At 47.2% G+C, this 61,219-nt stretch overlaps 3 protein-coding genes across 9 annotated transcripts in view; 2 read left to right on the top strand and 1 right to left on the bottom strand.

The window, feature by feature from the left end:
* The first annotated feature begins 4,427 nt into the window (after window positions 1-4,427).
* On the top strand, window positions 4,428-26,617 carry LOC103246928 (beta-glucuronidase). 4 transcript variants are annotated; one of them, XM_073012642.1, is made up of 12 exons: window positions 5,003-5,363; window positions 7,070-7,255; window positions 7,507-7,691; window positions 7,876-8,018; window positions 10,914-11,101; window positions 12,050-12,202; window positions 12,415-12,593; window positions 12,678-12,824; window positions 16,983-17,067; window positions 19,459-19,635; window positions 22,867-23,002; window positions 26,240-26,617. In XM_073012642.1, the coding sequence occupies exons 1-12, from the start codon at window positions 5,154-5,156 to the stop codon at window positions 26,404-26,406; spliced, it is 1,956 nt and encodes a 651-aa protein (XP_072868743.1). In that variant the 5' UTR covers window positions 5,003-5,153; the 3' UTR covers window positions 26,407-26,617. The 4 variants fall into 4 exon arrangements, with proteins under 4 accessions (XP_072868745.1, XP_072868744.1, XP_072868743.1 ...); XM_073012643.1 differs by lacking the exons at window positions 12,415-12,593; window positions 16,983-17,067 and having other exon boundaries at window positions 5,002-5,363; XM_073012644.1 differs by lacking the exons at window positions 16,983-17,067; window positions 22,867-23,002; window positions 26,240-26,617 and having other exon boundaries at window positions 4,428-5,363; window positions 19,459-19,577.
* Window positions 26,618-38,326: 11,709 nt separating this feature from the next.
* Window positions 38,327-38,944, bottom strand: LOC103246569 (large ribosomal subunit protein uL11-like). The gene has a single exon (XM_037990581.2). It carries the CDS (start codon window positions 38,884-38,886, stop codon window positions 38,389-38,391), a length of 498 nt encoding a protein of 165 aa, XP_037846509.1. The 5' UTR covers window positions 38,887-38,944; the 3' UTR covers window positions 38,327-38,388.
* An 18,072-nt stretch (window positions 38,945-57,016) lies between these two features.
* LOC103246571 (beta-glucuronidase) overlaps window positions 57,017-61,219 on the top strand; it is a 21,500-nt gene continuing 17,297 nt past the window's right edge. Inside the window, exons 1-4 of one of the 4 annotated variants that reach the window (XM_073012637.1) lie at window positions 57,017-57,351; window positions 58,889-59,074; window positions 59,382-59,566; window positions 59,752-59,894. In XM_073012637.1, the coding sequence (XP_072868738.1) occupies window positions 57,142-57,351; window positions 58,889-59,074; window positions 59,382-59,566; window positions 59,752-59,894 (724 nt within the window). In that variant the 5' untranslated portion in view covers window positions 57,017-57,141. Of the gene's footprint in view, window positions 57,352-58,888; window positions 59,075-59,381; window positions 59,567-59,751; window positions 59,895-61,219 lie in introns of those variants that run through there. The other 3 variants (XM_073012636.1, XM_073012638.1, XM_073012639.1) reach the window with 3 other exon arrangements.

Genomic DNA, 61,219 nt, shown 5'->3' with positions numbered 1-61,219 from the left:
CTCTCGAGTAGCTGGGATTACAGGCGCCTGCCACCACACCTGGCTAATTTTTATTTTTTAGTAGAGATGAGGTTTCACCGTGTTAGCCAGGATGGTCTAGATCTCCTGACCTCGTGATCCGCCCACCTGAGCCTCCCAAAGTGCTGGGATTACAGGCGTGAGCCACCGCACCTGGCCATTTCATAGTATTTTCTAATTTATTCAACCATTACCTATTTCTAAGCTACTTTTTTTTTTTTTTTTTTTGCTATTTCACACTGTACTGCTATGAATATCCTTGTCCACACATCTTTGTACTTCTGCGAGATAAACAGATATGGAACTGGGGAAACTCGACAGAACAACTGACAATGATTTAGATTTACAATTTGCCTTATAACAAATCAATTCCAGATACACAGAAGAGTTACATGTATTTTTAATTAACCAAATCAGAAGAACTGACAGATAATGGAATATTAATAATTAAAATACAAAGACATTGGTATGCAACAAGATCTTTAAAAAAGGAGAAAAATAAAATGCAAAGACAACAATGGATGGATTTAACTCTAAAAATTTAATACAATACAAATTCATAACACTAACAAAAAGGATAAAGAATGCGCTAAATGTTTGTAACACATATAAAAACATACTACTGTCGGGATCCCAATAACTAAATGGGCAATAAAAGGAAATTAAAAAGACTAAAATTTAATGTAATAGGTACTAATGTGTAGCTATTAGCAATTTTTCCAGGTTAAGATTATCATTACAATTAAAAAAAAAATTTTACAAAACACTTTCTAAAAATGAAGACTGCTGGAACTTCAGGGAAACCAAAGAACTGAGAGAAAAGCAACTTGGTAACACCAATTAAAATAGAAAAATCTGTGTTTTTGATCCTATGCCTGGAAATTTATTTTGTGGAGATAATTCAAAGAAGGAAAGAGCAGAAGGTCTTTAAACAAAGTTGATCACTGCAGCATTATTTAGAAGTAAAAGGTGTGGGCCGGGCGTGGTGGCTCACGCCTGTAACCCCAGCACTTTGGGAGGCCGAGGTGGGTGGATCACGAGGTCAGGAGATCAAGACCATCTTGGCTAACACAGTGAGACCCCATCTCTACTAAAAATACAAAAAATTAGCCGGGCATGTTGGTGGGCGCCTGTAATCCCAGCTACTAGGGGGGCTGAGGCAGAAGAATGGTGTGAACCCAGGAGGCGGAGCTTGCAGTGTGAGCTAAGATCATGCCACTGCACTCCAGCCTGGGCGACAGAGCAAGACTCTGTCTCAAAAAAAAGTCAAAGGTGTGAAACCTAGATGTTAACAGTAACTGGATAAACAACACTATGTTGAAACACAGTTCACATTAAATTATTATTAGTTTTTGAGACAGGTCTTGGTCTGTCTCCCAGGCTGGAGTGCAGTGGTGTGATCTTGGCTCCCTGCAGCCTCCATCTCTTGGGCTCAAGTGATTCTCTCACCTCAGCCTTTCAAGTAGCTGGGACTACAGGTGTGTGCCACCACACCCAGCTACTTTTTGTATTTTCTGTAGAGACGGAGTCTCGCCATGTTGCTCAGACTTGTCTTGAACTCCCGGACTCAAGTGATCTGACCTTCTCAGCCTCCCAAAGTACTAGGATTACAGGCGTGAGCCACCACACCTGGCCCCAAATTATTATTATTATTATTATTTATTTTTTTTTTTGAGATGGAGTTTTGCTCTTGTTGTCCAGGCTGGAGTGCAATGGTGCGATCTCAGCTCACTAAAACCTCTGTCTCCCGGGTTCAAGGGATTCTCCGGCCTCGGCCTCCCGAGTAGCTGGGATTACAGGCACTTGCCACCATGCCCGGCTAATTTTGTATTTTTAGTAGATACAGACTTTCACCATGTTGGCCAGGCTGGTCTCGAACTCCCAACCTCAAGTAATCTGCCCACCTTGGCCTCCGGAAGTGCTGGGATTACAGGCGTGAGCCACCGTGCCCAGCCCCAAAATTATTTTTAAAAGCAGAAGACTGTAGAAATAGTGGATATGTAAAGGTGATGGGATTATGAATATGGTTTCTTGTTAATGTCCCCTCAATATGTGATATTTTTCAAGGCTACATACTCTATAAAATAAGGAAACACATTTACAGGGAACATGGGAGTGATAATTTCTGGAATGGGACTGGTTTTCCTGGACATCATGAGATACAGCTCTCCATGATTAAACAGCAAGTGACATAAATTCAACATTAATATAATAAAATTTTAGTGAATCAAGTTTTCACAACACAAAAATGTTGTACACGCTAGTGGCTCTATAACACATGCTTTTATTTAACATCAAGACACTTCAAGGCAAAGACACAAAGTGGTAAATGGAATATAACAAACTTATTTTTGTATTGATAAATACTTATCAAGTAATAGCTGTAGTATATAAAATATAAGTCCAAAGACACTGTTTGGCTGGTTTAATACACCATCCTTTCCAAAAATGGAACCCAAAAGACCAAATCCTCGACCCCATCTGTAAAATAAGGAAAACCAGTAACCCTATATTGGAATTTCCCTATTTTAAAAAATGTAAAATTATTTGAGAACGTTATCCAATTCTAAAATCAACTAAGTTGCCATATGTCTTAAATGTCCTGTGTTGAGGGAGTGATTTACCCCAAAGAGGGAGGCCAGTCACTAGATTTCTGATTAAAAATAATCATCTAAAATGAACATATCTAAAAGTGCCAGTATACCCATCTGAATCAGTTGCCAATTTCTATGTATTCTCTTTTCCAAAAGGTAGGGCAAAGTATTCATTTTCCAGTGGCATTAGTATTTGCAGAAGGAGACTTCTCTCTGCTTAAGCCAGGGTCTCTTAACAATGGACCACTGACATTTTGGGCTACATAATTCTTTGTGTTGTGGGGTGTTCTGTGCATTACATAACAGTACCCCTGGGCTCCACCCACTAGATGCTGCTAGTACTCCTCCACCCCAGGTGTGGCTACCAAAAACGCAGTCACAGCCATTGCCAAACGTCCCCTGGGACACAACTGTCCCCATTTGAAAGCCATAGATGTAAGTTGTGCTATTTATTCACTCAAATAATATAGATTGAAACGTTTTTTTCTTCACGAATTTCACCAGGATATGCATTAAGAAATATACTGGGAATGTATTTTTTAAATGTAGGGCTGGGCATGGTAGCTCACGCCTGTAATCTCAGCACTTTGGGAGGCCGAGGTGAGCAAATCACGAGGTCAAGAGTTCGAGACCATGCTGAAACCCCTGTCTCTACTGAAAATACAAAAAATTAGCTGGGTGTGGTGGCATATGCCTGTAATCCCAGCTACTCAAGAGGCTGAGGCAGGAGAATCGCTTGAACCCAGGAGGTGGAGGTTGCAGTGAACCGAGATTGTACCACTGCACTCCAGCCTGGGCAACAAGAGCAAAACTCCATTAAAAAAAAAAAAGGTAGGATAATATCAGAAACTGTAGGTCTTTCCTGGAGTCCTATCTCAGAAGTAAAAAACCAGATACATTATATGCCCTTTCAGGTTTTATTTGCAAGTTAACTTTAAATCTTGCATTTGACTTAAGATTTTTAAAATCTGATTTTCTTTTTATAAATTGTTAATACTGATTTGATAAAATTTGATACAAATATCAAACTAGCACTCATTTTGAATAAAAAAAACCTTTAAAGGTAATGTTAACTCTGGATGGAACAAGAGTGCTTCTTAAATACTAAAAAACATAACCAGTTATGGTGTTAAGTCAGTACAGAAACACTCTAAATAAAATCTATACTTAGGTTCTGAAGACAAACTCCCCCAAAGCAAGGATAAATAAATGATTCTTCACTGGCCACAACAGTTTAATGGCACTCGATGCCCAAGATATAGAATGAAACCCCTGCATAACAGTGATGTTGGGAGAGAAAAATCACCCCGATTTTACAAACAAGTGAAAGTCATGAAGATTTTTATTGTACAATTATACAATCCTTTTTTTGCGGGGGGGCGGGGCGGGAAGGGGACAGGATCTTTCTCTGTTTCCCAGGCTACAGTGCAGTTGCAGTCATGACTCACTGCAGCCTCAACCTCCCAGTTTCAAGTAATTCTCCTGCCTCAACCTCCCAAAGTAGCTGAGACTACGACACCCAGCCTTTCTTTTTTTTTTTTTTTTTTTTTTTTTTTTGTAGAGTTGGGGCTTTGCCATGTGCCAAGGCTGGTCTCGAATTACTGGGCTCACGCAATCCTCCCACACTGGCCTCCCAAAAATCTGGGATTACAGGCTGAGCTATCACGCCCAGCCTTCAGTTATACATTTCAAAGAAAATAAAATAATTTCCATTATATTCATTTCTTCTTTCACTCATCTAAATACTTATTGGGCATGTACTGTGTGCACTGGTGCTAGGTGCTGGGGATCCAGAGTGAAGGAGCCAGACAAGGTGCTGCCCTTGTGGACCTTAAATTCTATTTAGGGAAGAAATAAACAGGTAAACAAACGCCAGGTTACCTGCAGAAATGGACACACCTGGTAACAGATACACGGGAAAACACTGGCCTCAAGTGATCCGCCCCCCTCTGGTTCCCAAAGTGCTGGGGTTACTGTTCCTGGCCTCTGTCCCTGCATCTTTATGTGCCTGCAACACCAAGAGGGAGTTCTTGGCCCCTGGATTAGGGTCAGGGCCCCAGAGGCCCAGGATCAAGGCTATGGCTGCATCCTAAGGACAAGAGGCTGCATCTGACAGGTATGGAAGAGGCTCTGCTGAGGCCTCCTTGAATTCCTGCTGGGGAAAGCAAGTGGAGGTGCTCCTTGAAGAAACAGGGGGATCCCACCGATCTCAGGGGTTCTGTTCTGGCCTGCGACCCTGGATCGTCTAGCCTGGGCCGGGATGGGGAGCAGATCTCGCCCTTCTTAGCTGGGGCTGAGGGTGAGGGTCCCGTTTCCCCAAAGGCCTAGCCTGGGGTTCCAGCCACAGGCCCCCCTGGGCAGCGCCCATCCCCGCCCCGCCCCGCCCCGCCCCTCCAGGCCTGGCACTCGTCCTGAACCAAGATTGCGCCGACGGCCTCGGGGGCGTCACGCCACCTGCCCGTGTCTCCCGACCCGCCCTAGGGGCACCTCCTGCGCTGCTCTTAACCCCGCAGATGGTGGCCGAGCGGGAGAGCGGGAAGCATGGCCCGGAGGACGGCGGTGGCCTGGGCGGCGCTCGGGCCGCTGTTGTGGGGCTGCGCGCTGGCGCTGCAGGGCGGGATGCTGTACCCCCGGGAGACCCCGTCGCGGGAGCGCAAGGAGCTGGACGGCCTCTGGAGCTTCCGCGCTGACTTCTCCCACAACCGACGGCGGGGCTTCGAGGAGCAGTGGTACCGGCGGCCGCTGTGGGAGGTGCGATCTGGGGTCAGGGCCGGGAGGCGCCCGGAAGCCCGGCGATGGGAGTTGGGGAGCCCGAGCCCCCCCGCAGGCTCCTTCCCCTGGGCTTCCCGGAGCTGGGAGCCCGCAGGAGGTTAAAGGTCAACGGACTTAGGGGGCGTGGGGTTGGGGGACGTGGGAACAGGAGCACCCTGGAGGGCCAGGGTGGAGGAGGCAGGAGGAGGAGAAAAGGCTCCTGCCCAGCCCCTTCCCGAGGCGAAGGCTGAGCTTGGGCAGTGTCCTTCCTTTTAATATTTATTTTTAATTTAAAAAAATTTTTTTGAGATTGGGTTTGCCCCTGTCTCCCAGGCTGGAGGGGAGTGGCGCCATCCTAACTTCTGAGCTCCAGCAGTTCTCCCGCCCCAGTCTTGCAGTTTAGCTGGGGCCACCACGCCTAGCTAAGTGAAAAAAAAAAAAAAAAACACACACACACACACACAAAACCTTATCCAGGCTCAGTGGCTCACGCCTGTTATCCCAGCACTTTGGGAGGCGGAGGCAGGTGAATCACCTGAGGCCAGGAGTTTGAGACCAGGCTGGCCAACATAACATGGTGAAACCTCGTCTCTACTAAAAATATAAAAATTAGACGAGTGTGGTGGCTCACGCCTGTAATCCCAGCACTTTGGGAGGTCGAGGCGGGTGGATTACAAGGTAGGAGATCAAAACCATCCTGGCTAACATGGTGAAACCCCGTCTCTACTAAAAATACAAAAAAATTATCTGGGTGTGGTGGTGGGTGCCTGTAGTCCCAGCTACTAGGGATGCTGAGGCAGGAGAATGGCATTAACCGGGGAGGCGGAGCTTGCAATGAGTCCGAGATCCCGCCACTGTACTCCAGCCTGGCAACAGAGCGAGACTCTGTCTCAATAAATAAATAAATAAATAAATAAATAAATAAATAAATAAAGTCTCACTCCATTACCCAGGCTGGTCTCAAACTCCTGGCCTCAAACCATCCTCCCACGTTGACCTCCCAAAGCGCTGATTACAGTCATGAGCCACCCACACACTTGTCAGGCCAGAGCGACAGGTGCTGCACAGAACTGGGCCCGGGGATCAGGAGGAGGGGACAGTTTAGACCTCCTGAAGTCAGCTCTGCTGTGGAGGGAAGGTCCCTTGGTTTTCATGGTTCAGATAGAGGACAGGACCTGACATCAGACCAAGGACGCTACCCCTGTTCCCCTCCTGACTTGGATGTGGTCAGCAGAGAAGTGGGACCCGGTGAGGTCTATATCCTCTTTTTCCGACTTTGCAGCATTCAGTACAGGAGGGAGAGAGGAGGGGGCTGGGTGCCAGTGTGTGCCCCACTCACAGTGTCCTAAGCAAAGTTCCCCCCATCCCAACTAGCCCTCCTCCCTGTGACAGGCAGTGGACCATCTGCCTCTTAGTCACAGGTCTGAACCTTCTTGCCTCTGGCTGGGATGTGGCCCTGGGCTTGCTCCTGTCTTGGGAGCTGTTGGGCCCCATCCACTCTGAGGAGGAACTCCTGGCTCCCCTGGCCCAGGTGCACAAACCGCCCTGGCAATTGACCTGTTATCAGCAAGTTATCTGTCTGTTCCGCCAAGAGTCCTCACAATGTGTCAGGGCTTTTGCACTAAGCCTGGGACACAGCTGTGCAGCACACTGGTCCCGGATCCCTTTGGGGGCCTAGGAGCTGAGCCCGGCCCTTCTCTCCACAGTCAGGCCCCACCCTGGACATGCCAGTTCCCTCCAGCTTCAACGACATCAGCCAGGACTGGCGTCTGCGGCATTTTGTAGGCTGGGTGTGGTATGAACGGGAGGTGATCCTGCCGGAGCGATGGACCCAGGACCTGAACATAAGAGTGGTGCTGAGGATTGGCAGTGCCCACGCCTATGCCATCGTGGTCAGTGCGGTCAGGAGCAGGCAGGGTGGGTAGGCACGGCTGTTGCACGGCGTGGGACCCCCAGCTGCCACCCACAGCCTGTCTGCCAGGGTGGGATGGTGAGGTGGCCTGATCTACCCCATTGGGATGCCATTCTTCCTGTCTGATGGGCAGGCCCCAGAGCCCCATGCTGCAGGTTATATGGGGGAGTGCCCGACAGCTGGGCCTCTCCTCATGCCCTGACCCCCTCCCCATGTCTCCTGTGTCTGCAGTGGGTGAATGGGGTCCACACGCTAGAGCATGAGGGGGGCTACCTCCCCTTTGAAGCCGACATCAGCAACCTGGTCCAGGTGAGGCCCCTGTCCTCCCAGCTCCGCATCACTATCGCCATCGACAACACACTCACCCCCACCACCCTGCCACCAGGGACCATCCAATACAAGAACGACACCTCCAGGTGGGTGCCATCCTGCTTCCATTGCACGCACCCACCTTCCCGCCCCACCCCGTGGTCTTCCTGCTAGGGACAGGGTGGCCTTTGCAGAGTGGAGGCCCTGGATCTGGGGAGGCTGGGAGGCATGTGAGCTGAGGTCAAGGGACCCAGGGCAAGGGCCCAGCGAACCATAGTCCTCCCACTCTAGCTATCCCAAGGGTTACTTTGTCCAGAACATATACTTTGACTTCTTCAACTACGCGGGACTGCAGCGGTCTGTGCTTCTGTACACGACACCCACCGCCTACATCGATGACATCACCGTCACCACCGGCGTGGAGCACGACAGTGGTGAGGGCTTCTGGTAGGATCCTCCCTCAGTGGGGCCCAGGGTGGCTCTGTTTGTTCCCTGTTTGGAAAGCTCTCCCAGGAAAAAGGTGCTCCCAGCATCTCTAAACCCTCACAGGTTCCCATCCACCTACAAAGCTAAATTCCAGGCTGTCTGAGTGGGCACGGGCTCCCGAAATCACCCGTGTGGTTGACCTCCCTTGGAGAAGAGGGGTCTGGCCTAACATCACACAGCTCAGGGTGGCAGTCGTGTCCCTTCACCACTGTGCTGCCCTCACTCCAGCTCCCCTTGCTACACGTCATGCTCAAGGAACAGGCAGCTTCGGGGGGCCGGGCATGGTGGCTCACACCTGTCATCCAGCACTTTGCAAGGAGGCCCTGGTAGAAGGATCACTTGAGGCCAGTAGTTCAAGATCAGCCTGAGCAACATAGCGAGGCCATCACCACAAAAAATTTAAAAATTAGCCAGGCATGGTGATGCATACCAGTAGTCCCAGCTGCTGAGGCAGGAGAATCACTTGAGCCTGGGTGCAGTGAGCTATGACCATGCCACTGCACTCTGGTCTGGGCAACAGAGGGAGACCCTGTCTTTCTTTCTCTCTCTCTCTCTCTCTCTTTTTGTTTTTTGAGATGGAGTCTCTCTCTGTCGCCAGGCTGGAGGGCAATGGTGCGATCTCGGCCCACTGCAAACTCTGCCTCCTGGGTTCAAGTGATTCTCCTGCGTCAACCCCCCGAGTAGCTGGGATTACAGGCATCCACCACCAGGCCTGGATAATTTTTGTATTTTTTTTTTAGTAGAGACGGGGTTTCTACTAAACCCTCTACTAAATCATGTTGGCCTGATTGGTCTTGAACTCCTAACCTCAGGTGATCCACCCTCCTCAACCTGCCAAAGTGCAAGGATTACAGGTGTGAGCCACCTCACCCAGCTGGGATACACTGTGTGCTTTTTTTTGGTTTTGTTTTGTTTGTTTGTTTGTTTGTTTTTTGAGACGGAGTCGTGCTCTGTTGCCCAGGATGGAGTATGGTGGCATGATCTTGGCTCAGCAACCTCTGCCTCCCGGGTTCAAGCAATTTTCCTGCCTCAGCCTCCCGAGCAGCTGGGACCTCAGGCGTGTGCCACCATGCCCAGCTAATTTTTGTATTTTTAATAGAAACAGGGTTTCACCATGTTGGCCAGGCTGGTTCGAACTCCTGACTTCTGGATCCATGTGCCTCATCCTCCCAAAATGCTGGGATTACAGGTGTGAGCCACCACACCTGGCCTGGGATATCCTGTATTTAAGAAAAATCTTTGTTTTAAGTTTTTTTCTTTTTTAAAAATATGTCTTTTTCTCTTTCTGAGATGAGGCCTTGCACTGTGGCCCAGGCTAGAGTGCAGTGGTGAGACTACTGACAGCTGTTGTGGGGCCGCAGTTCTAAGTTTAAAAGAATTTAGGCTGGGTGTGGTGGCTAATGCCTGTCATCCCAGCACTTTGGGAGTCCAAGGTGGGCAGATTGCTTGAGCTGCAAAGTTCAAGACCAGCCTGGGCAACATAGTGAGACCCTGTCTGAAAAAATAAATAAATAAAAAAGAATTGAAAGAAGAATCACACAGCAAAGGCAATGGAGCATAGAGCAATTTATTGCTCAGGAAAAGTATTTTGGAAGTAAAGTTTAGAATAGCCTGGGTGCAGTGGCTCATGCCTGTCATCCCAGCACTTTTGGAGGCCAAGGCGGGTGGATCACTTGGGCTCAGAAGTTCAAACCAGCCTAGCCAACATTAGCTGGGCATTGTGGTGTGAGCCTGCAATCCCAGCTACTCAGGAGGTTGAGATGGGAGAATTGCTTGAACCCGGGAGGTGGAGGTTGCAGTGAGCTGAGATTGCAACACTGCACTCCAGCCTGGGTGATAGAGCGACACCCCAACTCAAAAAAAACAGTGAAGTGCAAAACACACGGTTCACCCTGAGACACAGAATTCAGGACAGGCTGCTCGTAAGGATGAGACAGCGCCGATTATTACTGGGGAAACTCCCTTTCTGGGTGTCTTCCATGATGAATTCCTAAGGAGCTGGGAAGAGGTGTTACTGTAAGCACGTTCTGGGCTGTCCTCTGGGTGCTGCACATGCGCAGTAGCTGTACATGCGTGTTCACACGTCACGTGTCTCAACGCCGTGGCTGGCATGTCCAAAGGACACAGTCACTTCTTGACTACCTACCCTGCCTCAAGATCATAGCTCACTGCAGCCCCGAACTCCTGGCTCAACAAATCCTCCCACTTCAGCCTCCCAAGTAGCTGGGGCTGCTGGGGCTGCTGGGGCTGCAAGCACGCACCAGCACGCCCGGCTGATTGTTTGTGTTTTTAGGGAAGAAGTGGTTTCCCTGTGTTACCCAGGCTGGTCTTGAACTCCTGGGATCAAGCGATCCTCCCACCTCAGCCTCCCCAAGTGTTGGGATTACAGGTCTGACCACTGTGCCTGGCCCAAAAATACCTTTTTTTCAATTAAAAAAAGTACTGGGTGCGGTGGCTCACACCTGTAATCCCAGCACTTTGGGAGGCCAAGGTGGGTGGATCACCTAAGGTCAGGGGTTCTAGAGCAGCCTGGCCAGTATGACAAAACCCCATCTCTACTAAAGATACAAAAATTCACCAAGCATGGTGGTACAAGCCTATAATTCTAGGTACTTGGGAGGCTGAGGCAGGAGAATCACCTGAACCCCAAAGGTGGAGGTTGCAGTGAGCTTCCAGCCTGGGGGACAGAGTGAGACTCCATCTCAAAAAAATAATGAAAAAATTAACTTAAAAAAAGCAACAGAAACAAATGGCTTCCTGGCAGCAGTGGCTGCAGGGCACTCCCGTTTGTGCCACTCAGGTCGTGTCCCTCCCTCAGCCCTGCTCTCTCTCGTTTCTCGCAGGGCTGGTGAATTACCAGATCTCTGTCAAGGGCAGTAACCTGTTCGAGTTGGAAGTGCGTCTTCTGGATGCAGAAAACAAACTCGTGGCGAACGGGACAGGCACCCAGGGCCAGCTGAAGGTGCCGGGTGCCAGGCTCTGGTGGCCATACCTGATGCACAAACGCCCCGCCTATCTGTACTCGTTGGAGGTAATGGTGGTTTGGGGCTTGCCCAAGGGAGGTCTTTTGCCTGCATTTGGTGACCTTGGCTTCAGCAGGAGCCCAGGACAGGTGAACGGGCAGCGTGGTCCTCTGAGCTTTCTGATGTTTCTCACCCTTGGTGGGAGGCCCAGTTTTTTTTGTTGTTGTTGTTTTGTTTTTGAGATGGTCTCACTCTGTCACCCCAGCTAGAGTGCAGTGGCCTGATCACAGCTTACTGCAGCCTTGAGCTCTCAGCCTGCAGCAATCCTCCTACCTTGGTCTCCTGAGTAGCTGGGACTACAGGCACATGCCGCCATGCCTGGCTAATTAAAGAAAAAATTTTTGTAGGCTGGCCATGGTGGCTCATGCCTATAATCCCAGCATTTTGGGAGGCTAAGGCAGATGGATTACTTGAGGCCAGGAGTTTGAGACCAGCCTGGCCAACATAGTGAAACCCCATCTCTACTAAAAATATGACAATTTGCTGGGCATGGTGGTGCACACTTGTAATTCCAGCTACTCGGGAGGCTGAGGCAGGAGAATTGCTTGAACTCAGGAGGCAGAGGTTGCAGTGAGCTGAGATCACACCACTGCAGTCCAGCCTGGGGGACAGAGTGAGACGGCGTCAAAAAAAAAAAAATTTTTTTTAATAGAGATGGGTTGCAGTCTGTCGCCAGGCTGGTCTTGAGTTCCTGGACTCAAGTGATCCTCCTGCCTTAGCCTCCAAAAGTGTGAGAACTCCCGGCATGAGCCTCCTTGTCTGGTCAAGGGGAAGGCCCCAGGGAAGGCCCCATTTTGAAGGGCACTTCCCCAGGGTCAGCCAGGGAAGGGCAGAGCCTCTGATTGCTGCATCTCTGCTTACAGGCCCAGGGGCAGCTGCTGGGGTGCACGAGGGGCCTTCCTGGCAGAGGGCTCAGGCTGTTGGGGTGCTCACACCTGGTGCTTTGGTTGTTGTAGGTGCGGCTGACTGCACAGACATCACTGGGGCCTGTGTCTGACTTCTACACCCTCCCTGTGGGGATCCGCACTGTGAATGTCAACAAAAGCCAGTTCCTCATCAATGGGAAACCTTTCTATTTCCACGGTGTCAACAAGCATGAGGATGCGGACGTGCGTTGGGGCTCCTGGGTCCTTGTGGGGGCTGCTTCTGGTCACCCTCCACTTTCACCTTCCCTGTGTCCTGTAGTTGAGGGCAGCTCAGGGCAATGAGGCAAATGGCTCCAAATGGAGAGGGGACTCGTGGGGTGGCTCTCCAGGGTCCTGGCTCTTGGAGAAAGTGCACCTTTGACAGGGACGGGTCATTCAGTTCTGCTGTCCCTTAGATCCGAGGGAAGGGCTTCGACTGGCCGCTGCTGGTGAAGGATTTCAACCTGCTTCGCTGGCTTGGTGCCAATGCCTTCCGCACCAGCCACTACCCCTACGCCGAGGAAGTGCTGCAGATGTGTGACCGCTATGGGATTGTGGTCATCGATGAGTGTCCTGGCGTGGGCCTGGAGCTGCCGTGAGTTCCCGCTGTGCACCTGCTCCACCTGCCCAGCCCGTGGGCTGCACCATGACCCTCTGTCCCTTCCCTCCTGGCCTGCAGGCAGTTCTTCAACAACGTGTCCCTGCAGAACCACATGCGGGTGATGGAGGAAGTGGTGCGCAGGGACAAGAACCACCCCGCCGTCGTGATGTGGTCTGTGGCCAACGAGCCTGCGTCCCACCTAGAATCTGCCGGCTACTACTTGAAGTGAGTGCCCCCTGCCTGCCCTCGGCTAGGTTGGGGAGGAGACCCTGGCAGGCGGCTGGCTGGGGTGGGCGTGTGCTGTTCAAGATCAGCCTCCCGTCCAGCCCAATGGCAAGGCCGTCTATACCTGGACATTCAGGGGACCAAATACCCACCCACATTGTGGTTTTCTATTTATTTATTTTTATTTTTGAGATGGAGTCTCACTGTGTTGCCTAGGCTGGAGTGCGGTGGCGTGATCTTGGCACACTACAACCTCTGCCTCCCGGGTTCAAGTGATTCTCCTGCCTTAGCCTCCCGAGTAGCTAGGATTACAGGCACCCATGAGCCACTGTGCCTAGCCTGGTTTTTTTTTTTTTTTTTTTTTTTTTTTTTTGAAACAGGTTCTCACTCTGGTTGCTGAGGTTAGAGTGCAGTGGTGCAGTGTTGGCTCACTGCAGCCTTGACTTCCCAGGCTCACGTGATCCTCCTGCCTCAGCCTCCCAAGTAGCTGGGATTATAGATGTGTGTCATCACACTCAGCTAATTTTTGCTTTTTTTGTTTGTTTTTTGATATGGAGTCTCCCTCTGTTGCCCAGGCTGGAGTGCAGGGGCATGATCTCAGCTAACTGCAACCTCTGCCTCCTGGGTTCAAGCGATTCTCCAGCCTCAGCTTCCCGAGTAGCTGGGATTACAGGCATGGGCCACCACGCCCGCTGACTTTTGCCTTTTTTGTTGTTGTTGTTGAGATGGAGTCTCACTCTGTGGCCAGGCTGGAGTGCAGTGGTGCAATCTTAGCTCACTGCAACCTTCACCTCCCAGGTTCAAGTGATTCTGTTGCCTCAGCCTCTTGAGTAGTTGGGACTACAGGCACACGCCAACACACCCTGCTAATTTTTGTATTTTTAGTAGAGACGGCGTTTTACCATTTTGACCAGGGTGGTCTCGATCTCTGATCTCGTGATCTGCCCACCTCGGCCTCCCGAAGTGCTGGGATTACAGATGTGAGCCACCGCACCTGGCCAACTTTTGCATTTTTCAGTAGAGACGGGGTTTCACTATGTTGGGCCAGGCTGGTCTTGGACTCCTGACCTCAGGAGATCCACTTACCTCCGTCTCCCAAGTGCTGGGATTACAGGTGGGAGCCACCGTGCCCGGCTAATTTTTGTATTTTTAGTAGAGACTGGGTTTCACCATGTTTACCAGGCTGGCCTGGAACTCCTGGCCTCTAGTGATCCTCCTGCCTCAGCTTCTCAAAGTGCAGGGATTACAGGTGTGAACCACTGCTGGCCCCCTTTTCTTCCTTACAATCGTGCAGTTCTAACTCAGCGTTCAGAATAGGTTCTTCACTCGCGGTAGAGGCAGCAGAGGTGGTAGAAATGCTTCTTGACTCATACAGCACACCCCAATTTCATGCAGTGCTTTGGGCTGAGCCAAGTCTGCAGCAGGCAGAAGGCTCTGAGAAGTTGTCGCAGCCTGGGCCATGGACAATTCAGAGCTCAGGCCCCAGGGTGTGCTCAGCAGGACTGGGTGGACAGGACGTTTGTTGCAAAGGGAAGGGGAAGAGTACAGGCTTCCAGGAGCAGGTGTTTGAGGCTTCCAGACAGGCTTCTTTGGGAGGTGGCCAGAGGAGATGCCTGTTTTCTGAGGCAGGATTTGGAGGGAGCCACCCAGGCTGGAGAGGTTCAGCCAGGCTGTCCCAAGACTTTGAAGCGTCCCATCTGAGAGCCTGGCTGTTGGAGAGTGTGGGTTTGGAACTTGAGGTAGGGGGTTCTGTTCTGATCTGTGCCAGCCACAGCCTTTGGATGGGCAGAGCAATGATTGGGGAGGGCGTAAAAGAAGAAATGAACTGAGGAAGGAGGAAAACAGGCTTCAACAACAGTCTAGGCTGGGCGTGGTGGCTCACGCCTGTAATCTCAGCACTTTGGGAGGCCAAGGTGAGTGGATCACCTGAGGTCAGGAGTTTGAGACCAGCCTGGCCAACAGATATATTGAAACCCCATCTCTACTAAAAATGCAAAAATTAGCCAGGCGCGTAGGTGGGCGCCTGCAATCCCAGCTACTTGGGAGACTGAGGCAGGAGAATCGCTTGAACCTGGAAGAAGGAGGTTGCAGTGAGCCGAGATCATGTCATTGCACTCCAGCCTGGGCTACGGAGGGAGATTCTGTCTCTTAAAAACACACACACACACACACACACACACACACACAAACAAACAAACAAAAAACCAGTCTACTGTGGAGGCCTTGGGCGGGTGCTGGGAGCTCTGAGGACAGATGGGTTCTTCTGTTGGGTTTTTCTTCTCTTCATCCCTCCTGGTTAACTCTCCTCAGCATCAGGGCCATTTCTTCTTCTTCTTCTTCTTCTTTTTTTTTTTGACAGAGTTTTGCTCTTGTTGCCCAGGCTGGAGTGCAATGGTGCCATCTCGGCTCACAGCAACTTCTGCCTTCCAGGTTCAAGCAATTCTCCTGCCTCAGCCTCCCGAGTAGCTGGGATTACAGGCATGTGCCACCATGCCCGGCTAATTTTGTATTTTTAGTAGAGACGTGGTTTCTTCATGTTGGTCAGGCTGGTCTCAAACTCCCGACCTCAGGTGATCCGCCCCCCTCAGCCTCCCAAAGTGCTGGGATTATAGTTGTGAGCCACTGCGCCTGGCCTGTGGGCCGTTTCTTCTAAGAGGCTGTCCCTGACTCTCCAGTCCAAGTTATGTTTATTGTCTAGCAGAGCCCAATTCCTGCCACCACTTGTCACTTCCATTTGAAACATTTCTTTCATTGTTTGTTTTTCAGAGTCAGGGTCTCGCTGTTCCCCAGACTGGAGTGCAGTGGTGCAGTCATGGCTCATTGCCACCTCGGCCTCCTGGGCTTAAGCGATCCTCCCCACTCAGCCTCCCAAATACCTGGGACCACAGGCGTGCACTGCCATGCCAGGCTAAGTTTAAATTTTTTTTTCACAAGATGGAGTCTTGCTCTGTTGCCCAGGCTGGAGAGCAGTGGTGTGATTTCGGCTCACTACAACCTCTACCTCCTGGGTTCAAGCAATTCTCTTGCTTCGTGTGTAGCTGGCATTACAGGTGCGTACCACCATGTCTGGCTAGTTTTTTTTTTTGTATTTTTTGTAGAGATGGAATTCCATCATGTTGGCCAGGCTGGTCTGAAACTCTCGATCTCATGATCCATCTGCCTCAACCTCCCAAAGTCCTGGGGGGATTACAGTCATGAGCCACCATGCCCGCCCCTAATTTTTAAATTTGTTGTAGAAACCAGGTCTTGCTCTGTTGCCCAGGCTGGTCTTGAAATGCTGGGCTGGTCTCTAGTAAGCCTCCAAAGTGCTGGGATTCTAGGCGTGAGCCACCGTGCCCGGCTCTTGCACCATTTCTCTGTGCATACGTTTCCACTCGCACTGCCCAGGACCTGTGGACTTAGATTTGAGTCACTGCTGAGCACCTCGCACCCAACCCCATGCCTACTTTCCAAGGAGTGCCCCTGTTTGCTTGATGCATTAATAAATACCCCACCCAATTCTGCACCCATCCACTCCTGTGTTCAAGAGCTGTTTCAGGGAGTCAACCTCATTTTTAGCAGTGTTCAGCCCAGTGGCCTCGGCTCTGTGTACCTGGAAGGGTGGCTAACCTCTGGGAAGATAGGATTCAGAGACAGGGGGAGAAAGAGTGATGTTAGAGACCTCGGTCTAGGCCTAGAGGAACATGTGCCCTTACTTAAAATACATCTCCAGTTAGGGAAGAAAGCAGCAGCTCCATGCTTTTTTTTTCCCCTTTGTTTTTGTTTGTTTGTTTTGAGACAGGGTCTTGCTCTGTGGACCAGGCTGGAGTGCAGTGGCGCGATCTCAGCTCACTGCAACCTCCACCTCCCGGGTTCCAGTGATTCTTGTGCTTCAGCCTCCCGAGTAGCTGGGGTTACAGATGCGCACCACCATGCCCGGCTAATTTTTGTATTTGTAGTAGAGAAGGGGTTTACCATGTTGGCCAGGCTGATCTTGAACTCCTGACCTCAGGTGATCCATCTGCCTCGGCCTCCCGAACTGCTGGGATTACGGGTGTGAGCCATCTTGCCTGGCCCCGTGTTGTGTTCTGGCGGGGGAAGATGGGACAGAGAGGATGGGAGGGTGTCTGAGCCATTCCTGGACCGACAGAACCCGTGTCTTCTGCCTTTTGTGGACAGGATGGCGATCGCTCACACCAAAGCCTTGGACCCCTCCCGGCCTGTGACCTTTGTGACCAGAACCAACTATGCAGCAGACAAGGGGGTGAGCCTGGGGGCCCCCATCCCACTTCTCCCTGCCTTTGCCTAGGCTCGTCCTGAAACCTGCTCATTGGAACAGCTGGAAAGCACCATGCGCTGCCAGTCTGGGTTTTTTTCATTTTGTTTTTTACTTAAAATGATAGAGAAAGGGTCTTGCCATGTTGCCCAGGCTGGTCTCGAACTCCTGGGCTCAAGCGATCCTCCTGCCTCAGCCTCCCAAAGGGCTGGGGTTACAGGTGTGGGCCACTGTGCCCAGCCACATCCAGTCTGTCTTCACAGATGGTCTTTGGGTTAATGAGAGTTCTCCCCCTGCTTACTGGCCAGGCAGTGCGGCTGTCTCAATCCAGGGAGGCTGGGCATAGGGAGATGGGATTTGTTTGCTCAGTTTGGACTCAGCGTTTTTTGCACTTCAATGTAATAGACTCATAAAACATCAAAGGTTTAAGGGAGCTTAGAGTTCATCTGGTCCACGCCTGGCTGATGAGAATCTCTAGGGGAAGTTTTTATGAAATGCCAGATCTCTACATTCTTAGATCCTGATTTAGTAACTCCAAGGTTGGAACCTAAGTTTTCCTTTTTCTTGTGTAGAGGCAAGGTCTTACTCTGTTGCCCTGGCTGGAGTGCAGTGGTGTGATCACAGCTCACTGCAGCCTTGAATTCCTGAGCCCAAGTGATCCTCCTGCCTCAGCCTCCAGAGTCTCTGGGACTCCAGGTTTTCACCACCACGCCTGCCTAATTTTACTTTTTTTTTGTAGAGGTGGGATCTCTCTATGTTGCCCAGGCTGGTCTCAAACTCTTGAGCTCAAGTGATCTCCTGCCTTGGCCTCCCAAAGTGCTGGGATTACAGGGATGAGCCACAGGGCCTGGCTGACATTAACATTCTTTTTTTTTTTTGAGATGGAGTCTTGCTCTGTTGCCCAGGCTTGAGTGAAATGGCGCAATCTCAGCTCACTGCAACCTCCTCCTCCCGGGTTCAAGCAATTCTGCCTCAGCCTCCTGAGTCGATGGGATTACAGTGGACAACACCACACCTGGCTAATTTTTGTATTTTTTAGTAGAGATGGGGTTTTGCCACGTTAGCCAGGCTGGTCTCAAACTCCTGACCTCAGGATCCAACACCTCGGCCTCCCAAAGTGCTGGGATTACAGGTGTGAACCACCGCACCCAGCCAGCATTTTTACTAGAAAGAAGTGTGTTCAGGACACATTAGAAACTAGCCAGTTGGACACAGAAGCTTCTGCTGCTCAGCCGTGAGCACTGCTTTGCTGAAGCTGGGGGTGGTCCTACTCGGTCTTCCCTGCCCTGCTGCTAGGATGGACTCTTGCAAGTCCTCTACAGCCCACAGCGCTCCCTCGTGAAAGCTGCCTCAAGATTCTCTGTGACAGCCGGGCGTGGTGGCTTACGTCTATCATCGCAGCACTTTGGGAGGCTGAGGCAGGCGGATCACTTGAGGTCAGGAGTTCAAGACTAGCCCAGCCAACTGGTGAAACCTCGTTTCTACCAAAAATACAAAAAATTAGCCACGCATGGTGGCGCGCACCTGTAATCCTAGCTACTCGGGAGGCTGAGGCACGAGAAGCACCTGATCACGGGAGGCAGAGGTTGCAGTGAGCTGAGATCGCACCACTAACATTCTAGCTTGGGCGACAGAGTGAGACTATGTCTCCAAAATAAAACAAAAGATTCTCTGTGAGAATGACTTCATCAGCCCCTCGGGTGGGAACGCTTCTCCAGGGCAAGGTGAGGGGAAGCCCGAGGATGGGAGTGCTGCCTGGAGAGGACACAGTTCCAGTGGCGCGGGCCCTGGGCTTTGGCTGAGGACTGTGCGTTGGCAGCTGCTGTGCCTCTCACAGCCCTTCCCAGCTGCGCATGTCATGAGCATCAACGTGGAGTGACTGGCCTGCCTCCTTTGGGCCACTATGTGACCATGTTTCCTGCCTATGGAGCAGGGTAATTTCAGGATCTCAATTGGTGTACTTGCATGTTCTCAGGCCCAGGAGGCAGCTCTTCCCGTTCTAGGTGTTTTTTTTTGTTTTGTTTGTTTGTTTTTTGTTTTTAGTAGAAATGGGGACTTGTGATGTTGCCCAGGCTGGTCTCGAACTCCTGGGATCAAGCGATCCTCCCACCTTGGCCTCCCAATGTGCAGGAATTACAGGCATGAGCCACCGTGCCCTGCTAATTTTCTTACTACTATTTTTTGTAGAGCTGGGGTCTTGCTGTGTTGCCCAGGCTGGTCTCGAACTCCTGGCCTCAAGCCATCCTCCTGCTTCAGCTCCCAGAGTGCTGGGATTACATCCCCTTCTTACCTTCTCTGTCAGAGAAGCCCCCACAGTGTGTGAGTGCTGAGTCATGCTGTCTTGTGGGTGCTGAACGGTCCCTGCCGCTCTGGTCCTAGGCTCCGTATGTGGACGTGATCTGTGTGAACAGCTACTACTCTTGGTATCACGACTATGGGCACCTGGAGTTGATTCAGCGGCAGCTTACCACCCAGTTTGAGAACTGGTATAAGACATATCAGAAGCCCATTATTCAGAGCGAGTATGGAGCGGAAGCGATTGTTGGGTTTCACCAGGTAAGTGGTGTTGAGCTTTCTGTTTGTGTGTTCTCTCGAGGCAGAGATGTCACTCACCTCCCCCGGCCTGCCCTGCGCCCACTGCACTGCTCCCCTCACTTCAGCTTTGGGCTCTCCTCCCTCTGCCCTGTCCACGTTCTCTCCTGCCAGCAGCCAGGCCTCGGCCCCCTTTGCTTGGTCCTCAGAGGTGGCCTCCTTACCGGCTTTGTTTCCAGACAGCCTCCTATCACCTGTGCCCAAGTAGTCTTTCTAGCAAATCCAAATTTGTATTTGTTTTTGAGACTGGGTCTCTCTGTCACTAAGGCTAGAGTGTGGTGGTGCAATCACTGCTCACTGCAGCCTTAACCTCCTGGGCTCAAGTGATCCTCCCACCTCAGCCTCCTGAGTAGCTGGGACCATAGGCACATGCCAACATGCCTGGCTAATTTTTTTTACTTTTGTAGAGATGGGGTCTTGCTGTGTTGCCCAGGCTGGTTTTGATTCCTGGGCTCAAGTGATCTCCTGCCTCAGCCTCCCAAAGGGCTGAGATTACAGGTGTGAGCCTCTGCGCCAGCCATAGATGACAATTTTGGGAGTCCTCTCATTGGCTCCCCCAGGCCCACAGGACAAAGCCCTAAACCCTGGTCAGGACACTCAGTGTCCTCTGCTCTCTCCTGGGTTTTCATCCTCTTCTCCCCTCACTCCCGGCCACTGATCTGTTTCCACTGCCCTCGTTTGCTCTCCCGCTCTTGCTTGAGCTGTTTCATCTACCTGGAATTCCCATGTTGGCACCACAATCACCAACTAAAGGATCCTTTTTTTCATCTTTATTGTTTTAGAGATAGGGTCTTGCTATGTTGTCCAGGCTGGTCTCGAACTCCTAGACTCAATTGATCTTCCCACCTTGGCCTCCAAAAGTGCTGGGATTATAGGCGTGACCCACTGTGTTAACCTTTTCCTTTTTTTTTTTTCTTTTTTTTTTTTTGCAGGGTCTTGTTCTATTGCTCAGGCTGGGATGCAGTGGTGCCATCATAGCTCACTGCAGCCTTTGACTCCTGGGCTGAAGTGATTCCCCTGCCTCAGCCTCCTGAGTAGCTGGGACTACAGGAATCACCACAATGGGCAGCCTATTTTTAATTTTTTTTGTAAAGATGGACTCTCGCTATCAGGCTGGTCTGGAACTCCTGGCCTCATGTGATTCTCCTGCCTTGGACTCCCAAAGTACTGGGAATCCAGGCATGAGCCACCATGCCCGGCCTGTCCCCATGTTTTTAATCCATCTCATTTTTTTGTCCTCCTCACCAAAGATATGTTGGTTTGTCTTGTGAGGTTTTTTTTTTCATGTGGATTCCTGAACCCCATCCAGCCCCTCGTACCCTCCCCAGCCAGCTCACACTTGTTTGTCACAGCTCCTGGGACTCCCGTTGACACACAAGGAATAGCCACCCACAGTGGACTGTGCTGTTTTGTTTGTACCCTTAAATTTATCATGCTTATAGAATGCCATGCTCATCCTTTTTGAAAAGGTAAACAGCTCTGAATTTTTTTTTTTTTCGACAGAGTTTAGCTGTTGTCGCCCAGGCTGGAGTGCAGTGGTGCAATCTTGGCTCACATACCTCCATCTCCTAGGTTCAAGCGATCCTCGTGCCTCAGCCTCCCGAGTAGCTGGGATTACAGGCATGCACCACCATGCCTACCTAATTTTGTATTTTCAGTAGAGATGATGTTTCACCATGTTGGTCAGGCTGGTCTTGAACTCCTGACCTCAAGTGATCCACCCGCCTTGGCCTCCCAAACTGCTGGGATTACAGGCATGAGCCACCATGCCAAGTCCCAGCTCTAAACTCTTAAGAAACTCTCGAGAGGGTCTAGGTCAGTGCTGATAGAACCTCTGCAGTGCTGGGCCTGGTGGCTCACACCTGGAATGCTAGCACTTTGGGAGGCCAAGGTCAGAGGATCTCTTGAACCCAGGAGTTTGAGACCAGTCTGCATAACACAGACCTCATCTCTACAAAAAATTTAAAATTAGTTGGGCATGGTTGTGAGTGCTTGTAGTTCAAGCTACTTGGGAGGCTGAGGTGGGAAGATTGAGCCCAGTAGGTCGAGGCAGCCATGATTGTACCACTGTACTCCCACCTGGGTGACAGAGTGAGACCTTGTTTCAAAACAACAACAACAAAAAAAAAACTCTCTTGCAATGATGGAAATGTTCTACATTTGCACTGTCTGAAATGGTACACACTAGCTACACATGGCTATTGAAGTCTTGATATATGACTAGGATAACTGAATTGATTTAGTTTAATTAAAAACAATGTTTTTGAGACAGCCTCACTCTGTTGCCCAGGCTGGAGTGCAGTGGCATAGTCACAGCTCACTGCTCACCCTCCTGAGCTCAAGCGATCCTCCCTCCTTAGCCCCCAAAGTAGCTGGAACCACAGGTGTGCGCCACCACGCCTGGCTAATATTTAGACTCTTTGTAGAGACTGGGTCTCACTGTGTTTCCTAGACTAGTCTTGAACTCCGGGCTCAAGTGATCCTCCTGCCTCGACCTCCAAAAGTACTGGGATTAGAGACCTGAGCTACCATGCCCAGCCTGGTTTAGTTTAGTTTAATTTAATTTAATTAATATACATATATATATTAGAGACAAGGTCTCACTGTGTCACCTAAGCTGGAGTGCAGTGGTGTGAACACAGCTCACTGCCACTTCGATCTCCAGGGCTCAAGCAGTCCTCCCACCTCAGCCTCCCAAGTAGCTGGGAACACAGATGTGTGCCACCAGGCTTGGCTAATTTTTGTATTTTTCATAGAGACGGGGTCTTGATGTGTTGCCCAGGCTGGTCTTGAACTCCTGGGCTCAAGCAGTCCGCCCACCTCAGCTTCCCAAAGTGCTGGGATGACAGGTATGAACCACTGCAACTGGCCCAAAGACATATTTTTACCGGTAGTGTAGGTTAGCTTTAAGATTGTACCAGCAGATAGAGGCAGAAAAGTAATGTAAAGTGAGTATCAAATTACATTCATAAATAAAGCAGTTGCTCATTAAGGTTATCTTTTTCTTTAAACCTCCTTTTTTATTCTGGGTTACATCATTCCCTGGCTGTCTTTACCCCAGCATCAGTGAGTCCTGCAGTCACTATAGCCCCTGCGAGGACAGATATTTTGGTCACCATCAAGTGGATCTTTATTTTTATCGAACTTTACAATTCTGCCAGTTCTGACTCTTATTCTCTTTGCCTTGAATCCCAGGACCCGCCTCTGATGTTCACTGAAGAGTACCAGAAGAGTCTGCTAGAGCAGTACCATGTGGTTCTGGATCAAAAACGCAGAAAGTACGTGGTTGGAGAGCTCATCTGGAATTTTGCCGATTTCATGACTGAACAGTGTAAGTGGCAGTTTGGCTCCTGGGATAAGGTACCCGTCCTTATTTTTTCAGGTTGCCTTGCCAATGCTGGCCATTTCGATTGTAAGAATATTGGAAACAGTGGGGAAGCTGGTTTAATCCATGTAGGTTGTGTTGAGAATTTCGTAGGAAAAGTAAGTTGTGCTTAGGAAGCAGGAAAGCAGTCAGGCCCCCGCCTCCCAAATGTGGTCAAAAAGCAAACAGGAGAGTCAGCTATGGTGAGACGGAAATGGCTAGCTTGCCTTGTTCTTGTCTATTTCATAGCCAGGGAGGAAGGAAAAACGGGACCTCATTATGGATTTACTTTTGGGAAACACTCATTATTCCATAGTAGGGTACAAAGCCTGAGAAGCTTAAGGTATTTCAGGCTGTTGTACATTACTCACTTGCGAAAGTGAATACAGGTGAGTTTCAACGCATCTTGAATGAGGCAGCATTTAAAAGTCTTCAGGCCGGGCATGGTGGCTCATGCCTATAATCCCAAAACTTTGGGAGGCCAAGCTGGGAGGATCGCTTGAGGCCAGGAGTTCAAAACCAGCCTGTTCAGCATAGCAAGACCCCATCTCTACAAAAACAAATTAGCTAGGCGTGGTGGTGTGTGCCTGTAGTCCCAGCTGCTTGGGAAGCTGAGGCAGGCGGATCACCTGAGCACAGGAGTTGGAGGCTGCAGTGAGCTGTGATTGCACCACTGCGCGAGAGCCTGGGCAACAGAGCGAGACCTGCCTTTAAAAAACAAAATTGGTCTTCAAAGAGAATAAGATCTGTGTTCTCACATGGGGACAGATGAGGGGCTGCCATGTTCGCAATGAATGTGTCCCATTTCTTAGTTTATGGACTTACTGTAAACTCAGGATGGCAGTTTGGTGGGTTGGAGAAGGATATGGTAATGGTGGGAATTATTTATCTTACCGGGGAAGACAGGCCTTGGAAAGGTTAAAGCTTAAAAGTGAGAGTGGAAAAGGGATGAATGAATGAACAAGATGAGGTGAGAAGGAAGAGGGAAAGGGAAAAGGAGAACAGGAAGCTCTCCTCTGCGTGGCACCTGCAATAAATGGTTTCTGGGGACATCCGTGATGGCAGTTTTGTGGAGAGGCGTGAGGCTTTATGTGATAAGAAATGGTCTGCAGGCTGGACGCGGTGGCTCACGCCTGTAATCCCAGCACTTTGAGAGGCCGAGGTGGGCAGATCACCTGAAGTCAGGAGTTTGAGACCAGCCTGGCCAACATGGAGAAACCCTGTCTCTACTAAAAATACAAAATTAACGAGGCGTGGTGGCGCATGCCTGTAGTACCAGTCATTTGGGAGACTGAGGCATGAGAATCGATTGAATCTGGGAGACAGAAGTTGCAATGAGCTAAGATCACACCCTGTACTCCAGCTTGGATGATAGAGTGAGACTTTTTTTTTTTTTTTTTTTTGAGATGTAGTTTTGCTCTTGTTTCCCAGGCTGGAGTGCAGTGGTGCTATCTCAGCTCACTGCAAGCTCCACTTCCCGGGTTCAAGCAATTCTCCTGCCTCAGCCTTCCGATTAACTGGGATTAGAGGCAAGCGCCATCACACCCAGCTAATTTTGTATTTTTAGTAGAGACAGGGTTTCTCCATGTTGGACAGGCTGTGCTTGAACTCCCAACCTCAGGTGATCCGCCCGCCTCGGCCTCCCAGAGTGGTAGGATTACAGGCATGAGCCACCATGGCGGGCTGAGACTCGGTCTTAAAAAGAAAAAAATGAGCTGCATCACGATGGGCAAGTCGCCTAAGCTTATCATGAACCTGTCCAGTGGAGATAATGCCGCCACCTTGTGGGTGTTGTAAGGGCTGCATTTGACAAAGTACTTGGCGGTGCCTGTGTTCACTGGTGGAAGAAACAGTCTTGAACCTTTTGGTGGGGAAGGTCTCCTTTCCATTTAACATTTCCATTTACTGGTGGTCTCACCGGGGACGGAGAGTGTCCTGAGAGCACAGTTCTGATAGCTCGATGCTAGCTGTGCTCCCCTCCAGGCTCAGCTCAGGCCTAATGACCACCGGTGGTGGGTGCTGCCATGCTGGACGTTGGCCCCAGAGGGCTTTGAGCTCCACCAGTGGGTCCCACATAGGCACCTGTGGTTGGTCAGGACCCTGGCTCCCACTCGGCGCTGTCTCTTCAGAAAGGCCCAAGTGTTTTGAAGGGTAACTGTCCCAGATACCCACAGCCCTCTGCCTACCTAGTTACCAGACAACTGAGAAGCCAGCATGTAAACCTTATTTTGCAATTAAAAGATAAACTTTTGGTGCTTTTTTTTGGGGGGGGTGGGGGGAAGGAGTCTCACTGTGTTGCCCAGGCTGGAGTGCAGTCACAATCTCAGCTCACTGCAACCTCTGCCTCCTGGGTTCAAGCAATTCTCCTGCCTCAACCTCCTGAGTAGCTGGGACTACAGGCACCCACCACCATGCCCGGATAATTTTTGTATTTTTAGTAGAAACCAGCTTTCACCATATTGTCCAGGCTTGTCTTGAACTCCTGACCTTGTGATCCAACTGCCTTCGCCTCCCAAAGTGCTGGGATTATGGGCATGAGCCAATGCGCCTGGTCTGTTTTTTTGTATTTTTAGTAGAGATGGGGTTTCCTCATGTTGGACAGGCTGGTCTCGACCTCCTGACCTCAGGTGATCCACATTACAGGCATGAGCCACCACACCCAGCCACTGTTTTGGGTATTTCCCCTAACAGAGTAGAAAACGAGGAATTAACACACCAGGGAACCCGGGTGTTTGAGCAGAGCAGTGGTACTTAAATATTTCAGCCCATAAATTGTCACTTCACAGCAAGCATCCTGAAACTATAAGAGGACATTTGGCTGAACATGGTGGCTCGTGCTTATAATCCCAGCACTTTGGGGAGGCTGAGGAGGGCAGATTGCTTGAGCCCAGTAGTTTGAGACCAGCCTGGGAAACATAATGAGATCTTGTCTTTACTAAAAAAAAAAAAAAAAAATCAGCCGGGCATGGTGGTGCTTGAGAGGCTGAGGCAAGAGGATCGCCTGAGCCCAGGAGGTTGAGGCCACAGGGAGCTATGATTGTGTCTCCGCATTCCAGCCTGGGGGACAGTGAGATCATCTCAAAAGAAAAAAAAAACAAGACATTTCTATGTAGTGCCTACCTTGGCTCCAGTGTGGTTCTAACTTGACCCATCAGAAGTCATCTGAATCACTCTGTGTCTTTTTTTTTTTTTTTTTTTTTTTAGCACCGCTGAGAGTGCTGGGGAATAAAAAGGGGGTCTTCACTCGGCAGAGACAACCAAAAAGTGCAGCGTTCCTTTTGCGAGAGAGATACTGGAAGATTGCCAATGAAACCAGGTATCCCCACTCAGTAGCCAAGTCACAGTGTTTGGAAAACAGCCCGTTTACTTGAGCAAGACTGACACCACCTGCGTGTCCCTTCCTCCCCGAGTCAGGGCGACCTCCACAGCAGCAGAACAAGTGCCTCCTGGACTGTTCACGGCAGACCTGAACGTTTCTGGCCTGGGTTTTATGGTCATCTGTGCTAGCAGGGAACACAAGGTGGAAATAAAAGATTTTCTAGTATGGAAATAAAGAGTTGGCATGAAAGTGGCTACTGAAAAGCATCTGAAATCATTTCTGTGCGTCGCGCTGTTTTCAGAGCCTTAACTATGTGTGGACTTTGGAGAAACTGCTGCTCCAACACCCCCACCATGTTCAGAGCAGCTGGTTCCAGAGGGCATCTGCAGAAATAGCCCCACGGTCCTAGGGCCGCCGTGTTTGTGTAGCAAACCGGGCCAGCCTCGACAGGGAGTGAGTAGAAGACTTTCACAGCTGCTGTTCCACGACTCAGATGAGCTAAAGTCCCACATGTACCAACAAATTCATAGAAACGCTGTCATGCTGCAGCACTTAGCAGGGTCTGTGAGCCAGTTTCCACATAGTTCAGCTGGCAGTGTCTGAACGGGAAGGTTAGAGGTAACTGGTTCTCCCAGGACATCGTTCTGACCTCAGCCATAGGGTCTTGACAGAAACGGGCAGATGAGTGTAAACGCCCATTGGCTTTATCATAACGGATGCCACTGAGTGTGACAAGACCTCCTTAAACAACTCTGCCTACAAATCAGCATTCCATGGCTTTACACCCCGAAATGACGCCACCTACCCCCTCCCAGAGCACAGTCTTTCCTTAAGGAATCTCTCCTCCCTCTCTTCACGGGCTCTAGTAAGGCAAGGATGGTGCATCAGTTCTGATTTGAAGTATATGCTTTGAAAAAATATAATATATATACACACACACATAAAACATATATAATATATAAATATATAATTATAAACTATATAAACATATATATTATAAAATACATAAAATATATTACTATATATAATATGTACTATATATAAAATATATATTATATATAATATATACTATATATAAAATATATTGGCCATGTTGGCCAGGTTGGTCTCCCACTCCTAACCTCAGGTGATCCACCCACCTCGGCCTCCCAAAGTCCTGGGATTACAGGCATGGGCCGCCATGCCCGGCCAAATGCCGTTTTATAGCTCCAATATATATTATATGTATACTATATATAATATAATACATAAAAACCTGCTGCAAAATAAACTGAATGGAAAAGGGGCTTGAGACTGTCAGGGCAGAGTCCGTCGGGCATCTGTCCTGCTTGGGCTGCAGTTGCCGCTTCCAGGCCTCATTCAAGTAAACTAGTCGTTTGTAGTTAATAATGAGAAGAAGGAAGTTCAGCACGTACGTGACGACGCAGATGATGCAGAACTCCTTCAACACAAAGTACAGAATGTAGGCCAGGTACAGGGACCCCACGACCGACATGATGGAGGATGTCATGAGGATCAAAGCCGCCACGGCGCTTGCTGTCATGCCTGTAAGAGAAGAGACGCGGGCTCAATCAGGCCTTGGCGCTGGAGAGAGGCTTTCTGAGTGACAAGGACTAACACTGTGTGACTTGCTGCGGTGTTTGAATACTGATCTTCCTACCAAACTCTGAAAATTGAGAACAGAAATACTGGTCTGCTTCGGTTAAAATTATACAGGTTGACTCTAGCAAAATGCCAGTTTTTTGACTTTTTTTTTTTTTTTTTTTTTTAGCAATTCTCCTGCCTCAGCCTCCGAAGTAGCCAGGATTACAGGCACGTGCCACTATGCCTGGCTAATTTTTGTATTTTTAGTAGAGATGGGCTTTCACCATGTTGGTCAGGTTGGTCTCCAACTCCTAACTTCAGGTGATCCTCCCGCCTCAGCCTCCCAAAGTGCTGGGATTACAGGCGTGGGCCACCATGCCCGGCCAAATACCAGTTTTATAGCTGCAATGTTTTTGATTTCTCAGTCTTTCAGGTGAAATATTACTAATTTCACAAACTAACCTAGTTGAAAATATGCACACAAAGCAAACATGCAGTCTCACAATCACATTAAGCAATGAAGCAGACTTGTAACATCAACAGCCCCGAGACACCAAATGAATAAAGGGACATGAGGACCACAACCTTTTTCTTCCGAGCTGCACGCATTTGGTGAGAACCTTCTCTGGTTTTCACTATAGCCTCCCCATCTGTGGAAAGTAAAATTGCTTTTCCATGTTTAGATCCAATTGATTAAAAATCCACAATGAGAGGTGAGGTGGATAAGGGAAACCATATTTAAAAGCTCGTTGGCTCCATGTGGGTCAAAACTGATCAAGAAAAATGGTGGACATGTGTGCTAACCCCAGGTTCTCAATACAAAAAGGCACCTAAAACCATGCACGGTCACTCATGCCTGTAATCCTAGCACTTTGGGAGGCCGAGGCAGGGAGATCATTTGAGGTCAGGAGTTTGAGACCAGCCTGGCCAACGTGGTGAAACCCCGTCTCTACTAAAAAATACCAAAAAAAAAAAAAAAAAAGTTGGGCATGGTATTGTATGCTTGTAATCCCAGCTACAAGGGAGGCTGAGGCATGAGAATTACTTGAACCCAGGAGGCGGAGGTTGCAGTGAGCCGAGATTGCGCCACTGCACTCCAGCCTGAGGGACAGAATGAGACTCTGTCTAAAAAAAAAAAAAAAAAAAAAAAAGGTGGGAGGGCACCAGGTGCGGTGGCTCAAGCCTGTAATCCCAGCTCTTTGGGAGGCCGAAGCGGGCAGATCACAAGGTCAGGAGATCGAGACCATCCTAGCTAACATGGTGCAACCCTGTCTCTACTAAAAATACAACAATATTAGCCAGGCGTGGTGGCGGGCACCTGTAGTCCCAGCTACTCAGGAGGCTGAGGCAGGAGAATGGCGTGAACCCAGGAGGCCGACCTTGCAGTGAGCCCAGATCACACCACTGCACTCCAGCCTGGGCCACCGAGCGAGACTCTGTCTCAACAACAACAACAAAATAATAATAATAATAAAAGGAAAAAAAGCACCTGAATTCTGGACTCTATCTTCACATGTATTGTTTTTAGTTTCCTGTGGCCAACAGTATGGAGAATATGTGCATTTATTTTCAAGGACAGAGAAGGCAGAGCATGTTAAACGGCCCTCCTACCCAATGACTCATGGGTAAGGATAACAGAAACATGAACAAAATAACCGGTGGGAGCAGGTTTAAAGAAGTGAATTAAAGAGCTGAAATCCCGGTGCCTGTTGGCAAAAAGAAAAGCGACAAGAAGACGCCTATGGGCTGGCTGGGCTGGCTCGGCCACAGCCACGAGACTAGATGCTTTCATAGGGCACTTCAAGACTAAGGTGCTGCTGAATTACTGCAGGGACTAGCAAATCTGGCCAGCTACCTGCTTTAGTAAATAAAGTTTTATTGGCACTCAGCCATGCTCATTCATTTATGTAATGTCTGTGACTGCTTTCACGCTAGAAGGCAGAGTTGAATGGCTGCAGCAACTGGCAAAGTCAATTTTCTCCAGGCCCTTTACTGAAAAAGTTTGCTGACTTCACCTATGCTAAACAACTAACATTTCAAAATTAATGCAGTCACAATTTTATCTAAGAAAGTTAATTTCAAAATGAGACGGGCAAGTTATTTCTTCCTCCATGCCTCTCTTTTCTCAACTGTAAAATCGGGATAACAATCATGCTTACTTCCCAAGACTGCTGGACAATTAAATGAGCTGAGATGATGCAGGGTTAAAGCACTTAGAATAGTGTATAAATGCCAGCTCTCCGTTCAATACTACCGTAATGCAACTAGGTACTTGTGGCTCAGGGCAAAATTCCCAATGGAATTTAAAATGTGCTGTAACTCTAAACAAATGATGGTACAATTATGCAATGGATTATTCTGCAGCTATAAAAAAGAATGAAGACATTTAATAAACTGATATGGAAAAATCCCCATGGTATATCCATCAAGCAAAAAAAGAAAAGAACATGCAAGCTGTAGGATAGTACAGTGGGTATAGCATCTGCCTTTTATATTTTAAAAAGGAAGAAAATTAAGATTGTGTATGTGTACTTTCTCATATATGCAAAAAGAAACTCGAAAACAGTAACAAGCTACCAGTTGGGGCTGAGGAGCAGTGGAAACCAGGGGAAAAGGGAAGGGGTGGCACAGATTTTTCTTTGTGTAACATTTTATATATATATATTTTTTTTTTCCTGAAGGAGTCTCGCTCTGTCACCCAGGCTGGAGTGCAATGACGTGATGTCAGCTCACTGCAACCTCCACCTCCCGGGTTCAAGCAATTCTCCTGCCTCAGCCTCCCAAGTAGCTGGTATTACAGGTGTGCGTCACCACGCTTGGCTGGTTTTTGTATTTTTAGTACAGATGGGGTTTCACTGTGTTGGCCAGGCTGGTCTTGAACTCCTCACCTCGTGATCCACCCATGTTGACCTCCCAATATGCTGGGATTATAGGCATGAGTCACTGCATCCTGTCCTTTTATAAAACTTTTGAACCATGTGAATGGATTACCTATGAAAAAATTAAATTAAAAATGTATCTCAAACAGCTTAGAAGTGAGTACAGATGTCGTGCTCTGGAAACTGTTGGGTTAGTTCAAATGTGCCTCCCACAAAGACACCAACATTAAAAAGCATGTGAAGCATCTAAATGCAAGTCAAAAAATGCGAATGAAAAAACACATATGATACATATGATTTAAAATATGTATATACCATGGCATTAATGGTAAAACAAAAATTTGGCTGTAGCACCTCTATCTTCAAAAGTTAATCTAATTAAAGGCTTTCCTTAGGCTCTTTGCCTTTAAGGGAAAATGCCTTGCATTTGGGCTTATACTTCATATTCTTCTCTAGAAATCCAGCAAAACGGAAATATGCAGAATACAGAGTGAAATTTCTCCCTCCTCCCAACCACCAGACCCTTTTCTATGCATTTACATGCATGTATACAAACATGTTTGTCTTATACTTATTATACCAAAATTTGCATTTTTCACTAAATAGTGTCTTTATCTTTCTAGGATATAAATATAGATCTCCTTTTTCCTTTAATGGCTACATAGTATTTCATAGTATTTTCTAATTTATTCAACCATTACTTCTAAGCTAACTCCTTTTTTTTTTTTTTTTTTTTTTGCTATTTCACACTGTTCTGCTATGAATATCCTTGTGCACACATCTTTGTACTTCTGCAAGATAAATACTTAGATATGGAACTGGGCAAACTTGACAGAACTACTGAGAATGATTTAGATTTATAATTTACCTCATAACAAATCAATTTCAGATAGAAGAGTTACATGTATTTTTAATGAACCAAATCAAAAGAGCTGACAGGTAATGGAATATTAACAATTAAAATACAAAAGCATTGGTATGCAACAAGATCTTTAAAAAAGAAGAAAAATAAAATGCAAAGGTAACAATGGATGGATTTAACTCTAAAAGTATAAAAATACAATACAAATTCGTAACACTAACAAAATAGGATAAAGAATGCATAAAATGTTTGTAACATATATAAAAATGTACTATTATCGGGATCCTAATAAGTAAATGAGCAATAAAAGGAAATTAAAAAGAGTAAAATTTAAGGTAATAGGTACTAATATGTAACTATTAGCAATTTTTCTAATTATTGTCATTACATGATTAATGTAATGATTATCATTACATGATTAATATAATGATAATCATTACAATAAAGAAGATTATCATTACAATAAAAAAGAAATTTTACAAAACATGTTTTAAAAATAAAGATGGCTGGAGCTTCAGGGAAGCCAAAGAACTGAGGGAGAAGCAACTTGGTAACACCAATAAAAATGGAAAATATCTGTGTTTTTTGATCCTATGCCTGGAAATATATGTTGTGGAGATAATTCAAAGAAGGAAGAAGCAGGAGGTCTTTAAACAAAGTTTATCACTGCAGCATTATTTAGAAGTAAAAGGTGTGAAACCTAGATGTTAACAATAACACTTAGGATAAACGACACTATGTTGAAACAGAGTTCACATTAAATTATTGTTAGTTTTTGAGACAGGTCTTGCTCTGTCACCCAGGCTAGAGTGCAGTGGTGTGATCTCGGTTCCCTGCAACCTCCATATCTTGGACTCAAGGGATTCTCTCACCTCAGCCTTTCAAGTAACCGGGACTACAGGTGTGTGTTGCCACACCCAGCTAATTTGTGTATATTCTGTAGAGATGGAGTCTCGCCATGTTGCCCAGGCTTGTCTTGAACTTTTGGACTGAAGTGATCTGCCTTTCTCGGCCTCCCAAAGTGCTAGGATTACAGGTGTGAACCACCACACCGGGTCCCAAATTATTATTATTATTTATTTTTATGAGATGGAGTTTTGCTCTTGTTGCCCAGACTGGAGTGCAATGGCACGATCTCAGCTCACTACAATCTCCGTCTCCCAGGTTCAAGCGATTCTCCAGCCTCAGCCTCCTGAGTAGCTGGGATTACAGGCATGCACCACCATGCCCAGCTAATTTCGTATTTATAGGGAAAAGAAAGAGAGATCAGACTGTTATTGTGTCTATGTAGAAAAGGAAGATATAAGAAACTTCATTTTGAACCGTACCCTGAACAAATGTTTTGTCCTGAGATGCTGTTAATCTATAACTTTGCCCAAACCTTGAGCTCACAGAAACATGTGTTGTATGGAATCAAGGTTTAAGGCATCTAGGGCTGTGCAGGATGTGCCTTGTTAACAAAATGTTTACAGGCAGTATGCTTGGCAAAAGTCATCGCCATTCTCCAGTCTTGATAAACCAGGGGCACAATGCACTGTGGAAAGCCGCAGGGACCTCTGCCCTGGACAGCCAGGTATTGTCCAAGGATTCTCCCCATGTGATAGTCTGAAATATGGCCTCGTGGGATGGGAAAGACCTGACTGTCCCCCAGCCCGACAACCGAGAAGGGTCTGTGCTAGGGAGGATTATTAAAAGAGGAAGGCCTCTTGCAGTTGAAATAAGAGGAAGGCTTCTGTCTCCTGCCTGCTCCTGGGAACAGGATGTCTTGGTATAAAACTCGATTGTACATTTGTTCAATTCTGAGCTAGGAGAAAAACTGCCATGTGGCGGGAGGTGAGACATGTTGGCAGCTGCTTTGTTATTCTTTACTCCACTGAGATGTTTGGGTGGAGAGAAGCATAAATCTGGCCTAGGTGCACATCCAGGCATAGTACATTCCCTTGAACTTACTTGTGATGGAGATTCCTTTGCTCACAGCTGACCTTCTCCCCACTATCACCCCACTCTCCTGCCACATTCCTCTTGCTGAGATAGTGAAAATAGTAATCAATAAATACTAAGGGAACTCAGAGACTGATGCTGGTGTGGGTCCTCTGTATGCTGAGCACTGGTCCCCAGGGCCCACTCTTCTTTCTCTATACTTTGTCTCTGTCTTATTTGTTTTCTCAGTCTCTCGTCCCACCTGACAAGAAATACAGGTGTGGAGGGGCAGGCCACCCCTTCATCTGGCGCCCAACGTGGGGCCTTTAGGGTGAAGGTATGCTAAGAATGTAAGCATTGAGGACAGTCGACCAGAGATTCCCAAATATGTCCACGGTCAGCGTTGCAGTAAGCTTGTGCACTCGGAGGAACCCAGGGTAACAATGGGACAAACTGAAAGTAAATATGCCTCTATCTCAGCTTCATTAAAATTGTCTTAAGAAGAGGGGGAGTTAGAGCTTCTACAGAGCATTTAATTGTGCTATTTCAAACAATAGAACAATTCTGCCCATGGTTTCCAGAACAGGGTACTTTAGATCTAAAAGGCTGGGAAAAAATTGGCAAAAAATTAAAACAAACAAGTAGGAAAGGTAAAATCATCCCACTTACAGTATGGAATGATTGGGCCATTATTAAAGCAACTTTAAAACTGTTTCAAATAGAAGAAGATAACATTTCAGTTTCTGATGCCCCTGAAAGCTCTGTAATAGATTGTAAAGAAGAGGCAGGAACAGAATCCCAGAAAGGAATGGAAAGTTCACGTTGTAAATATGTAGCAGAGTCTGTAATGGCTCGGTCAACACCAAGTGTTGACTACAATCAATTACAGGAGGTAATCTATCCTAAAACATTAAAACTGGGGGGAAAGGTCCAAAATCATCAGGGCCATTGGCACTAAAACCACAATGGCCACCTCCTCCTCAGCTGAGTGAGTGCTGGGGGAGGGAACCTGAAACTAGGCTTGTGGCGCCCATTGTTGCCCAACCTACAGTTCACTACGGTGAGGGAACAATTCAGACTCGCCCTGTAGCGTCCTGTCTGGGTCATGCAGTGGTCGCTCCCTAAGAAAAAGTTGGGGGCGCTACATAAAATAGTCAAAAACTATTTTAAAAAGGAAATGTTTCACCTATTTTTCTCTCCTTAGAATTCTCCAGTGTTTGTAATTCAAAAAATATCCGGCAGATGGCGCATGCTGACCGACTTAAGAGCCGTTAATGCCATAATTCAACCCATGGGGGCTCTGCAACCTGGATTGCCCTCTTTGCCCATGATCCCCAAAGATTGGCCTTTAATTATAATTGATCTAAAGGTTTGCTTTTTTACCATTCCTCTGGCAAAATAGGATTTTGAAAAATTTGCTTTTACTATACCAGCCATAAAAAATAAAGAACCAGCCACCAGGTTTCAGTGAAAAATGTTGCCTCAGGAAGTGCTTAATATTCCGACTATTTGTCAGACTTTTCTAGCTCAAGCTCTTCAACCAGTTAGAGACAAGTTTTCAGACTGTTATATCATTCATTATGTTGATGATATTTTGTGTGCTACAAAAACAAGAGACAGATTAATTGACTGTTACACATTTCTACAGACAGAGGTTACAAATACAGGACTGACAATAGCATCTGATAAGATTCAGACCCCTACTCACTTTCATTATTTGGAAATACAGGTAAAGGAAAGGAAAATTAAACTACAAAAAATAAAAATAAAAAACACATTAAAAACATTGAATGACTTTCAAAAATTGCTAGGAGATATTAATTGGATTTGGCCAACTCTAGGCATCCCTACTTATGCCATGTCAAATTTGTTCTCTATCTTGAGAGGGGATCCAACATTAAATAGTAAAAGAACATTAACTCCAGAAGCAACTAAAAAAATTAAATTAGTTAAAAAAAATTATGTCAGCACAAGTAAATAAAATAGATCACTTAGTCCCACTCCAACTTTTGATTTTTGCTACTACACATTCTCCAACAGACATTATTGTTCAAAATACAGATCTTGTGGAGTGGTCATTCCTTCCTCACAGTACAACTAAGACTTTTACATTGTATTTAGATCAAATAGCTACATTAATTGGTCGGGCAAGATTATAGATAGTAAAATTGTATGGAAGTGACCAGATAAAATCATTGTTCCTTTAAACAAGGAACAGGTTAAACAAGCCTTTATCAATTCTGGTACTTGACAGATTGATCTTACTAATTTTGTGAAAATTATTGATAATCATTACCCAAAAACAAAAATCTTCCAGTTTTTAAAATTGACTACTTGGGTTTTACATAAAATTACCAGACATAAACCTTTAAAAAAGTGCTCTGATGGTGTTTACTGATGGTTCTAGCAATGGAAAAGTGGTTTACACCAAGCCAAAAGAATGAGTCATTGAAATTTAATATCACTCAACTGAAAGAGCAGAGTTGGTTGCTGTCATTTCAGTGTTACAAGATTTTAATCAGCCTATTAACACTGTATCAGATTCTGATATGTAGTACAGGCTACAAAGGATATTGAGGCAGCCCTAATCAAATATGGTATGGATGATCAGTTAAACCAGTTGTCTAATTTGTCACAACAAACTGTAAAAAAAGAAATTTCCCATTTTATATTATTGATATTCGAGCACATACTAATTTACCAGGGCCTTTAACTAAAACAAACAAGCTGACATGCTAGTATCATCTGCCTTCATAAAAGCACAAGAACTTCATGCTTAACTCATGTAAATACAACAGGACTAAAAAATATATTTGATATCACATAGAAACAGGCAAAAAATATTGTACAATATTGCACTCAGTGTCAAGTCCTACACCTGCCCACTCAAGAGGCAGGAGTTAATCCCAGAGGTCTATGTCCTAATACGTTATGGCAAATGGATGTCACACATGTACCTTCATTTGAAAAATTGTCATTTGTCCATGTGACAGTTGATACTTATTCACATTTTGTGTGAACAACCTGCTAGACAAAAAAACAAAGTACTTCCTATGTTAAAAAACATTTATTATCTTGTTTTACTATCATAGAAGTTCCAAAAAAAATTTAAAACAGATAATGGGCCAGGATACTGTAGTAAAACATTTCAAAAATTCTTAAATCAGTGAAAAATTACACATACAACAGGAATCCCTTATAATTCCCAAGGACAGGCCATAATTAAAAGAATTAATAGAACACTCAAAGCTCAATTAGTTAAACAAACAAAAAAAATAGGAATATAACACTCCCCAAATAAAACTTAATCTAGCACTCTATACTTTAAATTTTTTAAACATTGACAAAAATCAGACCACTACTTCTACAAAACAACATTTTACTGAAAAAAAAAAAAAAAACTGATTTGGTGAAAAAAGAACAAAAATAAGACATAAAAAATGAAAAAGGTAATAACATGGGGAAGAGGCTTTACTTGTGTTTCACTGGAAAAAAATCAGCTTCCTGTATGAATACCCACTAGACATTTATCTACAATAAACCCATCGAAGATGAAAAAAAAAAAAAAAAAAACACCTCCGCAAAAACGAAAAACCCACAATCAAGCATCATCGACTTGCCAAGTAAACAAAATGGCAATATCAAAAAAACAGATAAAGCTGCCATCCACCAAAAAAGTGGAACCGCCAACCTGGGGTCAACTAAAGAAGCTGACACAGTTAGCTAAAAAAAAGCCTAAAAAAAACAAGGGTAACACAAACTCCAGAAAATATACTGCTTACAGCTTTGATAATTATATCAACGGTGGTAAGTCTCCCCATGGCTGCAGAAACAGCTGCAGCTAATTATACTTACTGGGCCTATGTGCCTTTCCTGCCCTTAATTCGGGCAGTCACATGGATAAATAATCCTATTAAAATATATGTTAATAATAGTGCATGGGTACCAGGCCCCACTAGATGATCGTTGCCCTGCCCAACCTAAAAAAAAATAATAAATATTTCCATTGGGTATTATTATCCCGCTACTTGCCCAGAAAAGGCACCAGGATGCTTAATGCCTACAACCCAAAATTGGTGGGTAGAAACACATACTGTCAGTGGCACCAGGAGATTTACTTATCACATGGTAAGTGAAATGTCACTTGAGCCACAGATAAATAATTTACAGGACTCTTCTTATCAAAGATCATTACAATTTAGGCCTAAAGGGTAGCCTTGCCCCAAAGAAATTCCCCAAAAATCAAAAGACCCAAAAGTCTTGGTTTTGAAAAACCGTGTGACTGATACTGCGGTGGTATTACAAAACAACAAATTCAAAACTATCATAAATTGGGCCCCTTGAGGACAATTATATTACAATTGTAAGGGCCAGACTCATGTTCGCAGGCCCCATCCATCTGGCCCATTAATCCGACCTATAAGAGTGATTTAACTAAAAGGGAAGACCAGGTTTATAAAAGGTCAAAACCACCCTATCCATAAAAATGCGGAAAAAAGAGAATTTCATCACCTCGACCAAAGTTAGTTAGTCCTGTTACTAGTCCTAAACATCCAAAATTATAAAAACTTACTGTGGCTTTGTACCACATTAAAATTTGGTCTGGAAATCAAGCTATAAAAACAAAAAATCATAAGCCATATTATACTATCAACCTAAATTCCAATCTAAAAATTCCTTTACAAAGTTAGGTAAAATCCTCTTATATACTAGTTTTAAAAACATAGTTTTTTTTTTTTTTTTCCACTAGTTGTCAAATGATCCTTTATTGAAATACTTTCCTTTGTGCTTAACTGGCTGGGCATTCTACAGCACCACTGTTGATGTCATCTATGATGTCATGAGGGTGGCGGCCGTCAACATTACAGCCCACAGACTGGGCAGTCCCCAGGATCTCTTTAATGGTTCCAGAGAGTTCTCTGGCTAAGAATCGGTGTCGCATCTGTCGAGCAATGTTGATGATCTCATCAAAAGTGATATTCCCACTGTGTTTAATGTTTTTCTGTTTCTTTCTGTCTCTTGGTGGTTCCTTGAGGGCTTTGATGATCAGGGCAGAGGCAGAAGGCACCACCTCAATCTGGGCCTGTCTGTTCTGAATGGTCAGTTTCACTGTAATCCTCAGGCCCTTCCAGGCACCCGTTGCCTTGGCAATGTCATCACCAACCTTTTTTGGAGACAGACCCAGGGGGCCGATCTTGGGGGCCAGCGCAGAAGTGGCACCGACTTCACCTCCAGTGCACCTCAGGTATACGACTTTGATCTCCTTGGGGTCGAACGTCGGTGGCATGGTGGGGGCAGCTGGTGTCGGATGAACCCGGATTCGGGACGACCGAAGAAAGTTGCACCTTCGCCCCCTCCGAGCCGAAAGCCGAGAGCAAAAACATAGTTATTAAACCAGATTCCCAAGCTATAACCTGTGAAAATTTTAGATTATTTACTTGCATTGATTCAACTTTTAATTGGCAGCACTGTATTCTACTAGTGAGGGCAAGAGAGGGTGTGTGGATCCCTGTGTCCATAGACTGACCATGAGAAGCTTCCCCATCCGTCCATATTTTAACAAAAGTATTAAAAAAAGTTCTAACAAGATCCAAAGGATTCATTTTACTTTAATGACAGGGATTATGGGTCTTATTGCAGTCACAGCTACTACTGCGGCTGCTGGATTTGCTTTACACTCCTCTGTTCAAACTGCTAAATATGTCAATAATTGACAAAAGAATTCCTCAAGATAGTGGAATTCTCAGACCCAAATAGATCAAAAATTGGCAAACCAAATTAATCATCTAAGACAAACTGTCATTTAAATGAGAGATAGGCTCATGAGCTTGAAATATCTTTTTCAGTTACACTGTGACTATGTCAAATTTTTGTATTACACCCCGAGCCTATGATGAGTCTGAACATCACTGGGACACGGTTAAATGCCATCTACAAAAAAGAAAAAATAATCTTACTTTAAATATTTCAAAATTAAAAAACAAAATTTTTAAGGCATCAAAAGCCCATTTACATTTGGTACCAAAAACTGAGACAATTGTAAAAGCTGCTGATGGCCTGACCTTAATCCCATCACTTGGATTAAAACTATCAAAAGTTCCACTATTGTAAATTTTGTATTAATCCTTGTATGCCTGTTCTGTCTGTTTTAGTCTATAGGTGTACCCAACAACTCCAAAAAGACAACAACTAGCAAAAACGGGCCATAATGACGATGGCGATTTTGTAAAAAACAAAAGGGGGATACGTAGGGAAAAGAAAGAGAGATCAGACTGTTACTGTGTCTGTGTAGAAAAGGAAGACACAAGAAACTCCATTTTGACCTGTACCTTGAACAATTGCTTTGCCCGAGATGCTGTTCATCTGTAACTTTGCCCCAACCTTGAGCTCACAGAAACATGTGTTGCATGGAATCAAGGTTTAAGGGATCTAGGGCTGTGCAGGATGTGCCTTGTTAACAAAATGTTTACAGGCAGTATGCTTGGTAAAAGTCATCGCTATTCTCCAGTCTTGATAAACCAGGGGCACAATGCACTGCGGAGAGCCGCAGGGACCTCTGCCCTGGACAGCCAGGTATTGTCCAAGGTTTTTCCCCATGTGATAGTCTGAAATATGGCCTCGTGGGATGAGAAGGCCTGACTGTCCCCCAGCCTGACACCCGTGAAGGGTCTGTGCTGAGGAGGATTAGTAAAAGAGGAAAGCCTCTTCCAGTTGAAATGAGAGGAAGGCCTCTGTCTCCTGCCTGCCCCAGGGAATGGAATGTCTCGATATAAAACCTGATTGTACATTTGTTCAATTCTGAGACGGGAGAAAAACCCTTCTGTGGCAGGAGGCGGGACATGTTGGCAGCAATGCTGCTTTGTTATTCTTTACTCCACCGAGATGTCTGGGTGGAAAAAGCATAAATCTTGCCTACGTACACATCCAGACATCCCACTATCACCCTGCTGTCTTGCCACATTCCTCTTACTAAAATATTAATAATCAATAAATACTAAGAAAACTCAGAGACTGGTGCTGGTGCGGGTCCTCCGTATGCGGAATGCCAGTCCCCTGGGCCCACTTTTTTTTCTCTGTACTTTGTCTCTGTGTCTTATTTCTTTTCTCAGTCTCTCGTCCCACCTGATGAGAAATACCCACAGGTGTGGAGGGGCTGGCCACCCTTTCAGTATTTTTAGTACAGATGGGTTTTCTTTATGTTGGCCAGGCTGGCCTCAAACTCCCAACCTCAGGTGATCCGCCCACCTCGGCCTCCCAAAGTGCTGGGATTACAGGCATGAGCCACCACGCCCAGCCCCAAAATTATCTTTAAAAGCAGAAGACTGTAGAAACAGTGGATATGTAAAGGTGATGGGATTATGAAGATGGTTTCTCATTAACGTCCCCTTAATATATGATATCTTTACAAGGCTACAGAGTCTATAAAACTAGGAAACACATTTACAGGGAAGATGGGAGTGATAATTTCTGGAATGGGACTGGTTTTTCTGGACATCATGAGATACAGCTCTCCATGATTAAACAGCAAGTGACATAAATTCAACATTAATATAATAAAATCTTAGCGAATCAAGTTTTCACAATACAAAGATGTTGTACATGCTAGTGGCTCTATAAATAACACATGCTTTTATTTAACATCAAGACACTTCAGCGTAAAGACACAAAGTACTAAACGGAATATAACAACCTTATTTTTGTATTGATAAATACTTACCAAGTAATAGCTGTAGTATATAAAATATAAGTCCAAAGACACTGTTTAGCTGGTTTAATACACCATCCTTTCCAAAAATGGAACCCAAAAGACCAAATCCTTGACCCCATCTGTAAAATAAGGAAAACCGGTAACCCTATATTGGAATTTCCCTATTTTAAAAAATGTAAAATTATTTGAGAACGTTATCCAATTCTAAAATCAACTAAGCTGTCAAATGTCTTAAATGTCCTGTGTTGAGAGTGATTTACCCCAAAGAGGGAGGCCAGTCACTAGATTTCTGATTAAAAATAATCATCTAAAATGAACATATCTAAAAGTGCCAGTATACCCATCTGAATCTCTCAGTTGCCAATTTCTATATATTCTCTTTTCCAAAAGGTAGGGCAGAGTATTCATTTTCCAGTGGCATTAGTATTTGCAGAAGGAGACTTCTCTCTGCTTAAGCCAGGGTCTCTTAACAGTGAACCTCTTAACAGAGAGACCCTCTTAACAGGGTCTCTCTGCCTCAGCCTCCTGAGTAGCTGGGACTGCAGGCGCCTGCCACCATGCCTGGCTAATTTTTTGGTTTTTTTTTTTAGTAGAGAAAGGGTTTCACCATGTTAGCCTGGATGGTCTTGATCTCCTGACCTCATGATCTGCCCACCTTGTCCTCCCAAAATGCTGGGATTACAGGTGTGAGCCACCGTGTCCACCCGAGTATGTTTTTTTATAAGGAAAGGTATAAGGAAATGTATAAGGCAATGTAGTGGTATTGATGAGGAATCAGAGAGACTGAAGGGACTGAGGAGAATATTTATTATTTAGGTGCGCCAGCCCAGTCAGCTTAACAACCAAAGGACTGAGCCCTGAATATAGAGTTAAGTTACCTTTTAAGCATTTTGTAAGCCAGGCATGGTGGCTCACACCTGTAATCCTAGCACTTTGGGAGGCCAAGGCAGGTGGATCACCTGAGGTCAGGAGTTCAAGACAAGCCTGGCCAGGATGGTGAAACCCTGTCTCTACTAGAAATACAAAAATTAGCAGGGCATGGTGGCGGGCCCTGTAATCCCAGCTACTCAGGAGGCTGAGGCAGAGAATTGCTTGAACCCAGGAGGTGGAGGTTGCAGTGAGCTGAGATCGTGCCACCGCACTCCAGCCTGGGCCAAAGAGTGAGACTCTGTCTCGAAAAAAATAAGAAAACAAATAAAAAAGCATTTCATGGGGTAGAGGGAGATCTGTGCAGGGGAAGCATATTACAGAAGCAAGAAACAAGACAGTTATTTAATTAATTGAGATATGCATTACATCATTTCTTACTTTTCAAGGAAAAACATGTTTTACGACTTGAGTTTCTCTGTCTAGTGACCTTGCAGCTGCACAGCTAGGGAATCAGGGTCTTCACAATGCCTGGGAAAGGAGGAGAGATAAGGCTCGCTAGCCACAGAAAAACAGGCAGCTAATTTTTAAAGGACTTCAGCTCTTTCTTCCTCAGGGGGAATTGGGTTTTCTTACATACAACTGAGTGTCTGCTTACACATTCTTTAATTTCTTTAAATTCCTGTTCCAGTACAACAGACATGTTTCCACTGATGGAAAAGAGATGGCCGGGCGCAGTGGTTCATGCTTGTAATTCTAGTACTTTGGGAGGCCAAGGCGGGTGGATCATGAAGTCAGAAATTCAAGATCGGACTGGCCAAGGTGGTGAAACCCTGTCTCTACTGAAAATAGAAAAATTAGCCAGGTGTGGTGGCACGTGCCTGTAATCCCAACTACTCAGGAGGCTGAGTCACCAGAATTGCTAGAACCTGGGAGGCGGAGGTTGCAGTGAGATCGCATCATTGCACTCCAGCCTGGGCAACAAGAGCAAAACTGTATCTCAAAAAAAAACAAACAAACAAACCTAAAAACAAAATAAAACAAAATCCCTCAGGGCTTTTCTTCAGGGAAAGCAGGAGAAAATTGTAACTCAGTTTTGCTATAATGTTCAGCTAATTTTGAAAAGAAAATAAAATCACAGAGCTAAAAAGATTATTTCTGATGAATTTTGGTATAAAGCAGAATTATAGAGTAAATGTTTGATTTTAAAACATTAAGAGGCAAATAACCACACATTCTATGATTTCATTTATTTATTTAGTTAGAGGTGGAGTTGCACTCTGTCACCTAGGCTGGAGTGTGCTGGCACGATCTTGGCACACTGCAACCTCCACCTCCTGGGTTCAAGTGATTCTTCTGCCTCAGCCTCCCAAGTAGCTGGTATTACAGGCGGGATCAACAAGCCTGCTAATTTCTTGTATTTTTAGTAGATAAAAGGTTTTGCCATGTTGTCCAGGCTGGTCTCGAACTCCTGATCTCAGGTGATCCACCCGCCTCGGCCTCCCAAAGTGCTGGGATTATAAGCGTGAGCCACCGTGCCTGGCCTCTATGATTCCATTTATATCGCAAGCCAAAGAAAAGGACTGAGATGCGTCTGATTCATTTTAGTTGATTTTGCCAATGTTGAGGGCGTGTCCAGGAAACACACACACACACACACACACGCAAAAGTACAAGACACATCTGCTATCTGTGCTTTTTCCAAAGAGGGTTTGGGGACTTCTATAAATAAAGGGAAAAGAGCAGGCAGTAGGGGAAAAAGCAAAGAAAGAGAAAAGAGAAGGTATATATCTAACAGAGTTGCATTCGAAAGCAGTTGCATTTGAATCTTTTGATCAGTGTTTACTGAATCCACATTTTACATGTGGCAGGAGAGGGTAGAAGAACCACCTGCACATTAATTTTGCACTTAGTGAATCTGCATTTTACATAAGATAAATAAACATAGAGTAGAGGAGGCAGGCAGACATGGATTTGTCTCAGGCGGGTGGAAGCATGACTATTAGTTCTGTCCTTTGTCCATCACTTGTGAACATAAGTTATCCATAGACATTATCAGGGTGAAATTCAACAGAACTCTTTTATTTTTTTTTCTGAGGTGGAGTCTTGTTCTGTCGCCCAGGCTGGAGTGCAGTGGCATGATCTTGGTTCATTGCAACCTCTGTCTCCCGAGTTCAAGCAATTCTCCTGCCTCAGCCTCCCATGTACCTGGGATTACAGGCACCCACCACCATACCTGGCTAGTGTTTGTATTTTTAGTAGAGACAGGGTTTCACCATGTTGGTCAGGCTGGTCTCGAATTCCTGACCTCAGATGATCCACCTGCCTCAGTCTCCCAAAGTGCTGGGATTATAGGCATGAGCCACTGCACTCAGCCTCAACAGAACTCTTTTAGGGTCAATATCTTGAGGCACACAAGGAATTTTCTTGGAGCAAATTCTGAGGGAGGTATGCAGACTTTTATCTTTGTAGATATGTTTTTGTTTTTTTTTTTTTTTTCTGAGAGGGAGTCTTGCTCTGTCTCCCAGGCTGGAGTGCAGTGGCGCTATCTCGGCTCACTGCAAGCTCCACCTCCCGGGTTCACGCCATTCTCCTGCCTCAGCCTCCTGAGTAACTGGGACAATAGGTGCCCACCACCATGCGTGGTTACTTTTTTTGTTGTTGTTGTATTTTTCATAGAGACAGGGTTTTACCGTGTTAGCCAGGATGGTCTCGATCTCCTGACCTCATGATCTGACTGCCTTGGCCTCCCAAAGTGCTGGGATTACAGGCGTGAGCCATGGTGCCTGGCCTGTAGTTCTCTCTTTATCAAATAAAATGCGTGACAGGTTTGCGTGACCCAGTTCCTGGTTTGACTTTTCCCTGTAGCATAGCGAGTCTGAGGTCCCGAGATTTTATTTTCCTTTTATTATATAAACATGAAATCATAATATATATTTGTAAGATCTGAAAACTACAGTGTAAAAGAAAGAACACACACAAAGAATACACACACACACACACACACACACATATATACATATATACACAAATGCACATATATGGTCTCTGCCCCTGTTTCCTGGGTGTGCAGCTCCTGAAACCCTTGAAATCTGCAAAGTGGTAAGTGTCTTTGTGGATGCTAATGAGATGACTGATTTCTGGGGCCTCGTGAATAGCCTCAAAATGAGGACTGGTTGCCAGAGGAGTCAACCTTGTGATTAGGGGGTTGGAAATTTCAGCCCTCTCCCCCCAGATTTCCAGGGATAGGGAGGAGTTGAAGGTTGAGTTGATCATCAGTGACCAATTATTTAACCAATCATGTCTATGTGGCCATGGCGGTGGCTCATGTCTGAAATCCAGCACTGTGGGAGGCCAAGGCAGGAAGATTGCCTGAGGCTAGGAGTTTAAGATCAGCCTGGGCAACATAGTGAGAATCCATCTCTACAAATAAAACAATTAGCCAGGCATGGTAATGCTACTCAGGAGGTGGAGATGGGAGGATCACTTGAGTCCAGGAAATCAAGGCTGCAGCAAGCTATGATTGCACCACTGCTTGCCAGACTTGGTGACAGAGCTAGGCTCCTGTCTCAAAAACAAAACAGAACAAAAAACAAACTAAAAACCAAATCATGCCTATGTCATGAAGTCTCCATGAAACTCAGGACAGCAACCGGACGTGGTGGCTCATGCCTGTACTCCCAGCACATTGGGAGGCCAAGGCGGGCGGATCACTTGAGGTCAGGAGTTTGGGACTGGCCTGGGCAACATAGCAAGACTCTGTCTCTATTTTTTGTCTTGTTTTGTTTTGTTTTGTTTTTGAGACGGAGTCTCGCTCTGTTGCTCAGGCTGGAGTGCAGTGGCGCGATCTCGGCTCACTGTAGGCTCTGCCTCCCGGGTTCATGCCCTTCTGCTGCCTCAGCCTCCCGAGTAGCTGGGATTACAGGCTCCTGACACCATGTCTGGCTAATTTTTTTGTATTTTTAGTAGAGACGGGGTTCTGCCGTGTTAGCCAGGATAGTCTCAATCTCCTGACCTCTTGATCTGCCTGCCTTGGCCTCCCAAAGTGCTGGGATTACAGGTGTGAGCCACCGCACCTGGCCTATTTTTTTTAAGGTTTTTGTTTGTTTGTTTGTTTGTTTTTTAAAAGAGAAAGTAAACATGGGGCAGAGGAAGCAGTCAGATACACAATTAATTGTCTCACATGAGCAGAGGGATGACCTTGGGGTCTATCCTTTGTCCTGCAAGGATAAGCTATCAATTTACATTTTCAGGGTGAAATTCAGCAGAACTGTTCTAAGGTCAAAATCTTGAGGTCCACAAGGAATTTCCTCATGGGCGAATCGTGAGGGAGGTACGTAGCTTTTTAAAAAAAAAAATCTTTGTAGGTCGGGTAAGGTGGCTCACGCCAGTAATCCCAGAACTTTGGGAGGCCGAGGCAGACGGATCATGAGATCAGGAGATTGAGACCATCCTGGCTAACATGGTGAAACCCCATCTTTACTGAAAATACAAAAAATGAGCCAGGCGTGGTGGCGGGCGCCTGTAGTCCCAGCTACTCTGCAGGCTGAGGCAGAATGACATGAACCCAGGAGGCAGAGCTTGCAGTGAGCTGACATCGCGCCACTGCACTCCAGCCTGGGTGACAGCGCGAGACTCCGTTTCAAAAAAAAAAAAAAAAAAAAAAAAATCTTTGTAGCTATCTATTTAGGGACAAAATGGGGGAGAGGCAGGTTTGAATGATCCAGTTTCCAGCTTGACTTTTGCCTTTGGCTTAGTGAGTTGGTGGTCCTGAGCTTTATTTTCCTTTCACAGTCATTATTCAGGGAAGAGGGTAGGGTCTTGATATTCAAAATTTCTTGGGTTGTATTACACTTGTTCCTTCAAATGATAAAAGATTTTGTAGCTATGATCGTTCATCAGAAAACTTCAGCACAAGCGTGTTACATAAAACTTCCGCAGGGTGAGAAATCTACTAGGGTTTGGATGAGGCCAGACATCGCTCATTCAGTATCTCAAACCCAGAAAGATGAGTTACTGATATTGAATATGTGAAAGGAAAACCAACAGTTTGGTTTAATTTCTTGAATTTCATGTAAAACAGTTCTGGTTTTGTTTTGAGACAGAGTCTTGCTCTGTTGCCCAGGCTGGCATGCAATTGCACCATCTCAGCTGATTGCAACCTCTACCTCCTGGTTCAAGCGATTCTCCTGCCTCAGCCTCCTGAGTAACTAGGATTACAGGTGTGCACCACCACACCTGGCTAATTTTTGTATTTGTAGTAGAGATGGGGTTTCACCATGGTGGCCAGGCTGGTCTCCAACTCCTGGCCTCATGCAATCCACCTACCTTGGCCTCCTAAAGTGCTGGTAGTATAGGCACAAGCCACCATGCCTGGCCAAAACAGTTCTGTTGAATTTCACCCTGACAACATAAACGAAAAACTTGTCTTCACAGGTAAAGGACAAAGGACAGAACTAAAAGTCATCCCTCTGTGCACCGGAGACGAGCGTATCTGGCTGCTTCCTGTACTCTATGTTTATTTATCTTATGAAAAAATGCAGATTCACTGAGCGCAAGATAAATACATAATTGACTATTTCTCCTCCCTTTTCTTTCCATATGTAAAATGTGGATGCTGTAAACGCTGATCAACGACTGAAAGGAACACAATCGTTTGGTGCTTCCATTTGTTCTCCCTCCCCGCTTGTTTTTTAATTTTGCATTCCCCTACTACTCACTCTTTTTCCCTTTATTTATTTATTTATTTATTTATTTATTTAAGACTGAGTCTTGCTCTGTTGCCCAGGCTGCAGTGCAGTGGTGCAATCTGAGCTCACTGCAACCTCTGCCTCCTGGGTTCAAGCAATTCTCCTGCCTCAGCCTCCCGAGTAGCCGGGATTACAGGCACGCACCACCACGCTCAGCTAATTTTTGTGTTTTTAGTAGAGACAGGGTTTCACCATGTTGGCCAGGCTGATATCAAACTCCTGACGTCAGGTGATCTGCCTGCCTAGGCGTCCCAAAGTGCTGGAATTACAGGCATGCGTCACCGAGCCTGGCCTCTTTTTCCCTTTAAATATTGAAGTCCCCAAACCGTCTTTGGAAAAAAAAAAAAAAGCATGCATCACAAATATTTCCTGTGGTTTTTACTTCTTTTTTCCTCCCACTGCATCCTCAACTTTGGCAAAATGACCTCTAAAAATGACTGAGACATGCTTCAGTAATTTTCTTTGATTTACAAATGTTTACCAAATTCAGATACTTTAATTCAGTAAAACACAACAGCTAAAACAAAGATATCAGAAAAATGTTGAATGACCGGCCGGGTGTGGCAGCTGATGCCTGTAACCTCAGCACTTTGGGAGGCCGAGGCTGGAGGGTCAGTTCAGGTCAGGAGTTTGAGACCAGCCTGGCCAACATGGTAAAACCCTGTCTCTACTAAAAATACAAAAATTATCCAGGTGTGGTCGTGAGCACCTGTAATACCAGCTTCTTGTTAGGCTGAGGCAGGAGAATTGCTTGAACCTGGGAAGTGGAGGTTGCAGTTAGCTGAGATTGTGCCACTGCACTCCAGCCTGGGCAATAGAGCGAGACTCTGTCTTAAAAAAAAAGAAAAAAGAAAAGGAAAGAAAAAGAAAAATGTTGGATAGTATCTGTGTCTCTGAAAAAAACAGATCAGGCTGGGCACGGTGGCTCATGCCTGTAATCCCAGCACTTTGGGAGGCCAAAGTGGGTGGATCACGAGGTCACGAGATCGAGACCATCCTGACTAACATGGTGAAACCCCATCTCTACTAAAAATACAAAAAAATTAGCTGGGTGTTGTGGCAGGCGCCTGTAGTCCCAGCTATTCGGGAGACTGATTGAGGAGAATGGCGTGAGCCCAGGAGGCAGAGCTTGCAGTGAGCCGAGATTGTGCCACTGCACTTCAGCCTGGGCAACAGAGCAAGACTCCGTCTCCAAAAAAAAAAAAAAAAGGAAACAGATCAGGATGCTGATGAATAAGATCTAAGAGTCTATGAATAAGACTTATAGAAATAAGAAGATGCTGGCTGGGCATGGTGGCTCACGCCTGTAATCCCAGCACTTTGGGAGGCTGAGGCTGGTGGATCACTGGAGGTCAGGGGTTTGAGACCAGCCTGGCCAACATGGCGAAACCCCTTCTCTACTAAAAATATAAAATTAGCTGGGCGTGGTGGCATGTGGCTATTGTTCCAGCTACTCGGGAAGGCTGAGGCAGGAGGATCGCTTGAACCTGGGAGGCGGAGGTTGTAGTGAGCTGATAGCATGCCACTGCCCTCCAGCTTGGGCAACAGAGCAAGGCTCCATTTCAAAAAAAAAAAAAGAAGAAGATGCCAAATGATTCCTGAGACCCCTTTGTGATATTTTAAAAATGCAATAAAATATGTTTCCAGCATTTTGGGAGGCCAAGGCAGGTGGATCACTTAAGGTCAGGAGTTTGAGACCAGTCTGGTCAACATAGTGAAACCCCGTCTCTACTAAAAACACAAAAATTATTATCTGGGCATGGTGGCATATGCCTGTAATCCTAGCTACTCAGGAGGCTGTGGCAGGAAAATCGCTGGAACCCAGGAAGCAGAGGTTTTGGTGAGCCAAGATCGCACCATTGCACTCCAGCCCAGAAAATAAGAGTGAAACTCCATCTCAAAAAAAAGAGAAAAAGAAAAAAGAAAGAAAGAAAAGAAAGAGGATGTATCTCTTCTTTTCAGCAGCTGCAAAGTGGTAGACAACATTTCATGTCATAAAATTGATTCAAAGAATCTTATCCGAAGAAAGGTGTGCAACTGAAATACTCATGAAATTTGTTCTGTTTTCTGTTGCTAAAAATGGTCCTTGGGAACAAGATACTGAAACATACAGGAAATGGATGAATCTCAAAAACATGCTCTGTGGAAGAAACCAGACCCAAAAGAGCATCCCGTATAATTCTACTGATGTGACATTCTAGAAACACCAAATCTAATCTGTAGTGACACAGAGCAGATCAGTGGTTGCCTGGGTCGGGGTGGAAGGTGGATTGACTGGGAGGGGTCAGAGGCAACTCCCTGGAGTAACAGGAAAGTTTTCTTTCTTTCTTTTTTTTTTTTTTTTTTGAGTCGGAGTCTTGCTTTATTGCCCATGCAGGAGTGTAATGGCTTGATCTTGGCTCACTGCCACCTCTGCCTTCCAGTTTAAAGCAATTCTCCTGCCTCAGCCTCCTGAGTAGCTGAGACCACAGGCGTGCACCACCACACCTGGCTGATTTTTATATTTTTAGTAGAGACAGGGTTTCACCGTGTAGTCCAGGCTGGTCTCAAACTCCTGACCTCAGGTGATCAGCCTGCATCCCAAAGTGCTGTGATTACAGGCATGAGCCACCGCAGAGCCCTAGGGAAAGTTCTTTTTTGTTGATTTGTTTTTGTTTTTGTTTTGAGACAGGGTCTCATTGTGTTGCTCAGGCTGGAGTGCAATGGCGCTACTCATTACAGACTTCCCCACCTGGACCCAAGTGATCAGCCTCCCAAGTAGCTGGGACTACAGGCCTTTGCCCACACGCTTGGCTAAATTTTAAAATATTATTTGTAGAGATGATATATCACTATATTGCCCAAGCTGGTCTGGAACTCCTGGGGTCAAGGGATGCTCCTACTTTGCCTTCTCCAAGTGTCAGGAGTACAGGTGTGAGCCATCGCTCCTGGCCTTAATTTTTTTTTTTTTTGTGACAGCGCCTTCCTCTGTCGCTCTGACTGGTATGCAGTATTGCAGTCACAGCTCACTGCTGCCTCTAATTCCTGGCTCAAGTGATTCTTTTGCCTCAGCCCCCTGAGAAACTAGGACCACAGGTGCATGCCACCATACCTGGCTAATTTAAATTTTTTTTTTTTTTTTTTTGAGATGGAGTTTTGCTCGTCGCCTAGGCTGGAGTGCGTTGATGCAATCTCAGTTAACTGCAACCTCTGCCTCCCGGGTTCGAGCAATTATCCTGCCTCAGCCTCCCAATTAGCTGGGATTACAGGCATGGGCCACCACGCCTGGCTAATTTTGTACTTTTAGTTGAGACGGGGTTTCTCCATGTTGGTCAGGCTGGTCTTGAACTCCCAACCTCAGGTGATCCACCCGCCTTGGCCTCCCAAAGTGTTGGGATTACAGGCGTGAGCCACCGCGCTCGGCCGTTTCTAAAAAATTTTGTAACCGGGTGCATTCATGTTGCCCAGGTTGTCCTGGAACTCCTGGCCTCATGCAGTCCTCCCAATTCAGCCTCCCAAAGTTGAGATTACAGGCATGAGCCACTGCATCTAAGCAGAAAGTTCTATATCTTGATAGTGACAGTGGGTATTCAGATATATCCATTTGCTAAGCCTCATCAAACTATACAGTTCAAGTGAGACCCTGTCTCAAAACAACCTATACACTTAAAATGAGTGCATTTTATTGTATGTAAACTTCAATAAAGTTTATTTTAAATAATAAAACAACTGTCCATGGAAGTATTTATGCAAAGGGGAAGAGGTCTTTGAAGACACTCAGAATTCAGAGATTAGTTTTAGATATTGCCAAAAGAAAAACCCAAACCAAGAAGACTTTAACCTCAAAAACCACGCAAGAGTGCGGCTGAGGTGGGAGGATTGGAAATGCCTGTTATTCTAATTGGGTGTTGTGCTTGATAATTGCTGTCATCGTATTGATATTAAAATATAAAAGTAGCAATTAAAATATCAAGTGTCATCTCTGTAGATATAAAAATATAAACACTTGTATTTATATATATATGGGCCAAACGTGGTGGCTCATACCTGTAATCCAGGCATTTTGAGAGGCAGAGACGGGAAGATCACTTGAGGCCAGGAGTTCGAGACCAGCCTGGTCAATATAGCAACACCCCATCTCTATTAAAAAAAAATCTTACTGGGTGCGGTGGCTCACACCAGTATACCCAGCACTTTGGGAGGCTGAGGCAGGTGGATCACGAGGTCAGGAGATCGAGACCATCCTGCCTAACACGGTGAAACCCCGTCTCTACTAAAAATACAAAAAATTAGCCATGCATGGTGACACACGCCTGTAGTCCCAACTACTTGAGAGACTGAGGCAGGAGAATCGCTTGAACCTCGGAGGTGGAGGTTGCAGTGAGTCAACATTGTGCCTGGGTGACAGAGCAAGACTTCATCTCAAAAATGAATAAATAAATAAAATTTTTTAAAAAAAGTTTTTAAAAAATCTATACATTTCATATATATATGTGTGTGTATATATATATGGAGAAAATTGACAGTTTCCTTTTCTCTCCATATATGAGTGTATTAAAAAACCCATGACTCTGTCAATTCCTTCTTCAAACACAAATTTGAAAGTCTTTCAGGCTGGGCACAGTGGCTCATACCTATAATCTCAACACTTTGGGAATCTGAGCTGGGAGGATTGCTTGAGGCCAGCAGTTCAAAGCCAGCCTAGGCAACATAGTGAGACCCTGACTACAAACTTTTTTTTTTTTTTGTGAGATGGAATTTCACTCTTGTTGCCCAGGCTGGAGTTTAATGGTGTGATCTTGGGTCACTCCAACTTCCGCCTCCTGGGTTCAAGTGGTTCTCCAGTCTCAGCCTCCCAAGTAGCTGGGATTACAGGCGTGTGCCACATATTTGGCTAATTTTGCATTTTCAGTAGAAATGAGGGTTTCTCCATGTTGGGCAGGCTGGTCTCGAACTCCCAACCTCAGATGATCCACCTGCTTCAGCCTCCTAAAGTGTTGGGATTACAGGCATAAGCCACCATGCCCAGACTACAAAATGTGTTTTTTTTTGCGTTTTGTGTTTTTGTTTTTGTTTTGAGATGGAGTCTTGCTCCTGTCTCACAGGCTGGAGTGCAGTGGTGTGATCTCAGCTCACTGCAACCTCCACCTCTCAGGTTCAAGCAATTCTTCCTCAGCCTCCCGATTAAATGGGATTACAGGTGTGCACCACCACACTTGGCTAATTTTTGTATTTTTAGTAGAGATGGGCTTTCGCCACGTTGGCCAGGCTGGTCTTGAACTCCTGACCTTAAGTGATCCACCCACCTTGGCCTCCCAAAGTGCTAGGATTACAGGCATGAGCCACTGTGCCTGGCCAACAAAATGTTTTAAAAATTAGCTGGGCATAGGGCCTGGCATGAAGGCTCACACCTGTAATCGCAGCACTTTGGGAGGCCAAGGCAGGCGGATCACCTGAGCTCAGGAGTTTGAGACCAGCCTCGCCAACATGGTGAAACCCTGTCTCTACTAAAAATACAAAAATTAGCCAGGCATGGTGATGCACCTCTAATTCCAGCTATTCAGGAGGCTGAGGAAGGAGAATCGCTTGAAGCCGGGAGGCGGAGGTTGCAGTGAGCCGAGGTTGTTCCAATGCACTCCAGCCTGGGTGACCGTCTCAAAAAAAAAAAAAAAAAAATTAGCTGGGCGTGATGGCATGTGTCTGTAGTCCTAGCTACTTGGGAGGCTAAGGCGGGAGGATCACCTGAGCCCAGGTGGTCGAGGCTACAGTGAACTGTGATCCAGCCTGGGTGACAGTGCAAGACACTTTCTCAAGAAAAAAAAGTCTTTGTGAGGCGGTATGGCAGACTGATTTACAGTGACAGCAATAAGCACTTGGAAACAGATTGATTAGGTCAGATTCCCAGTTCTGCATCTTACTAGCTCTGTGGTGTCAGGAAAGTTACTGAATCTTCATGTGTCTCAGTTTCCACATTTGAGAAATGGTAATAATAATAGTCCCTATCCTGTGGTTTGGTTATGGTTTGTTTGACCCCACCAAGTGTTGTGTTGAAATTTGATTCTCAGTGTTGAAAGTGGGGCCTGGTGGGAGGTGTTCAGGTCATAGGGGCAGGTCCCTCATGAATGGCTTGGTGCCATTCTTGTGGCAGTTAGTGATTCTCACTCCTCCTCCTCTTCCTCCTCCTCTTCTTCTTCCTCTTCTTCCTTCTCCTCCTCCTCCTCCCAGGTTCAAGTGATTCTCCTGCCTCAGCTTCCTTAGTAGCTGGGATTACAGACACCTGCCACCACACCTGGCTAATTTTTGTATTTTTAGTAGAGACGGTGTTTCACTATGTTGGCCAGACTGGTCTTGAACTCCTGACCTCAGGTGATCCTCCCGCCTCAGTCTCCCAAAGTGCTGGGATTACAGGCGTGAGCCACTGAGCCTGGCCTGAATTACTGATTTTTACATACTGTACAAACGTCTGCATCCTACTTTTTCTTACTTTTGTTAAATTTGGCCTAAAGCTGCCTCATAAACAATGAACTGTATCCTAATTTAATTAAGCATGTCAACATTTCACTAATGGAATATAAAAGTAAAATTAAAAAATAAGAAAATATGACCAAAAAAAAAAACCGTGTAAACATTTGGGAAAAAGCCTTCAGGCCTTGTCAGTTCCTAGAATGTATTTATTTTCACTGCGCTGGGGACTCCATTTCCAGTATTAAGGTCCATTTTCAGAAGGTGGGTTTGGTGAGTGTGAAAAAAGGGGGTTGGGAGTAATCGTACAAACAATTGTGTCCAGGCCAGGTTCCTAGGACCTGAGGGACCCCTCCGTATGGCAGAGGCACCCGACATCCGTAACTGTTGTGCACCCTGCGAATGACTTTATGGTCTAAGAAGAACGTGTGTTCAGAGCTCCACCTAAGGAATCAGGAGTGGCAATATCCTGGTAGGATGCCAGCCTATGAAACCCCGAGTCTAGAGGTCAAGCTGGGCACTTAGCTTCTTTCTTTTTTTTGAGACGGAATTTCACTCCTGTTGCCCAGGCTGAAGTACAATGGCGTGATCTTGGCTCACTGCAACCTCCACCTCCCAGGTTCAGGCGATTTTCCTGCCTCAGCCTTTCCAAATAGTTGGGATTACAGGTGCCCGCCACCACACCTGGCTAATTTGGTATTTTTAGTAGAGATGGGGTTTCTCCATGTTGGTGAGGCTGGTCTCGAACTCCCAACCTCAGGTGATCTGCCCGCTTCGGCCTCCCAAAGTGCTGGGACTACAGGCGTGAGCCACCGTGCCCGGCCGAGGCACTTGATTTCTTAGGTCACTCACTTGGCCCTCTTCCAAGTTATACTTTCTTTCTTTCCTTCCTGTTCTAAAGTTTTTTAATAATTTTTTTTTTCTGAGATGGCATCTCACTCTGTAGCCCAGGCTGCAGTGCAGTGGCATGATCTCAGCTCACTGCAACCTCTGCCTCCCGGGTTCAAGCATTTCTCCTGCCTCAGTCTCCCAAATAGTTTGGACTACAGGTGCCCGCCACCCGGCTAATTTTTGTATTTTTAGTAGAGACGGGGTATCTCCATGTTGGCCAGGTTGGTCTCAAACTCCTGACCTCAAGTAATCCTCCCGCCTTGACCTCCCAAAGTGCTGGGGTTACAGGTTTGAGCCACTGCACCTGGCCTGCTTTTTTTTTTAGACTGAGTGTTGCTCTGTCGCCAGGCTGGAGTGCAGTGGTGTGATCTCGGCTGACTGCAACCTCTGCCTCCTGGGTTCAGTAGATTCTCCTGCCTCAGCCTCCTGAGTAACTGGGACTACAGGCGCATGCCACCATGCCCAGCTAATTTTCAGTAGAGACGGGGTTTCACCATATTGGCCAGGCTGGTCTCAAACCCCTGACCTCGTGATTCTCCCACCTCTGCCTCCCAAAGTGCTGGGATTACAGGCGTGAGCCACAGCGACCAGCGCTGGCCTGCTTTTTAATAAACTTTTACTACTGCTCTGCAACTGGCCTTCCTCTGGCTTTCTGCCTTATACCCTTCAGTGCAATTCTTTCTTCTGGGGAGGCGAGAATTGAGGTTGCTGCTGATGTGTAGGGACTCACCACCCGGAACTCCACCAGTAACGGGTCGAGGATGCTAGTTGAAAATGTTATGTAAGCTGCATGCTTTTTACAAATCGTAGTGGTTCTCATGTCCAGCAATGGCCACTGAACTGTCCCTGTATGAAAGTACCCTCCATAAACGTATGTCTCCTTTGCTGTCTCCAAATCTCCTCCTCTATCTCTCCCACACGGTGCCTTCCCTACTGGAGTAAAGTGGGGTCCCGCAGGGCACCCTTTCCCTGCAATTTTTTTTTTTTTTTTTTTTTTTTTTGGAGACAGAGTCTTGCTCCGTTGCCCAGGCTGGAGTGCAGTGGTGTGATCTTGGCTCACTGCAGCCTTTGCCTCCCGGGTTCAAGCGATTCTCCTACCTCGACTTCCCGAGTAGCTGGGATTACAGGTGCGCGTCATCACGCCCCGCTAATTTTTTTTTTTTTTTTTAATTTTTACAAAATAGGGACGGGGTTTCACTGTCTGTTGGCCAGGCTGGTCTCGAACTCCTGGCCCCAAGTGATCCGCCCACCTCCCCCCCTCCGCCCCCCACCTCGGGTTCCCAAAGTGCTGGGATTACTGCACCTGGCCTCTCTCCCTGCATCTTTATGTGCCTGCAACATCAAGAGGGAGCTCTTGGCCCCTGGGTTAAGGTCAGGGCTCCAGAATCCCAGGGTCAAGGCTACGACCGCATCCCAAGGACGGGCATCCCTGCAAGAGGCTGCATCACACAGGCATGGAAGAAGCTCCCCTGGGGCCAGCTCAAATTCCTGCTGGGGAAAGCAAGTGGAGGTGCTCCTTGACGAAACAGGGGGATCCCACCGATCTCAGGGGTTCTGTTCTGGCCTGCGACCCTGGATCGTCCAGCCTGGGCCGGGGTGGGGAGCAGACCTCGCCCTTCTTGGCTGGGGCTGAGGGTGAGGGTCCCGTTTCCCCAAAGGCCTAGCCTGGGGTTCCAGCCACAGGCCCCACTGGGCCGCTCCCGGCCCCGCCCCGCCCCGCCCCTCCAGGCCTGGCACTCGTCCTGAACCAAGATGGCGCGGAAGGCTTCAGGCGCGTCACGCCACCGGCGCGTCACGCGAGCCGCCCTACGGGCACCTCCCGCGCTTTTCTTAGCCCAGCAGACAGTGACGGAGAGGGGAGCGGGGGAGTAGGCGAGCGGAAAGCATGGCCCGGGGCTTGGCGATGGCCTGGGCGGTGCTTGGGCCGCTGTTGTGGGGCTGCGCGCTGGCGCTGCAGGGCGGGATGCTGTACCCCCGGGAGAGCCAGTCGCGGGAGCGCAAGGAGCTGGACGGCCTTTGGAGCTTCCGCGCCGACTTCTCCGACAACCGACGCCGGGGCTTTGAGGAGCAGTGGTACCGGCGGCCGCTGCGGGAGGTGCGATCTCGGGGCAGGGCCGGGAGGCGTCCGGAAGCCCGGCGGTGGGAGTAGGGGATCCCGGGCCCCCACAGGCTCCTTCCCCTGGGCTTCCCGGAGCTGGGAGCCTGCAGGAGGTTAAAGGTCAACGGGCTTAGGGGGCGCGGGGTTGGGGGACGGGGGGACGGGGGGACGGGGGAACGGGGGCACTCTGGAGGGCCGGGGTGGAGGAGGCTGGAGGAGAAAAGACTCCTGCCGAACCCCTTCCTGAGGCGAAGGCTGAGCCTGTGCAGTGTCCTTCGTTTTAATATTTATTTTTTATTAAAAAAATGTTTTTTGAGACTGAGTTTGCACCTGTCTCCCAGGCTAGAGGAGAGTGGCACCATCCTAACTTCTGAGCTCACTCGATTCTCCCGTCCCGCAGTTTAGCTGGGGCCACCACGCCTGGCTAAAAAGCAAAACAAAACAAAAAATCTTACCCGGGCTCAGTGGCTCACACCTGTTATCCCAGCACTTTGGGAGGCGGAGGCGGGTGAATCACCTGAGGCCAGGAGTTTGAGACCAGGCTGGCCAACATAACATGGTGAAACCTCGTCTCTACTAAAAATATAAAAATTAACCAAGTGTGGTGGTTCACGCCTGTAATCCCTGGTACTTGGGAGGCTGAGTCAGGAGAATTGCTTGAACCCAGGAGGTAGAGGTTGCAGTGAGCTGAGATCATGCCACTGCACTCCAGCCTGGGCGACACAGTGAGACTTTTTTTTTTTTTTTTTAAAAGATATAGGGTCTCACTAGTTACCCAGGATGGTCTCGAACTCCTGGCCTCAAGCCATCTTCCCATGTGGACCTCCCAAAGTGCTGATTACAGGCAGGAACCACCCACACACTCCCCTGGCACAGCAGCATGCACTGCACAGAGCTGGGCCCGGGGATTGGGAGGAGGGAACAGTTTAGACGTCCTGAGGTCAGCTTTCTGGTTTTTAAGGTTCAGATAGAGGATAGGACGTGACATCAGGCCAAGGACACCACCCGTGTTCCCCTCCTGACTCGGATGTGGTCAGCAGAGAAGCGGAACCGGGTGAGGTCTGGGCTGCTTTTGCCTGGTCTACATCCTCTTTTTCTGACTTTGCAGCATTCAGTACAGGAGGGAGAGAGGAGGGGGCTGGGTGCCAGTGTGGGCCCCACTCACAGTGTCCTAAGCAATGCTCCCCCCTATCCCCCCAACCAGCCTTCCTCCCTGTGACATGCAATGGGCCATCTGCCTTAGTCATGGGTCTGAACCTTCTTGCCTCTGGCTGGGATGTGGCCCTGGGCTCGCTCCTGTCTTGGGAGCTGTTGGGCCCCATCCACTCTGAGGAGGAACTCCTGGCTCCCCTGGCCCAGGTGCACAAACCGCCCTGGCAGTTGACCTGTTATCAGCAAGTTATCTGTCTGTTCCGCCAAGAGTCCTCACAATGTGTCAGGGCTTTTGCACTAAGCCTGGGACACAGCTGTGCAGCACACTGGTCCCGGATCCCTTTGGGGGCCTAGGAGCTGAGCCCGGCCTTTCTCTCCACAGTCAGGCCCCACCCTGGACATGCCGGTTCCCTCCAGCTTCAATGACATCAGCCAGGACTGGCGTCTGCGGCATTTTGTAGGCTGGGTGTGGTATGAACGGGAGGTGATCCTGCCGGAGCGATGGACCCAGGACCTGAGCACAAGAGTGGTGCTGAGGATTGGCAGTGCCCACGCCTATGCCATCGTGGTCAGTGCGGCCAGGAGCAGGCAGGGCGGGTGGGTGGGCACGGCTGCCGACCAGCATGGGACCCCCAACTGCCAACCACAGCCTGTCTGCCGGGGTGGGATGGTGGGGGGCCGTGCCCTGCCTTGGGTGCTGTGCCCTGTGTAGGGGGATAGGTGGCCTGATCTACCCCATTGGGATGCCATTCTTCCCATCTAGTGGGCAGGCCCCAGAGCCCCATACTGTTGGATATGTGAGGGAGTGCCCGACAGCTGGGCAACTCCTTATGCCCTGACCTGCCACCCCCTCCCCATGTCTCCTGTGTCTGCAGTGGGTGAATGGGGTCCACACGCTAGAGCATGAGGGGGGCTACCTCCCCTTTGAAGCCGACATCAGCAACCTGGTCCAGGTGGGGCCCCTGTCCTCCCAGCTCCGCATCACTATTGCCATCAACAACACACTCACCTCCACCACCCTGCCACCAGGGACCATCCAATACCTGACCGACATTTCCAAGTGGGTACCATCCTGCTTCCATTGCACGCACCCACCTTCCCGCCCCACCCCGTGGTCTTCCTGCTAGGGACAGGGTGGCCTTTGCAGAGTGGAGGCCCTGGATCTGGGGAGGCTGGGAAGGCATGTGAGCTGAGGTCAAGGGACCCAGGGCAAGGGCCCAGCGAACCACAGTCCTCCCACCCTAGGTATCCTAAGGGTTACTTTGTCCAGAATACATACTTTGACTTCTTCAACTACGCGGGACTGCAGCGGTCTGTGCTTCTGTACACGACACCCACCGCCTACATCGATGACATCACTGTCACCACCGGCGTGCAGCACGACACTGGTGAGGGCTTCTGGTAGGATCCTCCCTCAGCGGGGCCCAGGGTGGCTCTGTTTGTTCCCTGTTTGGAAAGCTCTCCCAGGAAAAAGGTGCTCCCAGCATCTCTAAACCCTCACAGGTTCCCATCCACCTACAAAGCTAAATTCCAGGCTGTCTGAGTGGGCACGGGCTCCCGAAATCACCCGTGTGGTTGACCTCCCTTGGAGAAGAGGGGTCTGGCCTAACGTCACACAGCTCAGGGTGGCAGTCGTGTCCCTTCGCCACTGTGCTGCTCTCACTCCAGCTCCCCTTGCTACATGTCATGCTCAAGGAACAGGCAGGTTCGGGGGTCCGGGCACGATGGCTCATACCTGTCATCCAGCACTTTGCAAGAAGGCCCTGATAGGAGGATCTCTTGAGGCCAGTAGTTCAAGACCAGCCTGGGCAACACAGCAAGGCCATCACCACAAAAAATTAAAAAATTAGCCAGGCATGGTGATGCATACCGGTAGTCCCAGCTGCTGAGGCAGGAAAATCACTTCAGCCTGGGCGGTCAAGGGTGCAGTGAGCTATGACTGTGCCACTGCGTTCTGATCTGGGCAACAGAGGGAGACCCTGTCTTTCTTTTTTTTTCTTTCTTTCTTTTTTTTTTTTTTTGAGATGGAGGCTTGCTCTGTCACCAGGCTGGAGGGCAGTGGTGTGATCTCGGCTCACTGCAGTCTCTGCCTCCTGGGTTCAAGCAATTCTCCTGCCTCAGCCTCCTAAGTAGCTGGGATTACAGGCACCTGCCACTACACCCGGCTAATTTTTGTATTTTTTTTAGTAGAGATGGGGTTTCACTATGTTGGTCTGACTGGTCTTGAACTCCTAACCTAAGGTGATCCACCCTCCTTGGCCTGCCAAAATGCAAGGGTTACAGGCGTGAGCCACTGCACCCAGCTGGGGCATACCCAGGTTTTTTTTTTTGTTTTTTTGGGGGGGTTTTTTTGGTTTTTTTTTTTTTTTGAGATGGAGTCTCTCTCTGTTGTCCAGGCTGGAGTGCAGTGGTATGGTCTTGGCTCACTGTAACCTCCGCCTCCCAGGTTCAAGCGATTCTCCTGCCTCAGCCTCCTGAACAGCTGGGATTACAGGCGTATGCCACCATGCCCAGCTAATTTTTGTATTTTTAGTAGAGATGGGGTTTCAGCATGTTGGCCAGGCTGGTTCAACTCCTGACTTCGGGATCCACCCATCTCAGTCTCCCAAAATGCTGGGATTACAGGCATGAGCCACTGGGATATCCTGTATTTATGAAAAATTTTTGTTTTAAGTTTTTTTCTTTTTCAAAATGTACATATTTCAGGCCGGGC

The sequence above is a fragment of the Chlorocebus sabaeus genome, chromosome 28, assembly GCF_047675955.1.
Source record: "Chlorocebus sabaeus isolate Y175 chromosome 28, mChlSab1.0.hap1, whole genome shotgun sequence".
Classification (NCBI taxonomy): Eukaryota; Metazoa; Chordata; class Mammalia; order Primates; family Cercopithecidae; genus Chlorocebus; species Chlorocebus sabaeus.
Note: the sequence above shows the minus strand (reverse complement) of the source record. Positions and strands in the feature narration are given on the sequence as shown.

What these genes read in the sequence shown, in the direction of transcription:
- LOC103246928 (XM_073012642.1), top strand. Translation starts at nt 5,154, where the DNA reads ATGGCCCGGAGGACGGCGGTGGCCTGGGCGGCGCTCGGGCCGCTGTTG. An exon ending in CCCACGCCTATGCCATCGTG is followed by an intron (nt 7,256 to 7,506) that starts GTCAGTGCGGTC and finishes CTGTGTCTGCAG; the next exon opens with TGGGTGAATGGGGTCCACAC. An exon ending in CCTATCTGTACTCGTTGGAG is followed by an intron (nt 11,102 to 12,049) that starts GTAATGGTGGTT and finishes TGGTTGTTGTAG; the next exon opens with GTGCGGCTGACTGCACAGAC.
- LOC103246569 (XM_037990581.2), bottom strand. Translation starts at nt 38,886, where the DNA reads ATGCCACCGACGTTCGACCCCAAGGAGATCAAAGTCGTATACCTGAGG.